Here is a 72089-nt window from a genome sequence, read left to right on the forward strand (position 1 = left end):
ATGTCCTTGATCTCATATTCTCAAGGAACTGCGCTACTTCTAACCTCTCTGTAAACCCGCTCCACACATCCGATCACTTCTTCATTTCATTCTCTCTATCCCTTTCCAAACATAACAAACTAATCTCTTCCCATCCTACACTTGTCCGCCGTAACCTTCGCTCCCTCTCTCCCTCTACCTTTGCCTCGTCGGTGCTCTCAGCCCTCCCTTCCTCTGATTCGTTCCAACTACTGCCTCCAAACTCTGCTGCAGAAACTCTCCTCTCTACTCTCTCATCCACTCTGGACTCGCTCTGTCCTCTGACATCTCGGCAGGCTCGTCAGTCCCCTCCGGCTCCCTGGCTAAATGATGCACTGCGTGCTAATAGAACCGTCCTTAGGGCAGCAGAGCGGAAATGGTGGAAATCCAAACACCGTGACGACCTCCTAACCTATCAAGCTCTCCTCTCCTCTTTCTCTGCTTCGATCTCTCAGGCAAAAAGCACTTTCTTTCAAGATAAGATCCAATCTTCCTATTCCAATCCTAAAAAACTATTTTCCATCTTCTCCACCCTCTTGGACCCTCCAAAAGCTCCTCCCCCCTCCTCACTTCTGTCAAGCGACTTTGTTACCCACTTTGAAAAAAAGGTTAATGATATTCGCTCTTCTTTTTCTGACTCACCTTTACTCACCGCTGGGTCACCAGACCTTCCTTCCACCAACACACTAACCTCCTTTTCCCCTCTCTCTCCAAGTGAGGTTCTTACCCTCATTACCTCTGCCCGCCCTACCACCTGTCCTCTGGACCCTATCCCTTCAAACCTCCTTCAGACTATCGCTCCTGATATTCTACCGTTTCTCACCCATTTCATCAACACTTCTCTAACTTCTGGTCACTTTCCAAACAGTCTCAAGGAGGCAAGAGTAAACCCTCTCCTAAAGAAACCCACTCTCAACCCGTCTGATGTTATAAACTACAGGCCTGTCTCTCTCCTCCCGTTCCTGTCTAAATCACTTGAACGCGCTGTCTTTAAACAACTCTCCTGTTATCTCAATCAGAACAACCTTCTGGATCCGCACCAGTCTGGTTTCAAGGCAGGTCACTCCACAGAAACTGCTCTCATTGCTGTCACGGAGGAACTGCACACTGCCAAAACTGCATCCCTCTCCTCTGTCATCATCCTGTTGGACCTGTCTGCTGCATTCGACACGGTGAATCATCAGATCCTCCTTCGCACTCTCCAAAAACTTGGAGTTTCAGGCTCTGCACTTTCCCTCCTCACCTCATACCTGAAAGACCGTACCTACAGGGTGACCTGGAGAGGGTCTGAGTCCGACCCTTGTCAATTAACTACGGGGGTCCCTCAGGGCTCTGTTCTTGGTCCCCTCCTCTTCTCCTTGTACACAAACTCGCTCGGATCAGTCATTAGCCCGCATGGTTTTTCTTACCACTGCTACGCTGACGACACCCAATTAATTCTGTCCTTTCCCCGCTCAGAGACCCAGGTCGTCGCACGCATCTCTGCTTGTCTAGCTGACATCTCTCAGTGGATGTCTGCTCACCACCTCAAGCTCAACCTTGACAAGACTGAGCTGCTCTTCCTCCCGGGAAAAGATTGTCCAACTCTTGACCTGACAATCAACATCGGCACCTCAGTTGTTTCCCCGACTCAGACTGCAAGGAATCTGGGTGTGACCCTAGATAACAACCTGTCCTTCACTGCAAACATCGCTGCTACAACCTGCTGCTGCAGATACACGCTTTACAACATCAGGAAGATACGTCCCCAGCTGACTCAGAAAGCGACTCAGGTTCTGGTCCAGGCTCTCGTCATCTCACGCCTAGACTACTGCAACTCCCTCCTGGCTGGTCTACCTGCATGTGCCATCCGACCTCTGCAGCTCATCCAGAATGCAGCGGCTCGTCTGGTTTTCAACCTTCCTAAATTATCCCACACCACTCCGCTCCTCCGCTCCCTTCACTGGCTTCCGGTAACTGCTAGAATCCACTTCAAGACACTGGTACTTGCTTACCGTGCTGCGAATGGATCTGGCCCTTCCTACATCCAGGACATGGTTAAACCGTACACCCCAGCGCGTGCACTACGCTCTGCATCAGCCAAACGACTCGTTGCGCCCTCGCTGCGAGGGGGACCCAAGTTCCCATCGGCGAAAACACGTGGGTTTGCTATCCTGGCTCCAAGATGGTGGAATGAGCTCCCCATTGACATCAGGACGGCAGATAGCTTGCACATCTTCCGGCGCAAACTGAAAACTCATCTCTTTCGACTCCACTTCGAGCGTTAGAACGATTAACGAAGCACTTTTATACCAATAAAGGACTGGATTACCTAAAGCCAGTTGAGTAGCACTTGAAATGTTTGGCTCTATGAAACCTGATATACTTATATGATTCTGTTTTCTTCAAGGTTGTGTCTTCCTGGTCGAATGTACTTATTGTAAGTCGCTTTGGACAAAAGCGTCAGCTAAATGCAATGTAATAAAATATGATGATTGATTATCAGTAAAAAATTATACGTGACACAAAGACATTGGATTAACCTTGAGATGCGTTTTTATTCCGTTGAACACAACTTTTGATCACAAATCAAAAAAGGTAAGACGTAATTATTGTAATATTTTTGAAACCGGATGTTGTTTACTTTCTCTTTTCTGGCTGATAGCTCCAGGAATTCGAGGTCGGACAGTGATGACATTACATGTGTGGAATCTGTGGAGTCTCAGCTTTAAATCGTATATCTTGTTTGTGCAGTTAAGATAGTAATAAGGGCATTTCTACCGTGTGTTGTGTGTAAAAAAGCGTTAGCATTAGTTAGCATTTTTTCGCTCAATGCTAATTCAAAGGCTTGGTATTACTCTTGTGTTTTTTTTAGCTAACAATTGTTCTTATTGACAGTTAGCGGAGTTTCTTACCTTTAAAAGGGTATGAAACATTAATAGTTTCATAAATGTTAAGAAGCCCTGAGACATGTGAGAAAAAAAAAACTGTGGGAGGGGTCCACTGGGGGGACCTTCGGGCTTAACTGGTTAATCAATTGGTGTTTGAATATTCTACAGTCTAGTTTGAAAGTCTATGATGTAAAGTTTCTCATATTTTAATTAGAAACCACTTTGTAATTCTGTCCTGGCGAATGTGTTCATTAATAACACTCAAAATTAAGCTTCAAAATGTTATAGTATCTTTGTAATAATTCTGTATTACCAGCAGAGTGCGCTGTTGTAATTTCCATCTTAATCCACTAGGGATAGCTGTTGCAAAACTGACCTCTTTTTAACAAGAAGAAGCTTATTTCCTTAAAAATGGGAAGAACATTTGAATATGTTTAAACAACACAGCACATAACCGCCAAAACACACTTGCAAACAAGAATATCTCAAATAAACCGCCAATACACACTTGCAAACAAGAATATCTCAAATAAACCGCCAATACGCACTTGCAAACAAGAATATTTTCAAAACCAGACTCCTACAAATACCAAACTTCCCACGGTAAGATAACCTGTCTATTTTATAGTTCCAACTCTGCCAAGAAATATGATTCGTCCTTCTCAATATGGAGTGCCTCATGTGAGTGGGACTGTGTGTCAGAACAAACAGAGTACTTTCAATTAGCATTTCACGAAATGGCGACTGCCGTGTGGCTTCAGCATGAGGACAAGACAAGATGGCAACTGATTTTCCAACCTTTGACCTGAAGAACAAAGGGATTTGAAAACACCTCGTGTCTCTCACAGGGGAGTTTAAATAATGGCTGGGTGCAATCTTGTCAAGAAAATTGAACACAAAACAACACTGCAGTTTAAAATAACATTTCTATCTAGTTTACTATGAAAAAATGGGCTTTATCTTATTGATATCATCACTTAAAGTTAGGAACCCTTACGCATAAGCTATAAACCTATCTACGTATTATTTGACTTTATAGTCCACTATTGGTCAACTGCTGGCATTTCGACACGCTAGGTGGGAGTATTATGGAAACTTATCAGCGACCATTAAATGACCGTCGTCAATTTAACGTAATGCTGTTGTAACTCCAAATCTCGTATTCCACCCGCAATATCTTGGTTGAAAATAGAACAGTAATGACCACTGATAAAAGCTTACACCTTAATCAAGCCTTTCCTCAAAAAGGACTTTTTTAAAACAGTTTTCAACTGTTTTCGACTAGCACTGTCTTCAGTTACTCAACCCTAAGTTGATTCGCTATGCCTTGTTGGTTTTCAATTACTTGATCCTTAATCAATTCGCTATGTCCCACAGATCTTAACAATAATTGTTAAATGGACTTATATATCCTTACGTCATAGGCTAATTTAACTACTAACGTAACAAGAGACACCTACATGAAAACACAACAAGACACCTACCCAAAGTACAATGGCCACACACATTTATATTTTAAAATACTACACACACACAAATTAATAGCATGCAGGGTTAGATATAAGAAAAAAGAAATTTGAACTCACCCTGCTTGTGAAAATGCAACGCCACGTGTTATGGAATTCTTATTGTTATAAATTTGGTTGTTTTAACATTAAATACACAGCTATGTTCAGGATCCGCTGGCCTCCGTCCAACACAAACCTATTTTGTACTGCATAAACTATGAAGAATTTGATTTAACAGGTTTCCTCTTACCAAGTATTCAAGCTCGTTGTGTCGAACGGGTGCCGCGTCTCCGGAAAACAGCTGGTTGTGTAGTCTCTCCCGTCCAACGAGAATCACGTCGGGGTCGCACCAATTGTTAACTGTGATGGTTATTCTCGTGTCCAGGAAAGAGAAGCTTAAAAAGGAGACTAAATGGAGTCTCTGAGATGTTTTCAAATTGGTACTTTAATTAATAAAAAGCGTGGTAAAGTCACAAACAGGATATTGTCCGACAGAAAAGCAGCTGTCTCTGGCCCTTGCTAGCAGAGAAAAGAGAGGCCGAACCGCTCAGGTGCTGCTGTTATATAGCTTCTGCAGGCTCCTCCCTGCGGGCCGGCCCTCCACATCTTAATGTCCGTTGTTACGTTTAAACAGAGGATTCAGGCATTGTACATTCAATATATACTTAAACACGCCTCTTCTCCTCATATTGTCTTTCATCACTTTTCCTTTAACACATTCTAAACGTCGTAGTTTATATTCTAAAAAATACAGAAAATACTTCACTGGTCATTCCGGATGTTGTCACATCTTACCCACGTCTGTAAACAATAACTTTATTCAAATAAACTATACCTTCATTTAATATTCAGCAATAATAATACGTCTATAGTTGCAGTGTTAAAATCAGTAGGTTTCGGTGTGCATCACTCCATGTCATTTCGCTACTGAATTAACCTCTATAAGAAATTGTATATTAGCCTCATGCTAAATGCTAACCGGAGGTGAAGGATTTTCAGAATAAAAGTCTAACTGGTTGTGCACAAGAACTTCTGGTTTTTCAGTATAAAACAGCATTTAAACTAAAGGTACATTTAAGGTACATTATGCCATCAAAACATTGATTTTAATTTCTAACAGGAGGCAGGAGTTTCCTGATCCGCAAAATGTCGATGTTGGGTTCAGACAGCAGCCAAATTGAACCGTGTAGCCAGGGTGGGAATTTCACGACGGCCACGACGGCCATGGCCCCGCACTTTTGCCGTGATGCCCTGTGAAAAAAAATGCAATTCACGGCCAAAGTGGCCTTGGTGCCCCTGTCAAAAGTTCCAGTGTAAACAACGCTAGTAAAGTCATATTAGTGCGCGCAGTAGGATAGTCCCGGGCGATGCCTGTGCCCTGTGGATCAGAGCGATTGCTCTGCTGTGATTGTTCCGTCAGAAATGCCTGTAGGGGCCCGACAGCCTCCTCCTCAGCCGCGGGAGCAAGACAAGCACAGGTAAGCAAGCGGACCAAGCTGTTTTGATATGATTTAACTGAAGTATGTGGTAGTATTTGAAAGGACTTAACATGTACGTGTTTATAGAAAGTACTATTGATAGGTAATTACCATTGTATTAGCCTATTTAAAGTTGACTCGTTACATTTTGTCATGAAAACTAGCGATAGCTAGCTAGTTTGGATAGCGCTAACGTCTTCCCTTCAAGGGGTCTACATCTAGTGTTGCTTCTACAAGCTAGCAGATAGCTGTCACCTTTGAATCTAGTATTTTTCTTGCTAAGCGGTTTTGATATAATACATGACTGACTTATGTGGTTTATGGCTGAACTTAACGTATACGTTAAAGAAACACTATTGCTATTCAGCCATTTGTAAAACGACTGGTGTTGACGTTAGTGCTACACTTTTCAGTCATGTTGATTGACCAGCGTAATTTAACCAAACGGCCTTTGTGCCCTGTCATGTGGCCTTTGTGCCCTTGAAAAAAATGTGAACGGGAAGGCCAAATGGCCTTGCCCCTAAAATGACGAAATTCCAAGCCTGCGTGTAGCATACCCGGCGATGACCTCCTCCCTGTCAGGTCGCTCATAATGGTGCAGGGTCCACAAAGACTTGGTCGAAGATGAGGTCCATCAAGTTGGCCACGTAGCCTGTGCAATGTTAAAAAAAAGCACAACAAAAAATGTGGTTTAGATTAGTATATGCATGTAAAAAACTGAAAGTTATTTCTAATTTTTTTATTTTATATTTGGAAATAGTTGTATAATAAATATTTTAAACACTTACGGAATGTGTGGTCAGTCTTTACTGGTTTTGCTCTGCATTCTCCCTTCCTGGCCTTTGGGAACTGCAGTTTATACAGAAGGTTTCCAGCAGAGGTGGGATCAAGTCATTGTTTTGCAAGTCCAAGTCAAGTCTCAAGTCAGGATGGGCAAGTTCAAGTCAAGTCAAGTCCTAAACTTTGACAAAACGAGTCATAAACAAGTCATTATGTGTTTTTCACCAAATGTAATGACATCGATCAACAGAATAATACTTAATAATCAAATTGCTCTTTATTAGTCACATTCATAATTTAATAATCCATTTTCTCTCTGCTGGTAAAGTAACGTGTGTTTTTCTAATTTAAGAGGGATCAGTAAGGTAAGGCTACCGTGACGGTTTGATTCAGAAGGAGTTTAATGTATAAGATCCCTGATATTGAGGTAACCAGAATGTTTATTTCCACTGTGTACAACATGTTGTAAGGGACCCACAATCTATCTTTATGCAAGGGATAATGTGCAGCGAGGCGGTCTCTATGGGGAAGAGAACACCTGCATCTAGATCCCTCTGCAGGTGGTACCTTAACTATATTTTGATGATAATACTTTTGTACTTTTACTTGTAACATTTTGAATGCAGGACTTTTTATTGTACAGGTTTCACCAACTCAAATGTAAGACTTTTTAACACCTTTTTAAGACCACTTTGAATAGAATTTAAGACCTATTTCACGGCAATAAAGTATGAAGGAAAATGTATATAAAGAAGAAATACGTCCCATAATCACTTACAAAGTAAATGTATTCATGTTCAACATAAGAACAATGACTGAACACAACAGCATAACAGTACAGAACTGTGTTAGCGTGTTAGACAAAAAGTGTGTCTGTGTGTGCTTGAGTGTGTGTGTGTTAGGGCTGTGCAATTAATCATATTTTAATCGCAATTACGATTTTGGCCTGCCACAATTACGAAAACAACATAATCGGAAAAAACGATTATTTAACTTTGCTAGGTTGTGACAGTGCACTACAACATATTTGATCTAATTATTTTTTTAGTAATGTATCATTTATTTAATTAATTTTTGTATTGGTTTTTCAGTTGAATTATATGTTCAGGGTAATCAACAGTTCAAAAGATACTGTTCAAATTATTATCTGTTTTAAAGTTCAATAAATGGATGTTTTCAAAGTCAATGAATAATCATATTTAATAATCGTGATATTAATTATTGACCAACATAATCTTGATTATTACCATAATCGAGCAGCCCTAGTGTGTGTGTGTGTGTGTGTGTGTGTGTGTGTGTGTGTGTGTGTGTGTGTGTGTGTGTGTGTGTGTGTGTGTGTGTGTGTGTGTGTGTGTGTGTGTGTGTGTGTGTGTGTGTGTGTGTGTGTGTGTGTGTGTGTGTGTGTGTGTGTCTGAGAGAGAGTGACAAGAGCTATATTCAGAGCTCTGCTGCCTTGGCTACACTATTTCATCGTTGCTGTTGTATGATTGGTGTTTAGCTACGGTATTTAGCGTCTACAGCACCTCCGCTTTTAGGGTTGACGTAGACCCAAACTTCGCCCGGAGGTCCCCCGGTGTTGTTGCGGGAGCTGCTGCATTAGCTAACGCTGCATTAGCTGCTGCTGCACTAGCTAACGCTACATTAGCAAAACAAACACTAATTTATTTTGCAAAAGGTGCAGCGGGCTTCAAACACGTTCCCTCCACTGGTTTCAACCAAGCACTAAATTAGACGTTTTCCAACCAAATACGGTGGAACTTACACTTCCCCATATTTATTTGTAAGTAGATTCGAAGATAGGCTACATGAGCTGAAGTTTGGTTGCTAGGTTACTAGCTGGGTGTTCTCCAATAAGGGGCCGGGGGGAACAAAGTTAGTGATTACTGGAGTGGTTCCATGTTGATTTAATTCAATACAAATTGTTGGGGGGAACTGAAAGGCTATTACCGTACTGGTTACTTTGCAGCCCGGACATTTCCCCCAAAACACATTTAGACGCTATCGCAACATAGAAGTAGCCTACCTTTAAAATCCGATAATTTTTAAGACCTTCTGAATCATATTTAATACCTTTTTAAGGCCTTAAATTCTGATTATCAAATTTAAGACTTTTTAAGACTTGTTAAGACCGCGGGAACCCTGATTGTAACTTTTTTAATTCTTTGAACTTCTCCCACCACTGACAATAAATCCTGAGTGGTTACCAAAAAAAAACCCTGCTCTGAAGGTTATTTTCATTTTACAAATCCTGCACTCAGCTTTGCTTTCTCCAATATCATTGAAAAGCAGCCAGATGCTGCTTCTTTTTTCGGTTTTCGCTCATTTCTTGACTTTTTCCGACGCGTATGCATTTAAATCCGGCTCCCCGTCTCCCCGTTACTCTGTGCAGCTGGCCTGTACCACTACACATGCTGTGCCCCCCACCCTTCTTTCACATAATGGTATAATCCTAGTGTGTCCTCGCATATGATTGGCCGCATGGTGGCCCAGCTAAATAAAGACCCGCCCCTGCCTGCAAGGATTCTCAGCAAGAGTAGGAGCGGCTGAAGATTCTGCTTTCCCCGACGGGAGTCTGCTCTTCTAACGGCAGCTCGCGATCGGCGTGTTGGAGACCTCTGAATTAAAGTATCAAGTCACCTCAAGTCAGAAGGCTCAAGTCCAAGTCAAGTCCCGAGTCATTGGTGTTCAAGTCCAAGTCGAGTCGCAAGTCTTTTGTGATGTTGTCAAGTCGAGTCTCAAGTCATAAAATGTGTGACTCGAGTCTGACTCGAGTCCAAGTCATGTGACTCGAGTCCACACCTCTGGTTTCCAGTGGATGTTGGCTTGTGCACGCTCAGCGTTTTCATTGTAGTGCAGGGCTGCCAGGTACAGTCTTTCATTTCCGCCATGATAATTTTTTTAAAAAATAATAGCAAAGGATGTACAAATTGTCACTAATTAGTAAGTATGTGAGGTGCTGGCCTGTAAAGAAGAAAACATAGTTAGAACAAAATCATCTCTATTTAGTATTCAGGATGAGAAAATACTATTTGGATAAATATAGTCTGAAATCCCAAAAGATGGGGCTTAAAACTCTCTATTTAGCAAAGCTCTTTGCTTAGCCTTTTCCAATCTGAGTTAGTTTTGAACCGTAACGTGCATGCTGTGTTTCTGACTCAATACAGATGATATGTTGGAGAGGGGCTGAGCTCAGTAGACTGACTGTAATGAGTGCTAGCCACTAATTAGCCTGTTGCTAGAGGTAAGGCCTCGTCAACAACAACAGACCAACGGGGCTTTAGCTCCGTTTTACTCGTGGTGTGTGTGTCCCCTCGCATACATACACACAGTGTTGTATCCTAACACACCCCCATTTATATTCATGTGCGCAAACAAGTAAACACACAAAAGCTTTTACAAATAACGCTGCAAAAAACGGCATGTCTCATTAGCGTAGCGTAGCGTAGCGTAGCTTACAGATCGATGATATCTGATCGTTCTTACAGACTACAATCACAAAAGCTTTTACATATAACGCTGCAAAAAACGGCACTTACCTACAGAAGATTACGTTTGTTATTATAACTTACTCAATATGATTTTAGAGGATACAAAATACTAATAAATAGGAGAATAAATACTTGTGTTATCGGCTAGGGCGTGGCTTTACAGCCTTCACACAGATGTCTGAACATGTTAGCAAATGCCTGATAATTAAAATAAAAGACAAAGCAAAGACTGCGGAGCGTACAAAATAAAATGTTACAAAAACATATAAACACCTAACCGATTACTATTTGGGTTTGAGGCGACATTGATACGGCGAAGCTACATGCTACATGCTACAAGCTAGAGATAGCTTTATCAGGAAAAACACCGCTAAATAAAAACTTACAGCTTCAAAATTGGATGTGTCCTCACTGGCCTGGTCCCGGATGGTTGGTATTGATCCCGGGTTTAGCATTAGTTTGGAGGCATATCCGTGTTGGACTTGAGAGAAGTTCATAAACATGTCCGTCGTAAAATGTTTGGAACACAGTCACACCAACAGAAATCTGCCGGGGTCTTCTGGCACATGTCCCTTGAAAATGAAGTCTTGCCACAGATTATTTTCTTTTTCCACTGATGGCATTGCATGCAGTCCCCTTTCTCGAGTCTTGCAGCCAACAACAGCACAACGTTTAACTGGCTTAGACATCCTGGCAAGAGCAGGCAAAAACACAGATGTGACTGGGGTTGATTTAGCCTGCCGATAGCCTATATGCGAATGAGAGGTTTGGCAATGCACGTGGCCGTGGCTCATTCCCCTGATAGGTGGAGAGTTGACCAATAAGCGGAGCACGTCTTTGTGACGTAGAAAATAAGTTAAATCTGGATCCGTTTTTTTCAGATCCGTTGCAGCCCCTTTTTTAGAGATTTGGCTAAGGAGGAAAATAGAGAGGGTTGTGTTTTCTGACACTTGGTGAGTTCCCTGGAACACCGGGGACACATATTCATGTATAAAAGACGTACAAAGGTGCATTTTGCATGATAGATCCCCTTTAAATAAAAAAATGCAACCTTGTTACAGTAGCCAATAAATGATTTGTATTTATAGGTGTATCCTATTTATTTCAGCCTCTACAGACTAACAGCTTATCGGCAATTCACCATCTGGACTAGAGGTTTCCTTGGAAAAGGGAACAGAGTGCCGATACCTGCCTGTGTTGTGAATCGGATACAAAGTCACTACCCATCAGTAACCTACAAAGGATTTGAATATTCTGGAGGGATATGATGTGACCAATGATTCCATGCATGGAAGGCACATCTTTGACAGTGAAATCGTGACATTTAGGCTAGCGAAGAAAATTCTACTTTGATAATGGAACCATTCATACAATGTTTGTGATATATCAGAACAGTATTTACAACTTATATTATCAAACTATGTTTTTACCCTTCAAATAATAATGTACAAATACTACCAGCATATATTACTTCAGCCATAGACGTCCTTTATTTATTTGCCACAGAGCCCCACAGGCTCACTGACTTAATGTATTCCCCCCTGACATATCAAGCCCCATATACAAGTTGTATTCATTGTTTTGTGTGTTAGCCATTATTTAGCCACTGATCTGTCCAATAATAACAAATCTTACTATACAATAGTGCACACACACCACCCCTCCCTGTCCACCCCTGCTATTCTGTCATCATTATAATACCACCTCACCCATGGCCAATGACAAAGGAACAACTTTCTGTCTTCCCACCCTGTGCCATCCACCCACCTATCAACACTCCGTTTCTTTCTATGCCTGTTTTCCATGCCCTTTATATATTTAAAGTTATATCATTATCACACTATTGGCCGACTTCAAATACCACAGAAACATGGCATGCCACAGGCTGACTTCATATGCCACAGACACAGAGCCCCACAGGCTGGCTTCAAATACCACAGACACAGAGCTCCACGGGCTGACTTCATACATGTATACCACAGACACAGAGCTCCATGGGCTGACTTCATAGTACCACAGACAGAGCTCCACGGGCTTTCTTCATATACCACAGACACAAAGCCCCACGGGCTGACATACCACAGACACATTGAGCCCCACAGGCTGACTTCATATATACGACAGACACATAGAGACCGACATTACTTGTTCACAAATCGACTTAGGTGGTGTGGCACAGCATCCTCCTTCAATGGTTTTACCAGGCCTTTATGCGCACCAAGTGTCCTTTTCTCCTTCTCTGCATCTGTACGACGGTGTTCTGCAAGTTCGGACCTCATGGACGATGCTGATAAACACCTATCGACTACCCCGACCATGATTTCTCTTCGGAAGTTGTAGCTTTTTGGTGTCTTCATCGCCTTCACCACATATCCTCCAGCAGGCTTCGAGTACTGCAGTTTGAACTGCAGTGCCCCTTTCTTGGTCTGTGCCTGCTCACGGTCGATGTTGTGGTTGTGATCCAATGCAGCGAGGCGAAGGCGTGCCTGAAAGCTCTCCTCCGTGAACTTCTTGCGCTTTGGAACGTACTTTGTATACAAAGAATGGATGCTCTCCAGCTCGCCAGTATGGATCCCTTCTGTAACCTGCAATTGAACAGAGTGGGTCATGAATGTCAGCATTATTTAGCATTTTTGTTATTACTTAATTTGTCAGATTGCGAACTATTGGAGTCGAGAGATGCCAGACATGCAATTCTCAAACATCACTATTGAATAATCACCCATGGTTGGTGGATAATTCAAATACTGATATTAATTATGCATGTGTTTGTATTTTATTTTTTTTACATATTTTCAATTTCATATTCTACTGTTTGTTCAGGGCTACATCCGTTGAATATATTCTCTTTAGATAAATATGCTGCTTTGTGGTGAATTTATAAGGCCAGAATATATAAATGAAGAAGGGCAATTAAGACAATACCTTATCTAGTTTTTTCAACAGTCTCTTGTCCATGACCACTTTCTGTAGAGTGCCAAAGGCCTTGGATGAACGCTCCAACCAAGGTCGGGAACTCCCATCCTCTTCAGAATAAGGCTCGTGTTCACACTTCAGCATCTTCTCTGCCGACAGCCACTCGTGAACATTGATGATATGATGGAGGATGGACGTCCATTTCTCCTTCAGCAGTAATGCGTCACCATCACATGTACACACACAGTACCAAAGATGGTTGGATACCAGCATCCGCTTCTTCACACCTTTCACAATGTGCCACAAGTCAAACTCATGCTTGATGGTCTTGGTGGTCCTCACGTAGCATCTTCTGCACTGCAGGGTGGCAGTCTGTGGCTAGTATGGAAATTGTCACATTGTGATCCTGAAAATATACCATACATTTAATTTAATAAAGCCAACATCTTCAATGAGATGTCATTTTATGACTTGAGACTCGACTTGACAACATCACAAAAGACTTGCGACTCGACTTGGACTTGAACACCAATGACTCGGGACTTGACTTGGACTTGAGCCTTCTGACTTGAGGTGACTTGATACTTTAATTCAGAGGTCTCCAACACGCCCCCCCCCATTTTCCCATGTAAAATCACCATTTGGTCAATTGTAGGATTAATTTTTGCAACATGGAATTTAAGACTCAACAATTTAGGTGGATTTCTATATTTTAATGTGACAGTGTTTGTCCGAAATCATGGCCTCTCTAGCATATCATGTAACGAATTTACATACATTAAATATCTTTGGCTATCAGCAGAGATCCCATACATACAATGGCACAGGCAGACAGCTAGACATCACAACCTTTCTATTCCAAATTGACAATCGTTATTTAAAATTAGACAAAAGATTATACAATATATTGTAGCAATACTACATGTACTATTGACCTGTGAAATAAACAAACTAACAATAGAATACCTGTAGTTTGGAAATACATCTTTCAAGTCCAACAGTAGCTATTTTTGACCTCTGTCACCTTCATTGTCTGCTGGGCAATGATGAGCCTTGAGTTGATATCAAGCATGGTGTACGTAGCACAATGACCAGGGCTGTCACATCGCCCATCGCCTGACACAGTGACAACCTGATCGCCAGTTGCTGCCATCACTGCCTCATTGTGCAAGTTCCAGACACTGGTAACTTCCGGCAGCACATACACTCTCTGGATGTTATAGCAGTGTCTTGTCGAGAGTGATTCCAGGGCCAGCAGGGGCGGATCTAGACATATATTCATGGAGTGGCAAGAGGGTGGCAGGAGATTTTGAGGGGTGGCATCCCCTGACAGAAGTATATGCTGATTTAAATCGCAATCATATCAATCAATTAGGGGTGTAACGGTACACGTACCAGTACTGAAATTATTCGGTACGGGCCCTTCGGTTCGGTACACGTGTGTACCGAACGAATATAGCGTTAAACGTAAAAAATTGAGAACATGAACTACTTTCTGGAAGTAATCTCAGGTATATATCATAGAGCGACCAAGTCATTTCATTGGACGAGAGGCATACTATGAGAGCTGGTCACAGGGATGCGTTCAAATGTAGTCAGTAATTTGAGGAACTGTCGAAATGGCGAACGCAGATAAAGTTGAGCTGAAAATCCTCCAGCATCATTGAAGTCTCCGGTTTGGGAACATTTTGGTTTCGCAGTTACGTACAAGGATGACGGACAAAGACAGGTGGACCGAACCAAAGCTGTTTGTCGGCATTGTTCAACTAACATTGGTTACGCGGCTGGCAATACATCAAACTTGCACACTCATTTGAAAAGGCATCACCCGAATGTGAATATCACCGGTACCAAAAGACTAAAGTGCAAACCCAACTCCCACTAGCATGTAAGCCTCCACCACTCGCAAAGAGTTCAGACCGAGCCAAAGCTATTACAAACACCAAATATCCTTATGTTGCCATGTTAGCAAAGCGCTACCTGGCTGTATCTGCTACCTCTGTCCCTAGAGAGGGTGTTCTCCACAGCAGGAGACATTGTTAGTGCCAGCAGATCTGCCATTTCAGCAAGCAATGTGGACAAGTTCATCTTTCTTTAAACAACATGAAAATACAATGACAAGCAAGTCCTAATGTCAAGCTGGCTGCTTAGGTACTAGCACAGTTCAAATACAGATTATTTCAGTTCATCGAAATGCTGCACCTTAATGTTTATTTTACTATATTTTGTATTTATTTGAATCCATTAGTCACAGTTTAACACTAATTAAAAAAATGTTTTTAATGTTTTGTGATAATTTTTTCTGCTGTACCGAAAACGTAACGAACCGAACCGAACCGTGACCTAAAAACCGAGGTACGTACTGAACCGAAATGTTTGTGAACCGTTACACCCCTACAATCAATGTTAACTTGGAAAGCCACAATATTAATATTTTAACTCAATCACATAGGTGATATTATTGTGGCACATCAGTAAAGCCTTATAAGGTGGCAGACGTAATTTAATGAATTTTAACTGAACAATAACTGAATGAGTTTGTCTCACTCTTAGACCAGCAGGGGTACCAAATCTATGCAGACTGCTGCAATAAGTACATTAATTAACTGTCATCGATGTTTGTCTGAATGAATATGATACTATTCACAATCATATTATTCCTATCAGCTATTAGGAACAAATTAAATCTATTATTATTATTTATTAACAGTGATTGCACTGTTAATAAATAATAATAATAATAATAGATTTAATTTGTTAGCGCTTTTACAGGTGCTCAAAGACGCTTTACAGATATAGTGAAGAACTGTTATGATTCACATATTCATTTATTATTGAATAAACTATATTTTTTGGAGGAGTTAATGATGAATGTTCATCAAGATGCTTGCTCACCCTCCTTCAAATTTGAAAAACAAGTAATTATATCCTTGATATACAGTTACAACCTTGACTTTACATCCGAAAGAACAAACATTAAAGAAGTGACTAACTGCATCAGTTAAGGTTAAAAAACGTGTATTCAGCTAAAACATCGCTACAGTTATTATCCAGTGGAAGGTCCTTACCTACTGGCCTAGTTAAATCAAAGTGGTTACTTTCTGTTGGCTGGGGACTTATTTTACTTTCTCAGGACTTAAAACTGTTTTTTGGGGGCAGACCCCCTCAAAGAAAAAAATATATACACGCATACAAGGTCATCATCTTAACAGTTTGTTATTCTCATCGAGTCATCCGTGAGCAGAGCATCAAGTTGGCATGTCTATTACAGCTGAATGCGGCGATTACTATTTTGTTCAGCAAAACGCCTCACAAACGTATTAACCTCTGCGCTCTCTCCTAGGCAGTCATCCATAGGAATCCCGAACCCAATAAAATACCCAATATTAGCGGTGTGTGTGTCTGCCCAAGGACAAGTTAAGGTAAAACCTAATAGACGTGTCATACTAACCTAATAAAAGTAAATGTAACAACTACTACAGTGCAACAAAACAGGAATATTAAATGTGGTCTCTTAAACATAAGATCTCTAGCATCTAAAGCAATATTGGTAAATGATTTAATATCAGATTATAATATTGATATATGCTGTCTCACTGAAACTTGGTTGAGACATGAAGAATATGTCAGCATAAATGAAGCCACTCCACCCAGCCATATCAATACTCATATTGCCCGAGGCACGGGCCGAGGAGGTGGAGTTGCAGCAATCTTTGACTCAAGTTTACTTATCAATACTAAACCAAAATTATACCTCCTTTGAAAGTCTCGTTTTTAGTCTTACGCATCCGACCTGGAAAACTTTGCAGCCAATCTTATTTGTTACAGTGTACCGTGCACCAGGTCCTTATTCAGAATTCTTATCTGAATTCTCTGAGTTTTTATCAACTTTGGTTCTTAAAACAGATAAAGTAATTATCGTAGGTGACTTTAATATTCATGTTGACGACGATAAAAATAGCCTTACTGTTGCATTTAACTCTATATTAGATTCTGTTGGTTTTTGTCATAGTGTAAATAAACCAACCCACTGCTATAATCACACTCTCGACCTTGTTCTGACTTATGGTATTGAAATTGAGCAACTATTAGTCGAACCGCATAATCCTGCTTTATCCGACCATTTCTTAGTAACTTTTGAAGTACTGTTACGAGACTACAAAGCATTAGTCAAAAGCTCCTGCAGCAGAAACCTATCTGTTAGTGCTATAGCCACATTTAAGGAAGAGATTCCACCAATACTTAACTCGATAGCATGTCTGCATGTAAGGGAGGAAACTTATATAAAATGTACACCACCCCAAATTGATCATGTTGTTGATAGTGCTACAGATGCGCTGCGAATAAAATTAGACTCTGTTGCTCCTTTGAAAAAGAAGAAAATAAAACAACATAGATTAGCTCCATGGCATAATGCCGAAACCCGCAAAATAAAGCAAAAGTCGAGACAACTTGAAAGGATATGGCGTTCCACTAAACTTGAAGAATCTCGTTTAATTTGGCATATTACTCTCAATGAATATAAGAAAGCACTGCGTAAAGCGAGAGCAGCCTACTACTCTTCATTAATAGATGAGAATAAGAATAATGCAAGATTTCTTTTCAGCACTGTAGCCAGGCTGACAGAGAGCCATAGCTCGATTGAGCCTTCTATTCCCATCGCACTCAGTAGTAATGATTTTATGTGCTTTTTTAACGATACAATTGTTACTCTTAGAAACAAAATTAATGACCTCTTGCCTTTGACCAGTATAGTGTTATCAACAGCTCCCGGAAACGTAAGTTCTAATATTACACTAGATAGTAAACTAGAATGCTTTTCAGCCATAAACCTTGAACAATTAAATTCAATGATTCTCTCTTCTAAACCATCAACGTGCATGTTAGACCCAATTCCAACTAAGCTGTTGAAGGAAGTTTTTCCATTAATTAGCACTTATTTATTAAATATTATGAATATGTCTTTATTATCAGGCTATGTTCCACAATCATTCAAAGTAGCAGTGATAAAACCGCTTCTTAAAAAGCACAACCTCGATCCAGAGGTTTTAGCCAATTATAGACCTATTTCCAATCTTCCGTTCCTCTCAAAAATTCTTGAGAAAGCGGTCGCAAAACAGTTGTGTGATTACTTAAAAAACAATGATTTATTTGAAGCTTTTCAGTCTGGCTTTAGAACACATCATAGCACAGAGACAGCTCTGGTTAAAGTCACAAATGACATTCTAATAGCCTCTGACAAGGGACATGTCTCTATTCTTGTTTTGCTCGATCTCAGTGCTGCATTTGATACTATCGACCATGATATCTTATTGCAAAGACTAGAGCACTTAGTTGGCATACAGGGAACTGCTTTAGACTGGTTTAGGTCCTATCTATCTGAACGCTCTCAGTTTGTACGTGTCAATGATGAATCTTCCACGCAAACCAAAGTTAGCCATGGAGTGCCACAGGGCTCAGTGCTCGGACCTATTTTGTTCACATTATATATGCTTCCGTTAGGCAATATTATAAGGAATCATTCTGTAAACTTTCATTGTTATGCGGATGATACTCAACTATATTTATCAATCAAGCCTGATGAAATTAATCATCTAAATAAAATTCAAGACTGCCTTAAGGACTTAAAAACGTGGATGACCTTAAACTTTTTGATGTTAAACACGACCAAAACTGAAGTTATTGTACTTGGCCCGAAGAATCTACGAAACAAATTATCTAAGGATACACTAACTATGGATGGCATTAATTTGGCCTCCAGTGAGACTGTAAGGAATCTTGGTGTTATATTTGATCAGGATTTATCCTTTAACGCCCACATAAAATCAATTTCAAGGACCGCCTACTTCCATCTACGTAACATTGCAAAAATCAGGCATATCTTGCCTCAAAACGATGCAGAGAAACTAGTCCATGCATTTGTTACTTCAAGGTTGGATTATTGTAACTCTTTATTATCAGGGTGTACCAAGAAGTCAGTCAAGTCGCTTCAGCTGATTCAAAATGCTGAGGCTCGTGTACTAACCAGAGTTAGGAAAAGGGACCACATTACTCCTGTTCTGGCTGCCTTACACTGGCTCCCTATAGAACACAGGATAGAATTTAAAATTCTTCTTCTCGCCTACAAAGCCCTTAATGGGCAGGCGCCATCTTACCTTAAAGAACTCATTATACCCTACTGTCCTACTAGGGCATTGCGTTCCAAGAATGCAGGGTTGTTGGTTGTTCCTAGAGTCTCTAAAAGTACAATGGGAGCCAGAGCCTTTTCTTATCAAGCTCCACATTTGTGGAATCAGCTTCCAGTTTGTGTTCGGGCGGCAGACACCCTATCCGTTTTTAAGAGTGCGCTTAAGACCTTCCTTTTTGATAAAGCTTATAGTTAGGGCTGATTAGATTCAGCCCCTAGTTTTGCTGATAGGCTTAGTTTGTCGGGGGACATCTTACTTCTTCCTTCTCTCTATCTATACCTGTGTACTCTCATGTTCCGATTAACCCAGCTTCCCCAAATGTCTTTCTTTTTGGTGTCTATATACGCCGGGATCCGGAGTCATGGATGATCCTGCGCTCCTCTGTCCTGGATCGCGAGCCCTGGATCTTGAGTCGTGGCTGTGGTCCTGGATCATAGGTCCTGGATGGATATCCTCGTGGATTCATCTTCCTATTATACACACATGCATTTCCAAACATTTGGACTACCTATGTTGCAAATGTATTATCTTTTCAATTTACACACAGCATCTATTCATCTAGTCTGTCCGTCCTGGGAGAGGGATCCCTCCTCTGTTGCTCTCCCTGAGGTTTCTCCCATTTTTCCCTTTAAACTGTGGGTTTTCTTCGGAAGTTTTTCCTTGTACGATGTGAGGGTCTAAGGACAGAGGGTGTCGTATTGTCATACTGATATTTTGTACAAACTGTAAAGTCCACTGAGACAAATGTAACATTTGTGATATTGGGCTATATAAATAAACATTGATTGATTGATTGAAGATCAACAGCTGTAGTGCGTTTTGATTCAATGCTGAGTACAGCCAAACTGACAGTCTCTTCTCTGTCATTGTAGACCGCAACTACCTCATTCCTTCAGTGCTTTTGTCCGAAAGGCTTCTCGTTTTGCGCCGTCCCCCTGTTCAAGTGAATTCGCCACCAATCATATTTCCACTCTCGCGCAAGGACCGGGGGAGGGGTTACATGACGTGCATCTTGTGCTGCATTCACTTGCACTCGGACATTAGAGACTTTCTCTCATAAATGTCCGATGAGCCACAACTTTTCTTTCAAAACAAAGATGCCAACTGGGGTGGCAGCTGGGGTGGCAAGGCTATTGTTTAGGGTGGCAGTTGCCACCCCATGCCACCCCGGTAGATCCGCCCCTGAGGCCCAGACACTGGCATATCTCAGAAAATGGGCCATAAGCATTTCCAGTCAGGAAAATCGCGGCTGGCACTAACAGGTTGCAGGTCATTGTGCCATTTAAGAGGGGTTGAGAAGTCCACACAAACTCATGGCCATCTATGCAGTCAGTTTTCACTGTCAGTCCAAAGCCTTTGGCTGAACAGTACGGCCTACTGATCACACATTTTCCGCATCCGGCAAAGTTGCATACACAAAACAGCTTCATCAGTTGTGCATGGGATACCAGATATGTTTTGTCTGACACTGGATCTTCTCCGCCATCCACTGAATGTTCTCCATCATCCTCGCTGTCTTCGCTGTCATTCTGTAATTTCATCTTCAGTAGGGCTGTAGTCCGACGAAGAAGGCTCAGTCCCTGGAATGCTCTCCCCAGAGCTGGAAGCATCTTCTCCAGGCATTGACACATCAGGTGTTGGACTCGGTGGTGCTTTGGCCATTGCATCTGCAGGTGCCAGTGTGGCGGATCCACCTGCAATGTCCCTGCTGACGCAATATGGATGATCATGACTGAGCAACTGACTGTTGTTGATGTCATCGGTCCTAGTCTGCACACTCACCAAAGTCACAGTTTTACACGGGCATGGTTCCAGTGGTTCTGTCTGTGTGGCCAGTCACTGACTGCCCACGTTTAGTTGTGTGTGCCTCCAGTACCTGGGAATCATCACTTGCATCATCAGCACCTATGCAGGATGTATCTTCTGTCTGACAGGACAACAATCCTGCAGCAGTATGGACAGCTTGTTTGACCTGAAACAAAACAATATAAATATGTTACAGGTTAAGGTGAACTAGAAATATTCAAAATCATGACTATGATAAGTTGGCCGGGAAAACCCCATTGCCACTATTTACCAATGTGATTATTCCATAATGGTAAAATAAAGAAACTGTTCATAGAAACCTAAGAATTAAAAGAACGTGATCGAGCCACCACAGAGCAAACAATCAGCCTGAGCTCCATGGAGATGCCCTATAATTATGTAGACCTACACTCTTAAAACTACTGGGTTAAAAACAACCCAATCTGGGTTGTTTCCCAACCCAGCGCTGGTTAAATATTGGACAGAACACACGCTGGGTTAATTTAACCCAGCAAATTGGGTTGGTTATTTAACCCAACAAATTGGGTTGGTTATATAATATAACCCAACAAATTGGGTTGGTTTTATTACCCAACAAATTGGGTTGGTTATTTAACCCAATGAAGGGTTCACATTGACTACACTGCTGGGTTTAGTTATAATTATGAATTATTACTAATTATAATGGGTTGTTTTCCCTTTTATAATTGACATTTTATTGGCACAACTGATAGTCATGAATTTAACAAAATTATCACAATCACAATTGTGTGATTGTTGGCATTTACTCACCTCTGATCCTTCGGTTGTTTTCTTGATCAAATATATTCTCACACCAATGTAACAATAATTATTTATTCAAATTAAAATCACAGAATCAAAACACATCAAAAAATTCAATTCCCAGTTCCTCACACAAGGGTTATTGATACTAGGAGATGTGGAACAAGAGGGAGAGGAGAGAGAAAGGAAGAGATGGGTGGGGGGGATGCAGGCCAGTCTAGTTACAAGCATGTATTTGCATTTTCAGGAACTTCACTGCTGGGGAAACAGTTCCCTCGAGTTCATAAACAACATCCTGGAAGAATTGCCAAGTAGGCAAACACTGATTTGTATAGTTTATGTCAAAGACATAAAAACTCTTGAAACAGGTATCCACAGCTGCGAGAGCCGTCTCAGTCTCAATAGCCTTGCCTGAGATAACAACAAAGGCTTGAGAGCACAGCATCCCACCCTGAAGCAGTAGCACGAACGGGCACGACCTGGACAATTTGGCTTGCTCCAAATACTCCACCATGTTAGTTCCGACCTATGATGAGAAAGAAAAGAAAAAAGATAAGTATTTCTACCGGTGCAGAGAAATTGTCATCAGCTGAAGCTCTTTCAACCCTCTCCCACCCCATCAGCTGATTTAAGAAAGAAGCCCTAAATTCAATGGCGTGGTCTTAAACAATTTATTCTGGGTACGTGGCCAGTCTACTTATGTGTGGTCTGTGGTTTATACATCCCACGTCGATATGGAGTAACAATTTACACCGAGTTACAACTTGTAATAATAGTGCTTCATGAAATGAGTATTCTGACAAATGTCAAGCTGTGTCACTCATTCCACGAATACAATCTTTACAAGTTGCACCTCGTTGTAAAGAGGAATCAGGCTTTCCAACAGTGTTAAAGAATGATTGGAGTCATTTCACTATGAATTTATATTTGAATTTCTGTTCAAAGGTAAATAACTTACGGGCTTAACATCAATGAAGAATGATTTAGATTCTTCCACACTGGCGCGGACCAATTTTCTGCCCTGTTTATATACAGGCGGAGGGAGCATGACAGGCAGCAGCATCAGGGCTACTTCTCCCCTGGCATCTGTAGGAGGACAATTATGGGTGTCAATATAGACTTGAATAGTCGTATAATACAATAAAATAAAGTTCCACATCAATCAAAACCCCCAAAAAAATGTCTTTCTTGTTTGAGTGTTTTGTTAGTTAAGTTCTTATGTATAGTGCATTTGAGTATCCAGAAAAGCATGATATAAAAACAAACTCCTTATTATTATTAGTAAGGTATTCTTTACATTTGCTAAGTTTGTTATAAAATAACTATCTTACCCAGATTGATCTGTTCCTCTGGCAATGCGAGTTTCCCTTCGCGTTTCGCCAGACGAATGATCTTGTCAGCGTAAAGAGTTACCCACGTTTCGAAGAGTTTAGGTGCAGGCTCTGCGAAGAGGATCGAAAAATCTTGTGCAATCTAAAAGATGGAGACAAATTGAGAAACATGGTCATTTAGACAATATACTCACTATTCCTAGTGCATAGTAAAAAAGTACATTTTCCTGACCATAAAGTGATGAAGTTTTAAATACAGGACAAATAAAGATATTGACATAATTCAGGGCAAGTTGACAAGACCTATGATGGCTGAGCTCCAATACTTAAAGAAGCAAGGTTAATAAAAGCATGACCAAGATTTAGCCTGTAGGAATCCAAACTCACGAGTAGTGACAATGCATAACATAATGTGCACAAGCTACTGTATGTGCACAAGAATTATATGCACCAACTCTACTACTTCTGAAAAGAAGTGGGCTTTATACAGCATGTCCTGTGTATACTATTGGATTAACCCATTTAGACCTGAGGCCGATTCTAAAAACGCCTTCTAAATCCTGACCTAAGTTTTCTGAAAAACTTCAAATATTTATTCAAAAATTACAAAAAATGTATGTTGCTATATACTGTACATAGCAACAGGAACGCCAAAAGGGGTTCCTGTTGCTTGTCCTGAAAGGTATAGTTATTCCTCAGGTCCCCAAAAACATGGTCCAGGTGATTTTCTTTCAAAAGAAGCAATATATTCAATTTTGTGTCGCTCTGTCCTAATTCTCCTTTAAGCAATGAGTAGTTTCCATTCTCACAAAATGGCTAAATGCGTCTCCTCCTGGAGGAGAGCCTGGCTTCTATTTACCAAACTGCTCTAGCAAACAGGCTGTACATATATTTCAGTTTTGACATACCATGCCTGGAGTAGTAAGACGAGGGAACATGGCCAGGACTTCGGGAATGGACTTCGAGTGCTCGGCCCGTATCCATCCTGCCCTGTACTGGCAGCTGTCGCGCATATATGCCTCCACCTGGGCGAGGGGCTGTGAGTTATTCTTCAACCATTCTGCAAACTGCACAGCTCGCTCTTCGGATATGTTGGCTGCTGTAAAATACAAAATATCACACTGTTGTCAAATATAAATATTACACCAGGCCATGCGACCCCGGTGATCTCTCAATGTGCTATACACTATTTTCTTATGTCACTGATATGACAGGGTTCCATAGGTTTGAAGTGATGCATACTGCAGAAGTTTATGAAGAGTATTATGCAGAAGATGTGATGCAGCATATTTTTGGTATATTCATTTTAATCTCACCAATATATAAGAGGTGTATTGCATCATGTTATCCCTAAATATATGTGTGGGTATATACATTCCTGTGTATTAATAGTTGAAGGAACAAAATACATTTTTCCTCTTAAATATAGAGAGATTTTTTATAGATTCCTGAAACAATGTTCCCTTTTTCTTTAAAGTAGATTAGCGCAATAGTCTTTTTCTTTCACTTTTACCCTTTTCATCAAAAGGGTGCTTTAGGCTATTTTTGAGGGGTAAAATGCAGAATTACTTGTGAGTTCTGTTTTGAGTGAAAAGATTACCCTTTTGAGTGTTTTTCTTGGTTAACCATTAGATATAGTGGCTAAATTCGTTCTAAGTTAATTATGCGCATCCTGCAGGCCTTGAGAATTTAGTCACAGTTAAGAGAGACAATGGTCCTTTTAGACTAAGGGTGAGCTTACTTCGGGTGAATACAAGTTCAGAGATGATTGGGGGGGGTATGAAGACAGTTATTCCTAACAAGTATGGCTTTCATAAAGAAACACATGACTTGGGTGATAAGATGTGTTTTGTTGTAAAATGGGCCCGTTTGGTTTTCTGCTGGGTCACTGTGACAAAGCATATTTTGCGTCTGCCAATGAGAGGACCTGAAAAGATGACCAGCTGACCTCACCCCTTCCTTCTGTCTTCTGGTATATGTTCTGTCGATTCCTGAGTTCGGCCTCTCTTCACATGCTGTCAGGACAGAAGGATCTCCGCAGCACGCGAACAGGGCAGAAGTGGGCCGGCTACTTCTTAAAACATTACAATATGATTTTAGTATATTGTATTATATGGTGTTGTAATGTATTATAGTGCATTGCATTATTACCTTTGATAATTAAAACAGATTGTTTAAACTGGTATCTGGGTGTTCTCTGTCTGATTTCCTTCCTGTTATGATTTTAAGCAGGACTCGTCAAAACGACACGCGGAGCCGAGTGGGGTTGTAAAAACCTCAAAACTCCAACAAAGTGGTGACCCAGACGTTTACGAGTGGGCGTTCAGCGGGAGTCACATCAGCAGCCAGCGGACGAAGCTGTCCAGGGGTGACACCTCGAAATACTTTCTGACAACTAAAAACAGAGCTCTATACAAAATATCAGGTAAGCACGGATACCCGTTACACTCAAAATCTGTGATTTGGCTATATTCAAATTTTTTAGAGTTGTCAGGAATATTTCTCAGTGTCTAGTCTTCACGCTAAAGATAATGCAATGCATATTTTAGCATAGGTAGGTAACTAACTAATAATAATAAGATTAATAAAGCAACGGTTAGGAACCTCGTGGATTTTTCAGAATCGCACGACTAACTTGTTAGCTCCACGTGAAGCGATGAGGACTGTAAGATGAAGGTGAAAGGCCCCGTGCGTTTTTTTCAGAACTCGATACGGCTAACCCATCGGGGGAGTTCAGTGGTTTCTAATGATTCCATCCAGAACTAAATTGAATAATGTTTTCCAGTCTCATAGGAGCTGCAGTTGCATTATAAGTGAATCCAAGAGTAGATACGCAAATTTCAAATAACCATTTTGAAAGGACCGGAATCTCGTTCTCTTGTTCTGTGGGGTTAAATCTATCTGGCCAAACGTGACGATAAAGAGATTATGTTATCTGTTGAAATAAACATCGCACCATAAAGCTGGATAGACTGTACGGGGAATAATTTTCTGTGAATAATTACTAATAGATAAGGGAGAAAAGTCAGATAAAGAAATGCGTGGTCACCAGGGGTTAAAGAAAGCCCCCCTTTTTCTTCACAGCTTTCCTCTAATTGCTGAAGCAGCAGCCCGAAGTGTGACTGCTTGTGCTTCTTCTCAAAATGCCTCAAAAATGGCTGCTGAGCGTTGAATTTAAAACAAGGAGTGAATAATCAACGACTGGTCTGAAGTTGGAGTGAATAACATTGAAAATTAATAGATCAATGTGTCGTAGATATTTAAATAAATAAGAAACTATAATTTGTCGTTTTTAGCATAGTTTTTGTGGGATGCAGTTCCGTCACATTGTGGTTTTCATGAGAAGTTTTGAGAACTGATTGTTACTATTGCATTGCATTGTGAATTTTGTGCTATTTGTCATTAGGTAGTTTTTGTAATATCATTAGTAGACATTAATTGTATTTATGAAGAAAGAGTATGTAAACAGGAGGGATCTGTTCATGTTTAAACATGACAGAGGTGCTGCACGAGGCTAAAAGCCATCTCACACTGTTGGCTAAACACAGAGAGGTGATTGATGAGAGAAGCTTGTGCAGGAGCAGCTGCAGGGCACAGAGAGAGAGAGACAGGAGAAGTAGATGTTTTGAAAAGTTCAGAGAGAGTACAACTTATATAAAGTTAACTACTAGTCTGAAGAATGTTATATTGTTTTGTGAGTAAACATGAAGTAAAAATATAAGAACAACATGCTTATCTAGGTTAACAGAAAGCTGCTATTAACCAGTTTCAGCAGCTACTGTCCTATCTGTGTTCCAAAGAGAACATACGTTGCATTTACAATTCATATTAAGAAAGTTCACAATTGATACCATTAAAGGCCGTTTTGGATTAATAGGGCGTGTCTGTCATAAACATTCGTGCTCAGATGGAATAAAGTGTTGAGATGTTCTCAAGAGTGGGAGTTTTCACAACGCTTTTTAGTTTGTATTGAAACAATTAAGTGGTAAGGACAGAAAACTGTTCCGTGATGATTTCTTTAGGTTTTAGCTTTAGTAATGGAGATTACATTTTGTGAGGAAACTTTTCCACCAATAATAACTGTTCAAAATATATATTCATTAACTGTAATCAGATTACTTGTTTTTCAAATATAGCGCTAAATACAGTTAGTTTTGTGTTCTGTTACAAATCTAACCTGCTTGTAACACAACTTAGATAAACAATTAAAAAAATAATAGAATAGGCAAGTGGTTAAGGAGGTTTTCCTGTTTGGCTCATTTGATTTGGAAATCAAGTAAGGAAGAATAGTGTTTTATGAGAACTGTCATTCCTCATGGTTTTTAAAGATAAATCATCAGTTTGTTTGGACTTTGATGTAGAAATAGGATCATGGTGGAGAAGGAAGACCTTTTTTGGTTTCAAATTAAAAAAAGATTTTAAAGATGAAGTTTATTTTATTTTTTTCTGACTAGAATTTTAGAAGCAGGACTTCAACTAGACAAGATATTTTACGATGTGGTTTTACTACTTTTAATGGAGTAAATAATCTGGGTAGACTACTGCCATTGGTTTGTTTTAACATTCACATGTTTCAGCATTCCTGACCATATAGACACTCAGCCGTTTTATTTTGTAACCCTTTGGGGGAGAGATTTAAATTGAGTTTTTCTCCAGTTGCTGATTTGCTGTGATTATAGCAGCACTGGATAGTTGTGCGCCACCTTTGGGTTGTACTCTGAATCAGTGTGTTGGTGAAGAGTTGCTCACTACAGAAACAGAAGAACTGTGCAAAGAACGCATCTCTGAGGAGGGTTTGACATTTTGCTTGGGCCTTGTTGCCGAGGCAACAGTGGTGTGAAGAGGAACTGCAGTTTTTGGGGATTCCTGCTGTGCAGAGGACAACGTGTGTCTGCTGATTGTACCACATTGATCCAGAGGTTCCTTCCCCCTCAGGATATCCCAGTGCAAAACAAGAGTTTCATTGATCCAATTCACTACAGCTGCAGAAGACAACGCATCACTGACTGTTCACATTATGACAAGTTCTGAGACAGGCTTGTCTCAGATTGTTCAGACTCTGAAGAAATTATGCGATGATTTTACAGCATAACTGTGCAAGAGTTTTCCAGAGGGTGGTGTACAACAATAGGTTTAGTGTTTGAGAAGGGAGGCTGATTGTTTAAACGATGGTCTGGAATACTGAAAAGATTCAAGTTTAATATCCTTGTTTAGCAAACAACACATCTGATTATTAGGTCACACCTAATAATCTTGACATATAAACTAACTATGAGTAAAAAGATGAATGGATTTTATATCCTAGAGAGGGTTAGTTATGTTGCAAATACTTCACAAGGTATTTGCTAATGTATTTTGAAGAACAAATAACAAGGACACAAGTCCAATTTTGTTTTGTTTTTAGGTTAAATTGTCCATTACCAAAACTGTTCACCTTATGTCTAGATTTGGACTTTGATGGTAAGGGAGTATTTAGGCTTATTTTTATACATCTGACATTTTCAAATATGTTAGCTATTCACTAGATAGACTTTGGTTAAGAACTTTTCTGAAGATTGAATATTTGTTCCATTTCTAAATATTCCTATTTAAAAAGTAATTTTAGAGTAAAGAAGACTGATGCTGTAATTGGACATAATGTGAGGCCTTCAATCACCCATTGTAATGGTGCATATTATTGACGACTAATAGGGAGGAGGGGTCACTCGACCCACCCTGCAGTGGTTTTTAAAATCTTATGCAGCTTCACAGGAAGCGCACGGCACCAGATTATGAGTTTGGAAGACTAGCGTCACCACCTCCTAATGGACATTAATTTAGTTAGTAATTAACTGACATTTAGAGATGTTAAAGAGTAAAAACATACCTACCATAAGTGATAATTCCTAAATTTAGCTACAAACCATTGATGAAATGACTTCTGTTTTTAGAATCCTTGATAAAGGAAGGAGTGATTGTTACATATTCGGACACCCAAGGTTCCACGCACTGTTAAAGAGGTTAACATTGTTTTTAAGTGGACCAGATTTGAAGATAAATGAATATGAGTTATGAAATACATAGCAGAGCTTTACAGATCCTAGTAATGGTTTGACTCAAGATGATAATTATGTGCACAAGTTTCTGAAATAGATCTATTAGACATTTGAATATAGATTAGGTGTTAATAAACTGCAGTAGTAGTACACAACCCTGTCTCCTAAAAATTACGTTCCCACAGAACTAAACTGCATTCTCAATTACGTTTAGTTAGAAACGTATTTTCTCCCACGTTACGTTCGTTATGAACGCATCTCAAATACGTTTATTTTCTACATATCTTCTAGAAATATATTTTCTCCCACGTTACGTTTCTTATGAACGTATCTTAAATACGTTTATTTTCTACATATCTTTGCCATTTATTGTCTTGCTTATAATAATGATAATAGTCATTTATAAATATCATTTTAGAGCACACATTTGAAATCAGTAGGCGAGGCTGTAATTTCTCCAGCTGTTACTCTCATGAGCGAGGCAGAAAATAATAGTTTTAACATGCCAAAAAGCTGCTGTGTCGTTTATTGCACCTCAAACATTAAAACAAAGCCAGAGTTACGTGTTTCTGTACTTCCTCTAAGAAGAAAGGACAGTAACAGAAGATTTCTGTGGCTTCAGGCTTGATCGCCGTTCAAATGACAGCGTTGGTTTCCACAAAAGTGGGCGGGGCTGTAAAGTGAGTATCTATTATTCAAAACCATTCTATTTATTCTAACGTAAATTACATGCCAGTGTTTTATCTTTTTATTACTTATATTGTTATACTTTATTTGCTATGAGTTATATCTGAAGCAAATTGTGTTTCTGAAGATGTGTAGTCAATTCCACCCTTCAATGTAGCATACATGTGAACTATCATTACAGGAACAATACCGGAAACAGACGTAGGAAAGATCCTCAGCTCGCTGATTGAATGTTTTAGCCGCAATGCACGTTTTTAAAGATATTACTGATTTTCTTTGAATATAAGAATGTAAATACTGAGTTGAGAGAATAGTCAGGGGATTTGGGTGATGGGAGACACATCTATGAAATCACAATTTCAATAGCTTACCATTAAATGACGGATACACCTTTCTGTCGGTGATGTTTTACAAATCTATATTAATGTGTAGAAGTAAAACATGAGAAACAGTATAGCAATATCCTGTAAAATTATGTAAAAACATGAATAAAACTACACATCTTCAGATGTTATACATACATAAGTGTCCTACACTAATAATACAAAGTTATTATTAGTATGCTGTGTGTACCTTGTGTGCACCACCTAGTGGTTAAAGCACATTATTGAATTATTTTTGTTGAATAATGTTATTTTTGTTGAATAATGTTATTTGATGAAAACAATATTAAGAGTACAAACTTTCATAGGGGGAAAGTAGAAGGTCATTGATAGAAATATAGAATATAAAAAATCAAGAAGATACTGTAATATGCAGGAATCCTGAAATTTAATACCTTTTAAGACCTTTTTTAAGACCCTTTCCATACATTTTAAGACCTCATCGCAACTTCGAGTTCTAACCGGTTACATTGGCGACACACTTTACCTCACATTTACTATATTGATTGTAAGATAGCACAACTAAACAGAGTGCAGACAGACTACTGAAGCCTCCTCTCCACATGAACTTCAACCTCTCTGTGCAGGTCAGGTTTAATGCAGTATGCTGCTTTGTTGCTTCTGTACTCTGTGCTCTTTCATTCCAGTAAAACTCCTCAGAAACCATTAGAAACCAGTATTTGACCAATAAACAAAACAATTGACAAAACTTTGAACTATGAAATATATTAAACTTTGGTGAGCTTCAGCGGGGTAATGCCATATAGGAGCTCCCTCACAAATACCCAGGGGTTAAATTGGGCTGGGGCTGTCCGGGGCTAAGCCCGGCTCTTTAATAGTTGTATTAACTTATTAACTGATCGACATCAGAGATGCAAAATATCATCCCTGTGTTTTTTATATTGTAAACTGTATTTAAATAATGTGCGGGCATGTATGCATGTTGGTATGGATGTGTGAGCATATGTTTAATGTGTATATGTTTATATAGATATATATTTATTCGTTTTATGTGGAAATGCACTGCGAGGATTGCTTTTTTAAATGTCGTTGTACCTGGTGCGATGACAATAAAGGAATTATATTCTATTCTATTCTATAGGACGATGCTCTGACGTCATCACCCTCACACATTTGTCATATGTTTACAAAAAACGATATATATGTTAAGACTTTTCTCGTTCTTAATATACTGTAGACTATATTTAGGGTCGATATGTGTTGACCTTACTTTAAAATAGCAGATCTCTGTGACCGGATACAGTTTGGCTTAGACCCCGGCCCCACGAGGACGCATACAGTAAAACGCAAACTCAAAAAAGTCTTCCGTTCACACGGTTCACACGCATTCGATTCATTAACTTGTCCGTTCACACTAGACTGCTGGAAATGCTGGAAACGCTGTAGTACATATGCCAGGCCTGTAAGTGACGCTGCTGCCACCACAAAATACACCAAAAGCAGCGAAGAAGACCCTGGAGCATGGTTGTCATGGTTGCCCTTCTGTTTATTCTCCGCGGTGGACGGCGTGTTCTCCTGCTGTATATCTCTCAGGTAGTCCACCAGCAGATAAACAATACCTTGGAAAATGCCGTTTAATACTTTTTAATACTTTTTAATAGCCTTAATTTTTGCTAAATTGATTGATCAACTTTTAATACTTTTTAAGACCCCGCGGACACCCTGTGTAAGTGATCTCTACAATAAAACAGTTTAGTGCTGGATGTACAAAGATATTAATATGAGGATGTGCAAAACAGACAAACTAATTAACCTTTATTAACACATTAAAGAATACTTTAGGTTAAGGTCTTCTTTCAAATAAGAAAAAAAGCTTTGGGGGTATCTATCTACAGATAAATATTAAGCCTGACAAAGTACTTAACGTCTAATATATTGCTTTCCTGCAATGTTAACTATGTTGAAGCACTTATTTTAACTGATATTATACACATTAATTATACTCTTATGTATAGATAGTATAAGAAATGTGCAGAATATGACAGTTTAATGGTGGAGGTATACACACATATTGATAGATTTCTTGTAATGCACTGTTGAGGAACCTGTGACCCAAGTTTTTCATTCATTGCATAACTACACCGTAGTTGTGTATATGATATGTCAATAAACCTTTGAAAATCTTGAAATCTTGAAAGGGATGTGCAAAATAGCAATTATATACAGTTTTTAATTAACTATTAGTAGAGAATAACGATTAATGAATATACTTTATAGAGATCTGCAGATAAATGTTTAGTCTTCTCAAGCACCAACAATCAAATATCTCTCCTGATTGTTGACACTTTCCCTGAATTTTACTCAAGTGTAACTAAAGTCTGATTTAAGGGTTGTTTATATTTCACATCATTAATCAGAATCTACAAAGCAACTAAAATAAATGTAGTGGAGTAAAAATACCAGGTTAACCTCTGAATTGTAGTGGAGTAGAATTACAAAGTAACAATGAGCTGTCATGTGGATATTAATGCTGCCCATTATGGACACAAGTGATTTCCCCCCATTTAGTAATTACATGTTTTAAATTTGTACACACCAATTTGTTTCCTATCGCCTAAACCTCCAGGGCTGTACACAGTTTAATACTGTCAACTTCTAATTTTGGGAAAAACGAAAACGTCTTTTAAAACTAGAATTCCCAGTAGAGACGTGCCATAGAGAACATGTTGCGAAACACAATAGCCAGCATCAGAGCCAGCATGTGTATTTCTGGGGGGGCGTTCGAGTCCAGTTTTGAATAGTCTGCCGTGGTTTCGTTCCATTTCAAAGAGCTTGACGCTCGGCGTAACCTTGGCGCACTGCCACTCCAACATCCAATCCCAGAGTTTGAAAATGAATCACGGGGTTTGTCAACGGGACTGTAGTCCCAAACGATAGCTGGGGATTATGGGTAGTGTAGTGTCTTCGGCCATCCTAAACTGAATTTTTTTTCGGATATCATATCGCATTAACAACACCACATCTGGTGTCACAGAGATCTTCTGTTACTGTCCTTTCTTCTTAGAGGAAGTACAGAAACACGTAACTCTGGATTTGTTTTAATGTTTGAGGTGCAATAAACGACACAGCAGCTTTTTGGCATGTTAAAACTATTATTTTCTGCCTCGCTCATGAGAGTAACAGCTGGCGAAATTACAGCCTCGCCTACTGATTTCAAATGTGTGCTCTAAAATTATATTTATAAATTACTATTATCATTATAGCAAGACAATAAATGGCAAAGATATGTAGAAAATAAACGTATTTAAGATACGTTCATAAGAAACGTAACGTGGGAGAAAATATGTTTCTAGAAGATATGTAGAAAATAAACGTATTTGAGATACGTTCATAACGAACGTAACGTGGGAGAAAATACGTTTCTAGCTAAACGTAATTGAGAATGCAGTTTAGTTCTGTGGGAACGTAATTTTTAGGAGACAGGGTTGTAGTACAATAAGGAAGTGACATTTTTTGGCTAAACACTTTTCGGGGAATGTGGGAAGCAGCTGTCTCAATGAAAAGTTAGAGATATCTTGAACATTATAGTTGTAATTGTGAATTAATAAATGATGGCGCTCCATATATACATATTTGTGTAGACAAAGGATACTGGCCTATGCTGAAATGTCAAAGTCTCTGCAGAGCACGACACATGGCCAAAAAAGACTGAGACCAACTGACCTTTGACCCTGACCGACAGTGTAACTTGACAAGGCACTGTGAATGACTGACTCTGTGGTGAACCTGACCAAACTTGACTTTACAACCTGACAGTGTGAGTGTGAATGTGAGTGTATGTCTGCATGTGATCAGTGCAACTGCATGATTTAAAACAATGACTAATCAAGCATGTTTTTGGACTAACACATTTTTCTGGGCCTCAATAACATTCCACAGAATTGGAAAACCGCACTTGTGCACTCCCACAGGAGGTGGCAGTTTGCAGAAAGTGAAACTCAAACTAAAACATGAAGATTCTGTTTCTTTTAGGACTGAAGGATGGAGAGAAACACTTCATTTCACTGGAGTGTTTACTGTGGAAATTATGGATGTACATTTGGGAAAAAATGTTTGATATTTTCTTAGAATCCATTATTACCTGAAGGTTTTCTTCCCATACAGGATTTTGGTTACACATGAGTCATGTGTAAAAAGGGGGAGTGCCCCAACTCGATTGTTCAATCTGACCATTGATTGACGGTTTTAGAATTGACCTGCTCCATATCTGGGGATAAGATACTGTTTGGTGAATGTTGACATGTTTCTAATATTGATTGAGTTATAGCAGGTAACACAGATGCGAATCAGTGGCCAAGGGGCTACTCCCCTGCGAGATGGAGTTCATGACTTTATGAGCTAACACAGATGTGATGCAGCATATTTTTGGTATATTCATTGTAATCTCACCAATATATAAGAGGTGTATTGCATCATGTTATCCCTAAATATATGTGTGGGTATATACATTCCTGTGTATTAATAGTTGAAGGAACAAAATACATTTTTCCTCTTAAATATAGAGAGATTTTTTATAGATTCCTGAAACAATGTTCCCTTTTTCTTTAAAGTAGATTAGCGCAATAGTCTTTTTCTTTCACTTTTACCCTTTTCATCAAAAGGGTGCTTTAGGCTATTTTTGAGGGGTAAAATGCAGAATTACTTGTGAGTTCTGTTTTGAGTGTTTTTCTTGGTTAACCATTAGATATAGTGGCTAAATTCGTTCTAAGTTAATTATGCGCATCCTGCAGGCCTTGAGAATTTAGTCACACAGTTAAGAGAGACAATGGTCCTTTTAGACTAAGGGTGAGCTTACTTCGGGTGAATAAAAGTTCAGAGATGATTGGGGGGGGTATGAAGACAGTTATTCCTAACAAGTATGGCTTTCATAAAGAAACACATGACTTGGGTGATAAGATGTGTTTTGTTGTAAAATGGGCCCGTTTGGTTTTCTGCTGGGTCACTGTGACAAAGCATATTTTGCGTCTGCCAATGAGAGGACCTGAAAAGATGACCAGCTGACCTCACCCCTTCCTTCTGTCTTCTGGTATATGTTCTGTCGATTCCTGAGTTCGGCCTCTCTTCACATGCTGTCAGGACAGAAGGATCTCCGCAGCACGCGAACAGGGCAGAAGTGGGCCGGCTACTTCTTAAAACATTACAATATGATTTTAGTATATTGTATTATATGGTGTTGTAATGTATTATAGTGCATTGCATTATTACCTTTGATAATTAAAACAGATTGTTTAAACTGGTATCTGGGTGTTCTCTGTCTGATTTCCTTCCGGTTATGATTTTAAGCAGGACTCGTCAAAACGACACGCAGAGCCGAGTGGGGTTGTAAAAACCTCAAAACTCCAACAATACGTGTGCCAACTTCCTGGTATATAAAAGTAGCGAAATCCTCTGAGACAACATTGATGCAGCAATTGAGGCAGTTTCACAGAAAAACTAAATTAATGGAATAACAGCTCTAAAGCCAGAGCAGAATTCTGCACTGAGATTTAAGATGCAGCATTACAGGCTGCGTAACAAATATGACGCCATAGAGAATACTTTGTTTGTCTGTCAGATTACAAATACCACTCTAAACCAGAGGCAAATCTGGGACAGACATTGCATTACCTGGTATGACTATCCTGCTGGGCACAGTGTCTTGTTCCCTCTGTGGCCTGGGCCCGCACGAGCTCCTCCTCAACTGCTTCCTGATATTACGGAGTCTTTCTTCTAGGAACCCGGTTGCTGGGTGGTGGGATCGCCCCTTGGCATACCATGTTCCCTGACAAGATATTAGAATAATCCCCATATAAGCCCATGAGCCTAAAATGTCTACTTGACCCTGTGCATATACATTCAATTTAAAAAAAGAATCAATCTTTTTTTAGATAGTATTTAGTTTTACTTCACAAAAAGTACTCACAAAACCACTGCCACTGTCATCGTTTAAGCAGGGGAATGCATGAATCAAGGCGGAAGCCAGGGCAGTTTTCATCACCGCGGTAGGTCTGAAAATGGCCAACATGTACAGATACAATCATTAGACAATAAAACAGTTGTCATACTGTAAAAACATTCTAAATGTCAACAAGACAAGTAACAGTATTTGAGAACATTGTGGTCTTAGGCCAGGAGCCCATCTCCTGTGTATGTTGCGTCAGACAGCTTGATGTACACGTATAATCTTAGGACATAGGTCTAACGCCAATATGCCACAGGGATTTACCCCTAATCCTACCCTTGATACTGAAAGCCAAGCAGGGAGGCATCGGTTACCATTTTGAACAGTATTTGGTATGACTTGGCCGGGGATCGAAGTCATGACCTTTCAAAGTCAGGGCGGACACTAATCTAAAAAAGAAATCCTCCTTCTGTAAAATTGTACTCACGTTTCTCCACATTTTTCAATGAGGTGAGACACCAAAATCCGCACCATGGCCTTTCTTTCCTTTCCTGTGATCAGTTGGTCTGTGTCCAGGCTCTCCACTATAGACCTGCCCTCAGACACGGCAGAAAGAACGCATGTAGTTAAATGTTCTACCGCAGCCAATTTCACAACACTGGAAATAGTTTGCAGCATAATTAACATGATGTACTGCATGTAAATGGATAAAAAGACTTCTCACATCCCCAGGAATTCGAGTTTTACATCTAAAGCAAACATATCCCATGACTCATCTGAATTCTGAACTAAAAGGGCAAGCAGTGAAGGGTAACGTCTGTCAGTCCGTCCGTCTGAATTTAGAACATGGTGAATGTGTATGCATAACTTACAAATTCATTATGTTTGTTAATGAATTTTAGCCTCTCGCCTATTCTGGGGATCAAGGTGGTGATGATGTGAAGATCCAGGTACCCAAAGCTTTCTTCATCAATAGCAGTAGTTATACACATACCACTCTCGTCTCATTAGTATGCATAGAAAGTGACAGGTCACACCTCTAAGTCCCGCCCCCTTCCACCGGAAGTACCGCCCCTTCCGCCGGAAGTACCGCCCCACTTCCGGTTTTCAGAAATAAAATTTAGAAATATTTTTAAAATGATACAAATAAAAATGCTGTCCCTACCGGTCGGCCCCGCTTCCGGTTTTCAAAATAAAATAACATGACATTTAACAACCATGAGAAAAATAAAATGCTGCCCCCTGCCGGTTTTCAAAATAAAATTTGAAAATGATCAAATAAAAAATGCTGCCCCTACCGGTCGCCCCCGCTTCCGGCAAAATAACATGAAATGTAACAACCAGGAGAAAATAAAATGCTGCCCCCTACGGTTTTACAAAATAATCATTTTATAATGAATCACATATGCATAGGATCAATGTCCCTGCCACCTAGTCACTTCCTGTGCGCCTGTATACAGCAGTATTGACTGCAACTTACAAATACTTGCAAATAACATGAAATATACAACCATATATTTTAAAAGTAATGTCTCAGCTCTAAAGAGCAAGGTCCCTGCCACCTAGTCACTTCCTGTGCGCCTGTATACAGCAGTATTGACTGTAACTTACAAATACTTGCAAATAACATGAAATATAGCAACCATATATTTTAAAAGTACTGTCAATCTCACTAACTCTCTCTCTCTGCTTTTCTCTGCCGTGAAAAGTTTGGTGAACAGTCTGAATACAGGTGTGGGGGGCATCATAAAACCCCCGACATCCTCTACAGGCAAATTGGCGGGCGAGGGGAGGGGGGAACACACACACACACACACACACACACACACACACACACACACACACACACACACACACACACACACACACACTTCCCCCGCCCCTCACCCCTCTCCCGTTCAGGATGTTTCTTTTCAAGTTTTTGTGAAACTGCTAAAGAAGTATCTGTTTTGCAAAAGAGGTTATTTTCAAAAGATCTTATTTAAGTTTTAATAGTGATACCTAAGGGTATTCTCTTTTAGTTGTATGGATTTGTGAACTAATGTGTAATTACTTTTATTAACTATAATTGCACAGGATCATTCTAAGAAGAGTGAGAGGGCTAATGAGCCAGCACCATACCTCCTCTATGCATTTTCTTGACCTGTATCTGATCTTGAAAAACTTGACTCTTTTAAAAAAAGTTATTTTTCATCTATCATTTTCAACCATGCAGCAAGAGATCAAATTTAAGAATAAGTAATAGTTTGTCACGATTTTACGGGAAATAGTCAGTGCGCAATGTCACATCTTAAAGACAGCTTGAACTGGATAAATGGTTAGTCTTTTTTCAAACATACCGTACGTTCTGCATGTTAGTATATCTGGTCAATCGATTTAGACCCTACTGCCCTCAATAGGGAAGTCATGCTTTGGGAAGAGGTGTTTCATTTCACAGATCCACCTTGATTTGTTGTTGTGAGGGGTGAAGGAAGAGGGACGGGGGGAGGAAAATTCAGAGGATGAAGAAGTAGAAAACATAACTTGTTTTGTAAAACGGTCAGCACGTCAGTTTCAAGAAAGACGTTTGCATACATAAAAAAGTGTATCTTACAGTTCCTTTTGTGAGAGAATTACACACAAATCTGCAGAGTGTCACTAAAAAGTTGTAACACAGGGACTGACATTCTGTATGGGGTTTCACACGGACACAAAGTCTACTTCATTATCTACTTTTTCAGCTTTTATACACAAAAGTGTATCTTTCAGTAACTTTCTCAGAGAATTTAAGCATAAATCTGTCAAAGATTCTTAACGAAATCTACGGACACAAAGTACTTCATTATCTACTTTTCAGCTTTTATACACAAAAGTGTATCCTTCAGTAACTTTCTCAGAGAATTTAAGCACGTCAGTTTCAAGAAAGACGACAATAATTAGTAGTTAGACATTTTGGATATCGTGCGTTCTGGCAGTACTATTCCGGTCATTGGGAAACTTTTTGGGACCCATTTAAAAGAGAAATGTTCTCTGTCGTTCTTAATGCAAAAACAAATCATCTCTACTCCCTTTGGGGTGAAGTCCAGGAATGTTCTCGGGGGGAGTGGACACTTGCTGTTACATGGCATAAAGCTTCTGCAGTGTGCCAATAAATGTATAGTTTCCCTAAAGCTCCATACATTTACACATAATGACTAATGACTCAGCACATGAGGGGTAAATACAAAACAAATCTAAATATCACTAATTATTCCAGAATGTGACTAGAATAGAGTCTAGAGAATGGACCCAGGCTTTGTCTTCAGCCATCAACTAAATAGGGGCGTGCTTTTTTTTGAATCACCAGTATGTTACTCACCATTGAAGACAGTGTTGAGGGGGCAAGCAAAGTGTACTCAGCGGCAGATTGCATGGAAGCAGAAAGGCCTGGCTCAGACACCATGTCTCCAAAGGTTGACTGGGAACTTCCAACCAGTTCCATCACCTGTTTAGCTTGAGGCACAAAGGGAATTTAAACACCATTAAAAATATGGATTACAGAAAAACAATATATGTATTAATGTAGTAAATTGGGTAATCATTAATAAGGGGAAAATGTGCACGTCTAACCTGAGTCTGGCATGAGCACTTGATCAATAAGGTGGATGACAATGTCCTTCTTGAGCACCAGCTTGATGCCATTGACTGTTAAACTCTCGCCATCACAGCCTTGAAATCAAAGTAACGCTTCTAAAAAACATATATTTTAGAAAAGTAATGTTAGTCATGTCAAGTTATCAAGACTGCTGTGTTTCATCGAAACAGTGTTAAGAGTCACAGTCTTTAAGAAAATCTGGTCAGAAAAAGTACTTAACTTTCTACCAGTTGTAAGTTGTCATATATATAAAAAAAGTAAGAGACTTACTGTTTCCTTTGTGAGAGAATTACACATAAATCTGCAGTGTCTGTAAAAAGTCTCAAAATCTCCATTGAAATAGCGTTAAAATCAAAAAGTGCCTCTAAAGAAAATGTATTCAGATAAAAGTATTTTATTTTCAGAAATGTTTAAGGTTTTGCATACATAAAAAGTGTATCTTACAGTTCCTTTTGTGAGAGAATTACACAGAAATCTGCAGAGTGTCACTAAAAAGTTTTACACAGGGACTGACATTCTGTATGAGGGTTTCACACCTGAGCTGCTGGGGGGAGGGCGTTGAAAAGGGGTGAGTATGTTTGGCTCTCTGGTGTGTTAAGAGTCACAGTCTTAAAGAAAAATCTGGTCAGAAAAAGTACTTAACTTTCTACCAGTTGTAAATTGTCATACATATAAAAAAAGTAAGAGACTTACTGTTTCCTTTGTGAGAGAATTACACATAAATCTGCAGAGTGTCTGTAAAAAGTCTCAAAATCACAAACTGCAGACGCCTCAAGGAGAGACTTGAAAAGATCCATGCCGAGTGGGGGGAGAAGAAGAAGACTAATAACCAGCAGTTGACTGAAGCCAGGGACTTGTTCGATACATTGACTTTTTTCTTTAAAGTAAAATAAAAATGGGAAACTAATATGCAAAACGCTCTGTATATATTGATCAGAATGTAGTCAATACCCTTTTAATAAGTGTGGTGATGAGGACGATTGAAAACAGAACGAGTAGTGACCCCTGTGTAAACAGAATGGCTGAAGTTTGTAAACGAGAAGACATTTTGGATATCGTTCGTTCTGGCAGTACTATTCCGGGTCATTGGGAAACGATTGTAAACGAAACATTTAAAGTGGTCCTGGAATCTTCATTTTCCGAAACATTCTGTAACATTATCTCAGAAATGAAACAAACATCAAAAGTGTATCATGTGCTATCAGTGTATGCTCTGTTTGTAGATGTAATGCATCTCTGTGCAGAAAGCAGCATACACATGAATATTCTGACTGAAGTGAAAAAACTCCATCACGATATCTCCAGTCATATGGGGAATTCTAAGCTGGAGACGGTCCTGCGGATGTTGCAATCAGTATAACTATTTGATTTTTGTGTGTGAAAAAATAAAAAAGTGTTTTTTACATTTAAAAACTGTTGTCTTCATTATAGCAAGGGGGAGCGTGTCTCATACATGTGTATTACAGTCCTTCTTTTTGTGTTTTTCAGTGTTTTTCTGTGTGTCTGTGTGACAAAGCACAAATCATTTCAAACAAACCCTGAATCAAATTTAGAGAGGACCATTAAGAGTCAGAATCTTAATGAAATCTACGGACACAAAGTACTTCATTATCTACTTTTCAGCTTTTATACACAAAAGTGTATCCTTCAGTAACTTTCTCAGAGAATTTAAGCATAAATCTGCCAAATGTTTCAAAACTGCCTTGTTTCACTGAAATAGCCTCAAAATCACAAACTGCCATTAAGAGTCAGATGCTTTTACGGAATCTAATAAAACAGAGTATTTTCTACAGATGACTCCTCCCACTCAACGCAATAAGTCCCATCCCACTCAGCAAATCATATAAAACTAAGGACCCCCACTAAGACGACCGTTGAAAGTAGCCATGAATCTGAGAAAAACCAAATCTGATATAGCCTCCCCTTATTATCACCAGGATAACGGATATGGGCTTAATGACTGGATGTTACAAAGTAGGGGAGAGGATGTTCCCGAAGAAGAGCCCTCCTCTATATCATATCCATGTAAGGTCTTTAGGACAAAAGAGGACCACGATAACATGACATATGAAGAATATCTTTCTTTAAAAGATGGTATTATAGATAACCTTTATAGAAACAGTATATCTCATACCACTCGCCAAGATCGCAAACGACAATTAGCAGAAAAGAAAAGAAAAAGTAAAGAAAAACGAAAAGGAGAAGAAAAATGAAAAGCAAACGCAGAATGCGAATGAAAAGAAAAGGACGGAAAACCAAAAAGACAAAACGAAGGAAGGTGAAAAGAAAAAGGAACAAAGTGAAGAAATGTAATGGTGTTGTTGAGTCATTACCGGATCATAATAATCTTATAGATCATCTACCGCTAACCGACTGCTGCGAATGTGTTGAACAAATACCAAAAGCAATGGCAGAGCTTTGCTTCAATATAATGAGAGAAAAAGCACGATACTGTGGAATTGCCCAAATTGGCGACAGTGCCAGAACATGCATTAAAAGAATGTTGGAGGATTTCTATTCTAGTGTCGGTTGTCATTACATCGAAGGATATGCCAAAACGTGTGACGACATAGACAAAGCTTTTGAAGACAATTATATGGTACCTGTCCTTACAGCTAAACAAATCCTACGCCAGGTATTCAACAGACCACAAGAAGCACAAGAAGCCCCAGAAAGGATTACATTCAGAGCTAATAACGGTGAAACCGAAGAAGAAGCAAAGCAGATTATAATCGTTGCGGGTGAAAGGATAGAGAATTTGCATGTGATGTTAATGCATTTATCTGATATAAAAAATGCATTTGTTTACTTCCAAGAGACCCCTAAACATCTACTTGGGCAATGTGAATTGAACGATAAACCGATCACTGTCAATGAAACGCGGAGAGAAGCAGCAGTGCAAATCGTTAAGTCTATTACCTTGTATGCACTACGGCATTAACTTGGTAAAATGTAATGTGTTTTTATGAAAGTGTGTTGAATGTTGTGTTTTCAATTAAACAACCATTACAAAATGAAAATGTGTTTTATTTTTTTGCTCTCATATATAGTAATAGTATTGTAAACGAAACATTTATAATAAATCTTCGACAGGCTGCCACACAGCCTGCAATCCGTCACCCCGACCCTCAGTATGTGCACTAAAGAATGGGCAAAGATTACGGCTTTTTCGGTTTTCTAACCACCATTAGGCATCTAAAAAGAGTTGGTTTTACTGAGGCACCATATTGATTTTTGCTCCACCACAAATGGAGTAATTTTTCTTGACCATAAGGACCTGAGAAGTGCAGTAATTTATTTGTAAGTGGGTACACTTACAAAATATGCAAGGGATCAAATACTTATTTCCTCCACTATATTTGACTCTTCACTTGCTGTAACAAATATGCATTTCCTCTCTGTGGGACGAATAAGGGTATTCTGATAATTCCTCATACATACTCCTTTAAACCATTTTTGAAAAGTTAAGACATTCAATGGTAACCTTGTTAACAGAAGTGGCAATAACAGAGTGATATTGACTTTTAGTGATTGATTTATTATGCACTTTTTTCCTGCAGGTGTGGCTTGAGGAAGGAACACAGCGGCGGAGGGTATGTATGTATGCATACAGTATGTCAATACAACTTGGTATGTTGAATTGAAACTTGTGTCCAACAGTACAATCAACCAGTGCTGCTATAAGCTGCCATCACGTCTCCCCCTGCCACGGAGCTTATAGCAGCACTGGTTGATTATACTGTTGGACAACATATACACAAGTTTCAATTCAACATACCAAGTTGTATTGACATACTGTATGCACAACAGCGTTGTTTAGGCAATGAAAACCCTAAACCTAACCCTGGGTCCTAAGCTTCTCCAATAATGCAACATACAATATACTCAAGACATAAAAAAGATAAGTGAAAACACTTCACAGAGCTCAGGAGTTTTACAGCCTTATTGCCTGTACATCCTTCGTGCACTCAGTTTGCCCCGGGGCAAACGAGAGTGTTGCTGAAGCCCAACCCTGCCTTTATACCTAAGGTGGTTGGCTCATGTACCCCCATTGACATTGTGGCATTTCCCTCCGCCGCTGTGTTCCTTCCTCAAGCCACACCTGCAGGAAAAAAGTGCATAATAAATAAATCACTAAAAGTCAATATCACTCTGTTATTGCCACTTCTGTTAACAAGGTTACCATTGAATGTCTTAACTTTTCAAAAATGGTTTAAAGGAGTATGTATGAGGAATTATCAGAATACCCTTATTCGTCCCACAGAGAGGAAATGCATATTTGTTACAGCAAGTGAAGAGTCAAATATAGTGGAGGAAATAAGTATTTGATCCCTTGCATATTTTGTAAGTGTACCCACTTACAAATAAATTACTGCACTTCTCAGGTCCTTATGGTCAAGAAAAATTACTCCATTTGTGGTGGAGCAAAAATCAATATGGTGCCTCAGTAAAACCAACTCTTTTTAGATGCCTAATGGTGGTTAGAAAACCGAAAAAGCCGTAATCTTTGCCCATTCTTTAGTGCACATACTGAGGGTCGGGGTGACGGATTGCAGGCTGTGTGGCAGCCTGTCGAAGATTTATTATAAATGTTTCGTTTACAATACTATTACTATATATGAGAGCAAAAAAATAAAACACATTTTCATTTTGTAATGGTTGTTTAATTGAAAACACAACATTCAACACACTTTCATAAAAACACATTACATTTTACCAAGTTAATGCCGTAGTGCATACAAGGTAATAGACTTAACGATTTGCACTGCTGCTTCTCTCCGCGTTTCATTGACAGTGATCGGTTTATCGTTCAATTCACATTGCCCAAGTAGATGTTTAGGGGTCTCTTGGAAGTAAACAAATGCATTTTTTATATCAGATAAATGCATTAACATCACATGCAAATTCTCTATCCTTTCACCCGCAACGATTATAATCTGCTTTGCTTCTTCTTCGGTTTCACCGTTATTAGCTCTGAATGTAATCCTTTCTGGGGCTTCTTGTGCTTCTTGTGGTCTGTTGAATACCTGGCGTAGGATTTGTTTAGCTGTAAGGACAGGTACCATATAATTGTCTTCAAAAGCTTTGTCTATGTCGTCACACGTTTTGGCATATCCTTCGATGTAATGACAACCGACACTAGAATAGAAATCCTCCAACATTCTTTTAATGCATGTTCTGGCACTGTCGCCAATTTGGGCAATTCCACAGTATCGTGCTTTTTCTCTCATTATATTGAAGCAAAGCTCTGCCATTGCTTTTGGTATTTGTTCAACACATTCGCAGCAGTCGGTTAGCGGTAGATGATCTATAAGATTATTATGATCCGGTAATGACTCAACAACACCATTACATTTCTTCACTTTGTTCCTTTTTCTTTTCACCTTCCTTCGTTTTGTCTTTTTGGTTTTCCGTCCTTTTCTTTTCATTCGCATTCTGCGTTTGCTTTTCATTTTTCTTCTCCTTTTCATTTTTCTTCGTTTTTCTTTACTTTTTCTTTTCTTTTCTGCTAATTGTCGTTTGCGATCTTGGCGAGTGGTATGAGATATACTGTTTCTATAAAGGTTATCTATAATACCATCTTTTAAAGAAAGATATTCTTCATATGTCATGTTATCGTGGTCCTCTTTTGTCCTAAAGACCTTACATGGATATGATATAGAGGAGGGCTCTTCTTCGGGAACATCCTCTCCCCTACTTTGTAACATCCAGTCATTAAGCCCATATCCGTTATCCTGGTGATAATAAGGGGAGGCTACATCAGACTTGGTTTTTCTCAGATTCATGGCTACTTTCAACGGTCGTCTTAGTGGGGGTCCTTAGTTTTATATGATTTGCTGAGTGGGATGGGACTTATTGCGTTGAGTGGGAGGAGTCATCTGTAGAAAATAATCTGTTTTATTAGATTCCGTAAAAGCATCTGACTCTTAATGGCAGTTTGTGATTTTGAGGCTATTTCAGTGAAACAAGGCAGTTTTGAAACATTTGGCAGATTTATGCTTAAATTCTCTCAAAAATATACTGAAGGATACACTTTTGTGTATAAAAGCTGAAAAGTAGATAATGAAGTACTTTGTGTCCGTAGATTTTGTTAAGAATCTGACTCTTAATGGTCCTCTCTAAATTTGATTCAGGGTTTGTTTGAAATGATTTGTGCTTTGTCACACAGACACACAGAAAAACACTGAAAAACACAAAAAGAAGGACTGTAATACACATGTATGAGACACGCTCCCCCTTGCTATAATGAAGACAACAGTTTTTAAATGTAAAAAACACTTTTTTATTTTTTCACACACAAAAATCAAATAGTTATACTGATTGCAACATCCGCAGGACCGTCTCCAGCTTAGAATTCCCCATATGACTGGAGATATCGTGATGGAGTTTTTTCACTTCAGTCAGAATATTCATGTGTATGCTGCTTTCTGCACAGAGATGCATTACATCTACAAACAGAGCATACACTGATAGCACATGATACACTTTTGATGTTTGTTTCATTTCTGAGATAATGTTACAGAATGTTTCGGAAAATGAAGATTCCAGGACCACTTTAAATGTTTCGTTTACAATCGTTTCCCAATGACCAGGAATAGTACTGCCAGAACGAACGATAGCCAAAATGTCTTCTAGTTTACAAACTTCAGCCATTCTGTTTACACAGGGGTCACTACTCGTTCTGTTTTCAATCGTCCTCATCACCACACTTATTAAAAGGGTATTGACTACATTCTGATCAATATATACAGAGCGTTTTGCATAGTAGTTTCCCATTTTTATTTTACTTTAAAGAAAAAGGTCAATGTATCGAACAAGTCCCTTGCTTCAGTCAACTGCTGGTTATTAGTCTTCTTCTTCTCCTCCCACTCGGCATGGATCTTTTCAAGTCTCTCCTTGAGGCGTCTGCAGTTTGTGATTTTGAGACTTTTTACAGACACTCTGCAGATGTATGTGTAATTCTCTCACAAAGGAAACAGTAAGTCTCTTACTTTTTTTATATGTATGACAATTTACAACTGGTAGAAAGTTAAGTACTTTTTCTGACCAGATTTTTCTTTAAGACTGTGACTCTTAACACACCAGAGAGCCAAACATACTCACCCCCTTTTCAACGCTCTCCCCCCAGCAGCTCAGGTGTGAAACCCTCATACAGAATGTCAGTCCCTGTGTAAAACTTTTTAGTGACACTCTGCAGATTTGTGTGTAATTCTCTCACAAAAGGAACTGTAAGATACACTTTTTATGTATGCAAAACCTTAAACATTTCTGAAAATAAAATACTTTTATCTGAATACATTTTCTTTAGAGGCACTTTTTGATTTTAACGCTATTTCAATGGAGATTTTGAGACTTTTTACAGACACTCTGCAGATTTATGTGTAATTCTCTCACAAAAGGAAACAGTAAGTCTCTTACTTTTTTTTATATATATGACAACTTACAACTGGTAGAAAGTTAAGTACTTTTTCTGACCAGATTTTCTTAAAGACTGTGACTCTTAACACTGTTTCGATGAAACACAGCAGTCTTGATAACTTGACATGACTAACATTACTTTTCTAAAATATATGTTTTTTAGAAGCGTTACTTTGATTTCAAGGCTGTGATGGCGAGAGTTTAACAGTCAATGGCATCAAGCTGGTGCTCAAGAAGGACATTGTCATCCACCTTATTGATCAAGTGCTCATGCCAGACTCAGGTTAGACGTGCACATTTCCCCCTTATTAATGATTACCCGATTTACTACATTAATACATATATTGTTTTTCTGTAATCCATATTTTTAATGGTGTTTAAATTCCCTTTGTGCCTCAAGCTAAACAGGTGATGGAACTGGTTGGAAGTTCCCAGTCAACCTTTGGAGACATGGTGTCTGAGCCAGGCCTTTCTGCTTCCATGCAATCTGCCGCTGAGTACACTTTGCTTGCCCCCTCAACACTGTCTTCAATGGTGAGTAACATACTGGTGATTCAAAAAAAAGCACGCCCCTATTTAGTTGATGGCTGAAGACAAAGCCTGGGTCCATTCTCTAGACTCTATTCTAGTCACATTCTGGAATAATTAGTGATATTTAGATTTGTTTTGTATTTACCCCTCATGTGCTGAGTCATTAGTCATTATGTGTAAATGTATGGAGCTTTAGGGAAACTATACATTTATTGGCACACTGCAGAAGCTTTATGCCATGTAACAGCAAGTGTCCACTCCCCCCGAGAACATTCCTGGACTTCACCCAAAGGGAGTAGAGATGATTTATTTTTGCATTAAGAACGACAGAGAAAATTTCTCTTTTAAATGGGTCCCAAAAAGTTTCCCAATGACCGGAATAGTACTGCCAGAACGCACGATATCCAAAATGTCTAACTACTAATTATTGTCGTCTTTCTTGAAACTGACGTGCTTAAATTCTCTGAGAAAGTTACTGAAGGATACACTTTTGTGTATAAAAGCTGAAAAGTAGATAATGAAGTACTTTGTGTCCGTAGATTTCGTTAAGAATCTTTGACAGATTTATGCTTACATTCTCTGAGAAAGTTACTGAAAGATACACTTTTGTGTATAAAAGCTGACAAAAGTAGATAATGAAGTAGACTTTGTGTCCGTGTGAAACCCCATACAGAATGTCAGTCCCTGTGTTACAACTTTTTAGTGACACTCTGCAGATTTGTGTGTAATTCTCTCACAAAAGGAACTGTAAGATACACTTTTTTATGTATGCAAACGTCTTTCTTGAAACTGACGTGCTGACCGTTTTACAAAACAAGTTATGTTTTCTACTTCTTCATCCTCTGAATTTTCCTCCCCCCGTCCCTCTTCCTTCACCCCTCACAACAACAAATCAAGGTGGATCTGTGAAATGAAACACCTCTTCCCAAAGCATGACTTCCCTATTGAGGGCAGTAGGGTCTAAATCGATTGACCAGATATACTAACATGCAGAACGTACGGTATGTTTTGAAAAAAAGACTAACCATTTATCCAGTTCAAGCTGTCTTTAAGATGTGACATTGCGCACTGACTATTTCCCGTAAAATCGTGACAAACTATTACTTATTCTTAAATTTGATCTCTTGCTGCATGGTTGAAAATGATAGATGAAAAATAAGTTTTTCAAGATCAGATACAGGTCAAGAAAATGCATAGGAGGTATGGTGCTGGCTCATTAGCCCTCTCACTCTTCTTAGAATGATCCTGTGCAATTATAGTTAATAAAAGTAATTACACATTAGTTCACAAATCCATACAACTAAAAGAGAATACCCTTAGGTATCACTATTAAAACCTAAATAAGATCTTTTGAAAATAACCTCTTTTGCAAAACAGATACTTCTTTAGCAGTTTCACAAAAACTTGAAAAGAAACATCCTGAACGGGAGAGGGGTGAGGGGCGGGGGAAGTGTGTGTGTGTGTGTGTGTGTGTGTTCCCCCCTCCCCTCGCCCGCCAATTTGCCTGTAGAGGATGTCGGGGGTTTTATGATGCCCCCCACACCTGTATTCAGACTGTTCACCAAACTTTTCACGGCAGAGAAAAGCAGAGAGAGAGAGTTAGTGAGATTGACAGTACTTTTAAAATATATGGTTGCTATATTTCATGTTATTTGCAAGTATTTGTAAGTTACAGTCAATACTGCTGTATACAGGCGCACAGGAAGTGACTAGGTGGCAGGGACCTTGCTCTTTAGAGCTGAGACATTACTTTTAAAATATATGGTTGTATATTTCATGTTATTTGCAAGTATTTGTAAGTTGCAGTCAATACTGCTGTATACAGGCGCACAGGAAGTGACTAGGTGGCAGGGACATTGATCCTATGCATATGTGATTCATTATAAAATGATTATTTTTGTAAAACCGTAGGGGGCAGCATTTTATAAAAACCGGAAAACCGGAAGTGGGGCGGGACTTCCGGTGGAAGTGGGCGTGGCTTATGTAGGCGGGACTTCCGGCGGAAGGGGCGGGACTTATATGTGTGACCTGTCACTTTCTATGCATACTAATGAGACGAGAGTGGTATGTGTATAACTACTAATAGCCTCATCTGAAAGACAGAACATAAAATATTACTACAGTGACCATCCATATAAACCACAAGCTCTATAAAGGTCTAGGACTAAAACTGCAACTCATGAATAAATATTAGGGTCTGGGTGCCATATAATGGATAATAAATTAATCCTACAGTATTAGCAGTGTTTCCCCTAGGATGGAGTCATAGCAGTGGTGCTAAGGCACGTGGGCCCAGCATAATGTGAGCGCGGAGCTCACTGGAATGTTTTAGTGTGTGCGCCCCGCCAATTTGTTTCTATGTGTCTGCCAGCACAAGAAAGGCTCTTGAGGCCTTTTCCAGGACCGGTTCTAGCCAATTTGCTGCCCTAGGCGAGATTTTATAAAGAATAGATGAAAAATCTCTACAAAAGACAAATACACTACAAAAACAGAAACGTATTGACATAGTTAATATACGTCAAAATGGCTTCAATCGGCCCTGCCTAGTACATACAGTAGCAATGTCTCAAGATTTAGCAAAAATATACCTTTATTGAACATACAGTAACACAAATACTACAAATCTACATAACAAACAATCAAAAATGAAAAAGCCACTTATTATTATTTTAATAAAAAAATATTTTATTAAAAAATATATTATTTTTTTTTTTGGGTACCTGGCTGGCGCCCCCTAGCAGCGGCGCGCATATTTCAGCAGCGGTGCTACCCCGCCACTATTTGTATATAGGGGAAACACTGAATTTAGACAAGGAATATTGAAGCCCACATCCTTTCAGTAAGTAGTGCAGCTGAACACCAGCCATGCACCTGATTTGTGTGGGAACACTCAGAGCTCACAGCTCTTCATATCTGTTCAGAAACTAGACAAAAGTTAAACAAATACAAACCACAGACTGCCTGTGTCATGGCGAATACAGTCACTGGTTTATTTATGTCTGTATAGGCCGTTGTTGTGAGTGTGGACGGTTGGAGCATATATAACGTTAGCTTAGCCAAGCTCCGTTTAGAAAACACGCATTTTAAAAGGGTTTTTCGCAGTCTGCAGACTTGTCAAAGTATTAATTCATGGTTTTTACTAACCGGTATCAGTATGTTGTTACTTCGGCATCATTTTGAAAAGTGTATTACAATTAAATCACGGTCAAATATGTTCATTTTGTTGTAGTTGTAGCCCCCTTACCAGCGATTACCGCGCCAAAAGTGAGCCGGGCCTAATAAGGCCTAACCAAACCGAGCGAGGCCTGCAGTGGAAACGCGCCAATAATAATGACAGGGACTGAACCATAACACAGTACCCATAAAATGAAGGCATGGAGATGACTTATAAATTAGCTTACCTCTGAACCTTTCTATCAGCCCTGGAAGCTGCCACTCAATCAACTTTGAAGTCACAAAATCGTCCATAGATTGTTCGTATCAACCTGAAACATCAACACAGACAGAGTCTATTAAGAAAAAAACATACAATAACATGAAATAAGATTCAGTAGTCCAAACGTCTTTTCACTGTTTTAACATAACGGTTAGGCCTAACGTTACCAAAGTTTTAGTCGGCGGTTAAACGGGTGCCGTGGAAAGCCTGGTGAGCTAGCTAAGTGAGGCCTGCTTGATTGATTGATTGAAACGTTTATTAACAGCTTGTATATTGGGTACAGTACAGTACAGCTCAAAACATACAATTGTTAAGGGGATGCAGACCAGAGAAAGACTTTCATCTTGTTTACATCAGGGTCCCCCATTTCCAATTAATCATGTCATTTAAGACATATAAGACATATTTGACATACATATGGCTTATTTACAATTTACATACAGGTGGTTTTTTTATATACAGATTGCTTGTTTACAATTTTCATTTTAGATTTCGTTCTAATACATCCTAACCGGACATTTAAGACATATCAAGTCTACAGATATACAGTTAGTAACAGAGTCTAAAATGCGAGTATATACATAGATGGGGGGGGGGAAGCTGTCCATTGAACGACAGGTTGAGATTTGTACCATTACCGGGGCCAGTTTTGCAATGCTCTCCCCCGAAGGTGCTCTTTAAGAGAGGTTTTGAAGGTAAGTATAGTTTTACTTTCCTTTACAGTTGTGGGAAGAGCGTTCCACCTTGATGTGGCATAATTGCGAAACGTGTATTCCCCCTTTTTTGTGCCAAATCTGGGTTTCACATGATTTGTGGAGCTCCCTCTGGTGTTATGATCATGGTATTCCTTGACCTTTGGGAAGAATATTGACATGTACATGGGTACCATAGAGGTGTAGTGGATCTTGTAGACCAGGCCCATTGCAAGTAGCTGTACTCTGTCGTCTACTCTAAGCCATCCTAGGTTGTCAAAGTGGGCAGAGGTGAGGTGGGTTCTAGATGAAAGGTCAAGCAGTAGTCTGACCAGTTTATTTTGCGATGTTTGAAGTTTTATTTTTAGCGCCTTGGAGGTGCTATGGTACCATGACGTGCAAGCATAGTCATAGTACCCTTGAATGAGTGCTCCTGCCAGAGTTTTCAGGGTGTTTTTGTTTACCAGAGAGGAGATCTGGTATAGGAATCTAGTTATTTGATTGACTTTTTTTATTACATTGGATGCCATTTTGTCACAGGAGAGGTTTGCCTCAAGAATAGATCCTAGGTATGTAATTTCCTTCTTACTTGTGACAATAATGTCGCCCACTGCAACTGAGAAGTCGTCGGATTTGCTGAGATTATGTTTTGAACCGAAGAGAATGGACTCTGTTTTACCCAGGTGTAATGATAATTTATTATCGGCGAGCCAGGTGCAGATTCTGCCGAGCTCGGAGCTGAGGGTTTTTTCAACCTGCAACCTGTTCCTGTCAGAGACCAGCAGGGCTGAGTCGTCCGCGAACAGGAACAAGTTGCAGTCACATGCTGATGACATGTCATTTACATAAATTAGGAACAGTAACGGACCTAATATGCTTCCTTGTGGAACACCACAGCTCACTGGGAGGGGGGGGGGACAGAGTACCGTTTACCTCCACCATCTGTTCTCTCCCCTCCAGGTAGGATTGCATCCAGCTCACCGATAGTTTATCAAAACCAATGGCTTTTAGCTTGACAATCAGAATGGGGTGATTGACAGTGTCGAAAGCCTTTTGTAGGTCCAGCATCACCATGCCGCAGTACTTGCCCTCGTCCACCTCTTGTTTGATGTGGTCGCTCAAATAAAGAAGGCATGTGTCAGTGGAGTGGGATGTTCTAAAGCCAGATTGAAATTCATAGATTAGTTTATTTTCCGCGAGGTACTTTTCGACCTGTTCATATACTATTTTTTCCATGACTTTCGAGATGGAGGTAAGTATAGAAACAGGGCGGTAGTTGCCTGGGTCCAATTTGCTGCCCTTTTTGTGCAGGGGGGTTACTCTTGCAATTTTGAAGTCTTTGGGTACTTTTCCCTGTTTTATGGAGAGGTTAATTATGTGAGCTATGACTGGTGAGATGGCGGTTGCTGAGTCTCTGAGGAATTTGGAGGGGATATTGTCGTGGCCAGTGGCCTTGTTAGGTTGGAGGGCGCTCAGTTTAATGAGTACCTCTGCTGTTGTTACCCTTGCTAGACTGAAATCATCTTTGCGTACCCCTAGGTTTTTGTAGTAGGTCATGATGTGATCTACTCCAAAAAGCCCCGAGTGGGAGGGTAATTTATTTACAAGAATTGTGGCTATGTTTGTGAAAAAAATGTTCAAGTACTTGGCCACATCCAGTTTGTCTGTGATGAGCCTGTTATCTGTCTTTATGTTTAAGTTAGAAAATCTCGTTTTGAGTTTTTTACTGCAGCCAAGCTGGTTATTGAGTAATTTCCAAAGTTCACGGGGTTTATTTTTGTTTTCCTCAGTTTTGACATTGATGAAAATCTTTTTGGCAGTTTTGATCATGGAGCTTACGTCATTTCTTAGTCTGTTTCTTTCAATTTTGAGTTCAGTCACGTGGGCCTGGAGTTCACTGCTCGTGCTTTTGGAAAGCATTGACTGACTTTTATGAAACTCAGAGCATTTTTTGTCTCTGGTTTTCATGGCGGTCAGTATGCCGGAGTGCATCCACGGCGCAGCGCGATTTTTTACCCTGGTTGTTCTTAGGGGGGCCAAATCATTGAGTATTGCAGAGAATTTGTTTTTGAAACCAAGCCATGTTTCTTCAACTTGTGTACCACTGAGCTCATCTGACCAGTCCAGGCTCTCCAGTTCTAGGTTAAAGGCCTCGCTAGAGTAGTTTTTGAGGTCTCTAGATATGACTGTTTTGTGACAGCCGGCCCTTTGTTTTAGCTTTTTGCGGGTACAGAATATCATATAATGATCACTTAACCCGCATGCTATAACCCCTTTACTGGAGATCCTGGACTTGTCAGAGGTCAGAATGAGATCAATGGTAGTTTGTGTTGTTTCACATACCCGGGTGGGTTGGGTGATTAGCTGGCTGAAGCCGTACAGATCACAAGTCCTACTGAAGGACTTGAAGACGGACGTGTCTTTACGTTGCATATCCGTGTTCCAGTCTCCAATAATAATTGTCTCTACATCCCCCACATCAGCCAAACACCCATCTAATGTATCATAAAAGTCACTCTGTTCCGGTGGTCTATAGATTGTCCCGACTATTACAGATTTAGCATTGTCAAAAATAATTTCAACCCACACAGATTCAATATTTTCATGATGCAGGTCAGTACGGTTTTTGAAATTGGTGTCTTTATGTATGTACATGCAGACACCACCTCCATTCACGTTCCTGTCCCTTCTCACTACAAGATAATCTTCAATTTCAATCTCTGAATCTGTAATGGAATTGTCCAATTTGGTCTCAGAAAAGCATAATATGCTTGCCTTACCGTTCATGAATAGCTGCCTGAGTTCAGCCAGTTTGTGTCTCAGGCTGTTAGTGTTCAGATGAAAAATATGTAGTCCATTTTTGTTGCTTAAATGCACAATGTCGTCAGCTTGCAGATATTTGTCTTTGTCCGTTACAGCAACCGGCTTGTCGTGGTGGGGTGGTGGTGTGGGGTGGTGGTGGTGGTGGGGGGAGGGAGGCTCCGTTGTAGCTTTAGCCGTTGATATGCTAGCAGGGTGGCTAACAACATGGCGGATATTTGTTCCCTCGGATCTCGGTTCTCTTCCTCTCGTCACTGCCTCATGCGTGTCTGTCTGCCGAGGCGTCCCCGGGGGAATCTCGAAGTCTCCGTTTATTCCTTGGTCTCCGCTGTCTCCACGGTCTCTGTTGTCGTCGCGTAGTTGTTGTTGCAGCGGAAGAGATGCTAGTTCTGATGCTAATTGAGATGCTAGCTCATCGAGCCTGCAGGACTGGCTTCTTGTCTGCACCGGGCCCGGATTCAGATGGATGTCTCCCGCTAACAATAAGACCAAGACGATCATACTTCTTCGGTCTAGTTTGCCTGACGGGGGTAAGTACTTTCGCGTCGGGTTTGCAGTTAATAATGCATGAATGCTAGCACTTCCAAAAGCGAGGTGTTTCCTTTCCCAGCCGTTGTGAAGGTAAAAGTCATTGTGGTTCATTTTATCCCCGCTTTCATTACTCTCCTTCTCTAAGTGATGTTGCCTCATTGATGAGTTGAGGTAGGAGTCCATCATCCATATTGTCAGGAGGATGAAATATGTAAAAAATCGTGAGGAATAACCGCCAAAGCGGGAGCTCTCGAAAATGCGACCACTCATAGTGAAACCGGATGTTGTTTTCAATGCTAGCATGCAGAGGCTAGCTGATTCACTACCGCGCTTTCCCCTCAATAACACTCACGTGTGTGATATTGCATTAAAAGCCAAATTGACGAGATAACTAACGTTGTCCTCCTAGCTACAATACATGACACATTTCTCGGGTCATTTTGAGTAACAACAACATAGTGTGTTTGCTACATAGCTAGCCAGCTAACGTGTTAGCTTGCTACTTTGATGCAATGTACACAATAGTGCTCCACAAACTTACATCTTAACAACAATATGACGCTTTATATAATAATATCAAGTCAACTACATGGTAAAACAATGTATATGTAATGTATGTAACAAACCTTGCTTTGAGTCTCCTCTCTTCACTTACTGGGACCGTCTGACCAAAACTTAACTGTCGTGTTGGAGCGGGAGAGTAGTGGGAGGTGCTTGGTTTCGCGGGTTGTGCACGTCAACCCAATGTGTTGGGTATTCCAAAACAACCCAACACAACCTCATAGAAATTGCAACCCAACAGCTAATAACTCTATACCCAACAGAAATAACCTAGCGAATTGGGTTCTCAGAATACCCATTTCCATCAAAATAACCCAATTAAATTAACCAACAGGCTCAACCCAGTGGTTGGGTTGACAAAACAACCCAACATTTTTAAGAGTGTACACTCTTAAAAATGCTGGGTTATTTCTATAAACACATTGCTGGGTTGATTTGGCTGGGTCATAATTATGGGTTATTTGGGTACTGTAAACACACTGGTGGGTTGTTCATGCTGGGTCAAAGGGGTTATTAGGGCTTCAATTGCAGTTGAACACCCGCCTGGGTTATTTTTAACCCAGAGGTTGCTTTATTCATTTTCCCACTTCTGAATCATTCTGGAATCATCTTTTTCAAAACACAAGGTATGTAACCTATATTTTACCTATATTTATATAATTATACAATTCTGTAACCTATATTTTTTTAATGAGTTGTGATAACAGTTCAATAGGGATCTGTAGGCATTTAACAGACTGTGCAAAGTATAACATTAGCAGTTAACGTCGGCTACAAATGTTTTACATTTCTGTCAATGAGTGAAAGAGCCTTGAATTTACGTTGTGATGCGATGAATTATTATTTTACAAAGACGTGTGTTCTACTAGTAGTTATAAATGGGTCTGAACTATAGCTTTGGATTTGTGTGCAAAAGTATTAGATGTACAATAAGGCAGTATAAATCAGATGGCTTTTACGTCACAACTCTTTCCCAGCATGCAGCTCGGGCGCGGGCTTTCACACATACGGACAGACAGACGACAAAGAAGCTCATTGATGTAGGTAAGTGTAGGTTACTAGAGTTATTTATTAATTACATTAATCATTAAAGTTAGCAACTATTGAAGTTATTTTTAGGAGTGAGTGACCGGAGTCACCGAACCACATAATGTAACATTTTAGTTCCCTGCCATCGACGTGTTACCATAGGTTAGCTTAGCTTAGCATAGCACACCAACCAGCTAGGTCGTGTCAGGGGCAAATAATAATAATTCGTGAATGATTAAAATGTCTTCATGGAGAGATTTGGCAGACCCCCTGTAGTAACTGTACATTAGTAGCTTGGTACCTTACAATAAATGTTAAAACATTGCACAGTTTTGTAAAATTCTAATGTACTTAATCTGATTTGATTCTAGTAGAGGGTTTCACCATGGACACGTTTGTCACAGAGACGTTGACTGCATGGCAGCTTGAGAACTTGATTGACACATTTAAAGGTAAGTTAATTTTTATTGAGACAATGTTGAGATGTTACTATTAAATATTTTGTTATATATTAAAAAGAGCAAGGTAGCGCTGCAACAAACAACTAATTTGATAATCGATTAATGAAACGATTAATCGACTATTCGGACTATTACTGTATGACTTGCACAATTTCTCAAACGCTCTTATTTAGCCATCAACTTTTAGATTTAGCTTGAGGTTGTTTTAGGCATGTGGAAACTAACAATGAAGACAATAAAGATGAATAATTGATTCAAAAATACATATATTATTAAATTAACTAAACACATTTTGAACAAAATTAACATTGCTTTTAATTTAAATAAAATACATAATATTTCACATCAAAAGAAACAACAGTGTTTTAACAAATGGTATTAAATAATGTGATGACAGAACTGTAAACAGAATAGGTGAAACTTTAACAAACTAAATAACTCAGTTTCCTCTAATAAATAAAATAGCTTTTGAAAATATGTGCATCTTAAAGTGCTTAATTTTAGATAAATAAAATAAAGTGTAGCAGCAGCTTGAGTTTCTCTTTTTCTTTGTTAACCGTTTCACATCATGACTTAACAGTTTCAGCCGATTATAGAACAATATCAGTCTTTACACATCATAACAATTGAACAGTTTTAAAGTTTATTTTTCTTTCCCTCTTATATTGCAGTCCCTCACTCACTTTTTTTAAATTCAGTGCGAGAATTGAGCTGGAGCTTGTCCTGCCAGGAGTTTAGATCTGGGCTGAAATGGTGTCAGGGCCATTCTCACACGTAGGTGCTCATTGGTTACAGGGATGCAAACACAGGTATGGTGAAAAAAGAGAGAACTATTCGAAGCAGGAAAAAAACAGCGTAATATACCATCTGACAAAGGCCTGTGCTATAATGCTTCAATTAACTGGCTATTCTTTATAATATACTCAGATCAATAGGAGACAGAGATGTTAAGTCATAAATGAGTGAGCCGCATATGAATTATTCTGTGAACATACACTTTCAAACAGATGAGATAAGAAATGTCAGTAAAGTAAATGTACGATGTTGCTGTCCAACACTAGCTATCACACACCTTCAACAACAACAACCAAGGAGTGCATGCGGTGAACAGCAGAACTCAAATGCACTTTAAAAGCGCATCACAATTCAGTGTTTAATTCATGGATTTGAATCGTCATATATTTGTAACAATGATTACTGTCTCATCTCATCGTTCTTTGACAAACTTCTACTGTCTATTTTAACAGGCCATCCACAGACACAAAGAAAGCCCTTGCCGTGGCATTGGTGTATGAATTCCCTTGCCTTTTGGATGGTACAGGCAGTGGCAATGTAAGTTAATCAATCAACACATAAAGGAGAACACTCCATACACACACACCTAAAAGAAATGTGCTCAAACGTTTTTCCTAGTGCACAGTCACACGCACATTTTTGGATTGCTCCTTAAAATCCCATGTAACCATCTTCATGGTTTACGCCAGGCCAATTTAATCTGAATCTAATTTTCTCTTTTACAGGGAGCTTGGTACACACCTGGCCGAAATCACAAACCTGCTACAGGTTTCCTGGAGGAGCGCTTGAGGAACGTTAGGAAGCACATGAGAATGCTGAAACGACCACGCCACCAAGAACAACAGAAGGAACAGACCGTCCCTAGTACACCAGGTAATACTAATAACCAATATTAATTATCCCCGCCAGGCTAGAATAGACAAATGCAAGGGATTATATTTTAGGTCCCATGACTCTTCTGTCCATCCATCTTCTAAAAGCTAGTCTCAGGCACCGCTGGACCGATTGGCGACTTTTCACACACTCTCCCAAGTAGGCCAGAACCCCAAATGTTTGAAATCAGCTATAATGAATCTGAGGACCTCTGTACTTATCATTCAACAGAATATGATGTGCCTCCTGAAAAACTTCTAGAAATGGTTGAATGGATGAAGGTCAATAGGTATCCAGTGTCCCAAGTAGTGTTGCACGGTGTACCGATACTTGAAAGGTACCGCGATACCCTGCCGTTAAAAACGGTACGATTCCTCCGTTTCATTAGTATCGGTACTTTAAGAATGACAGGGAAAAGTACTCCGGTGAGAAAGCGCCGTTTTAATAAGAGCCGTGTGTGTTCAGCGCTCTGCTTCCACTCCTTGCGTGCACTGCAGCCGTGCCTGCAGTCCCGCCCCTCTCAAGCACGCTCTAAGTCCCTCCCCTCTCTCTCGTGCACGCGGCCACGCGCTAGCTGCCAGAGCATGTGAGAAAACTAGAAGCATGGCTGCAAGTGGGAGTGCAACTGCCGCTGCGCCTCGGCTTGTTGACAAAAAAGACGCCATAAGCGAAATTTGGAAGTATTTGAGCTAAATCTCTGACAGTGAGGGCAAGTCTACGGACACCACGAGGCCTGTCTGTGAGACATGTTTTAGATCCCTGCAAACCAAGGGAGCCAACACATCAGACTTGGCTAAGCACCAGCCGACCGGAATCCAGAGCTGTTTAAAGAATTTAAAGACAGACAGGTTAGCGAATGTGATAGATAACATAATTACATCATGCTCAAGCCCACGCCCTCAAATCTAAGTCAAACCAGTGTAATTTATTTTGTGACAAACGAGACAATTAATGGCAATGATAACATCTGCAATATACATTTTGTCAATAATTATTTATATTACTGTACTATTACATGTTAATAAAATATAAAACAAATTATATTTTATAAAACAAAAAAGTTGTTTGAGATGATTTTATTTAATACGAATTATTGTCATTTATTTTGTTTATTGTTCTCATTGTTTAAAAATGTGTGTTATGGTTATGGTGTGAAATAAAGCACAATAATTACATTTAAGACTGTTTTCCTTTTTTTAAGAAAAGTATCGAAAAATAATCGGAATCGCAATTCTTGACTTGGTATCGGTATCGAAACCAAAATGTTGGTATCGTGACAACACTAGTCCCAAGTTGAGGACTACATGAATCAAACAGCTCTACATAGAGGCAAGTGGATTTGCAGCAATGGATCTAAAAGCCTCCCGGAAATCTTGACTGAGTTCCCTAGGCTTTTAGACAATCCTGGCATGGTAAGAAATTATTTTGCTATTGCGGTTTTGTCTATTTGAATGATACTCTATTTGTGTTAGGATTTGAGGTAAGGCAGGACCCAAATGCAGATTGAGGAAAAGCGGGTTTCAAAGTGTAACAAAAGGCGAGCTTTAATTACAAAAAGTTGTTGACAATGAAAAAACAAAACAAAACCATGAATCCATAAACAGGTAGCACAAGGTAGCATCCAGCCAAAAACGACAGTGACAAACATGGAGGGTGACAGGAAAGACAATGAACCGACAAGGAACACAGGGGAAGACAAGACTAAATTGTATTGTCATACTGATATTCTGTACAAACTGTGAAGTCCACTGAGACAAATGTAACATTTGTGATATTGGGCTATATAAATAAACATTGATTGATTGATTGACTAAATACAAAGAGGGGTAATCACAGGGCAAGACACAGGGAGGGAATGCAGAAACACAAAGGCAATAGGTGAACACAATCAGACACAGGAGGGAAAACACAGGAAGGAAGAAAAGACACAGGTGAGGAGGGAGGAGAAAACACAGAGGCACAAGGTGAACACAATTGGGTTATCAGGCAGGAGGGAACACAGAGACAGGAAGCAACAGACAAGACGGGGGGGGGGTGAACACTTTTCAAAATAAAACAGGAAACCAAAAACAGATCTAGACAAGACAAAACACAACACAGACAGATCGTGACAATTTGACTGATACTCTGCAATGCACTACAAGTTTATGTTTAACCACTTAGACCCTACAGTATATACTTTGTAATAATTTAATAATTTACCTGTTGAAGTGACACTGGCTGTCAAATTGTCCCCTAACCCTTTTCCTAACAGGTACTACAAGCCCATATCATTTCTTTAAACACTGTTCTATTGTTTTTCATGTTTTTCAAAATGTATCAGATATCACAAGACTTCCAGCAGCTTCATCCAGAGGCAGTAGGAAAACTGTTTCAGAACTGGGCTACTATGAGTGACCAAATCCTTACATATGCCCAGCGAGAGGGAAAACTGCCCTTGGTGTTTGATGACATGACACCAGGTAAGCTATTTCTTACTATGTAACACACACCGGTTCTTTGAAAATAGCAGATCTACATGCTTGCATTGCGTCCCAATGAGACTCGTTGTGAGCTTGTGGATCTGCAATTTTTTTTATATTTTAACAATCATCTGTATGGGGTCCCTTGCACAACATGTTTTCGGATGGGAGTCTGTTGACAAATACATAAATACATGAACAAGTTTGTGAACCACTTCATTAGATACCTTTTGTCTTTCTTTGATTCCTGCTCCCCCCCTTCCTTTTCTTTCTCTTTCTGGAAACAATCAAAACGATGGAGCTTGCACAAAAACAAATGTCACCCACTGTTTTACACCTGTAAACCTGTGATGTGACAATAACGATTCAGATTCTGATAAGATGTCACAACACTTCCTGTGATTATAATAGGCTATACAATTCACGCCTTGTTTTTACCATTCAACACCAGGGCAGAAAAGTCAATATTGGTTCAGAAATATCAATCTTTATATACTATTTAAATGTTGATGTTAATATGTATTTTTCTTATATTGCGTAGACCGAGCTTTGAAAGTCCTGCCGATTCTGCTTCCTCCATCGGTCTACAGGATTGGAGGAAAAGTCCACAGACCCACCATAGAGGAGTCCCGCAAGTCCTTCATTAATATCCAACCAGTACGTTTTACTTTTGTTTTTCTACTTCAATAATGGTGGGTGTTTCTGTGTTTATATACTAGCATTTTCATACTTCAATAAAAAAGATAATAAAAACAACATGCTTAACTTAAATGGCAGGTTATATTGCAAGTAACTGTTGTGTAATTAACAGGTGGGCACCAACATGGTACAGTACCTACAGACAGCAGAGAGAACTCAACCCTTCCCGCACATCTTGTGTCTTGGTGATGACATGACAACATGCCAGACCTTCACCATTGTGTCAGACAACGCCATTGAAACGGACACTTTGCTGGGTGCAGTAGATCTGTGTTTTAAGGCTTTCTTTGTGTTTGACCTAAATTACACAAAGCAGTGTCTCCCCACCTGGGAGTTTATCCAACAGGCAGTATATAACATTGATGGACATGAATCCTCAAATGTCAAATTTATGAGGACATCAATTGCAGCTTTGGCCTAAAGGTACACAGAGAGAAGTAGCCTTTTAGTGATGTGTGTCAAACAAGTTGACAGCTGCTCTCTAAAAATATGATTGACACAAAACTTGATTGCAGAAGACAGTAGGCACACACTTTAATTGTGTCAAAACATTGACCCGCGTTTACAGTACCTACTATTCCTGTTAATTCATTTATTTAAATTTTATTTTTCTTACTTTACGTGATTTAATTTACTTATTATTTACTTATTTAATTTACTTCATTTATTTATTTACCTTGTTATGTTTGTGTCTGTATATAGTTTCTGCTGGGCAGAGAAATGTTTTATCTCTATATTTAAACATGTTCATGTTATTTAAACCTGAAAGAGAAGTTGGTCCAGATAACAGCACTTTGTAATATATCATTTGTTTTAAGGCTCTTTGTTTTTTTTGGGGGGGGGGGGGTTGAATTTGTATTGTTTGCATTGTTCTTTTATAGTGGCCTGAATGTTGACGATTTGCCAAAGATGTTCAAATTATGAATAAATGCATTTTTATATATATATATATACGGTGTGTTTGGAGATTATTCATTACACTATTATACATTATTATTATATTATATTTAGCCCAACAATATAGTTAATTTCAATCACTAGCTTGGGTCAAATGAACAACCCAATGTATGGTTTATATTTATTTAACCCAGTGATATAGTTAATTTCAATCACTAGCTTGGGTCAAATAAACAACCCAATATATGGTTTATATTTATTTAACCCAGTGATGTAGTTAATGTAGTCGGTGTTCCCGACTGCATACGATGAGAAATCGAATATTGTGGGAACAGATCCTGGCTTCAAATCCGATGTTTTGTATTGAACCAGGCATCCAGACTCATCAAACCTCATTTTGTGGACATAATCGTCATTTGTAAAGTGTTCGCTGCACACACGTGCGTACTGATTCAGCGGCGGATCGGACCGTTTCATGGAAATAACCCATGCTTTGAGCAGCTTCTCATCCTTTAGTGGCAGCCTATGGAAATGTACTTCTTCCTTCTTTGTATAAAAAACATTTGTGCAGCCTGGGGCAATACAATACGCTCCTGACGACGACTGTTTTCTTTTGTTGGAAACCAATTGGAAATAGACTAGATAAATACATTTCCTAATGGGAAAGCAGTTTGAAAAGTGTTTCCATTTCCCTTTAAAGCGAGGAATGGTTAAGTAACTGGAATCAAGGGAGCGTAACAGAAAATGGGAGGGGGCCATTCCATTTAAAGCATTGTATAACCGTTCCGTCTGGTGTGAACAGACAGCAGAGACATCAGTGTTATAAAAACTCACTTCTAAGAGAGACACGGAGACAAAAACGAACAGAATTCGATATCAAAACAGTCTTCCGTCCACACGTAATCGGCTCAATAAACGTGTCCGTCCACACGAGACCGCTCGACCCACTGGAGACGCTGTAGTACATATGCCGGGCCTGTAAGTGGCGCTGTACTTCCGCCACAAAATACACCAAAAGCAGCGAATAAGACCTCCCGAGCATGGTTGCCCTTCTGTTTATTCTCCGCGGTGGATTTAGCAACAAGTAGTTCATGTAGTTCTCCATGTCCACTTGTTGCTGATGGTTGTGGTAGAGGAGCTCTAGATTTGACGCAGGGGTGAGCAGCAGAGGTGAGGAGAGGCAGGGCTCTGTTTCTCTTTGTCTCTCGCCCCGAGGCGAGCGTGTGCTCCAGCTGTAAAAGGAAGGTGCCACTAACACTGAGCCTGGCTCCCGAGCAGGACGTTCTCCCCGGTAGTCCACCAGCAGATGAAAAACACCCACCTCTCCGCCTCTTCCAAGGGACGAGGGAACCGTGCGGGGGGATCTGCTGGAGGCTCTTGCTGGGTGCACTGTCCTGCGAGATACTGGGACCTGGCTCGAAACACTCGGAACACTGTTGTTGTTGTTGTTGGCAAAACACATCAGCAATGACATGGGGGTGAGCAGGAGAGGCGGGGCTATGGCGTATAGGGTGTACACACCAGAGCGTTACGTCCGCAGATCTACCCACCTTGGGACCCGTTATCGTTTGAGGGCTCCGTTTCCGCGGTTCCGTTACGGCCTCGTGTGAACGAACCGTCCATACGATAGAGAACTGTAGCGGATACAACCCGTTCCGTCTCCGTGTAAACGTGGCCTTAGAGCTTGTGAGGATGATGGTAGCTGCTTTTTGGACAAGTTGTATTACGTATATCATATTTTGTGATTTTTCAAAAGGAATGTGCAAGGATGTAGGTGTCTGATTTTGATTTATAAAAATGTAGCATATTTGGGCTTTTATACAAATGTAAAATAAGTGTTATACATCTTTGTGTGTGGCACATATTTAAGAGGGATTGACCTTTCCCTAGATTCTTAACTGTGTTGTTCTGAGAAATTCACTCAAATCTATTCCACAACAAATCGTGCTGTAATATGTACGCTTTTCAGCATACAATATTAATTAAAGTGAAGTACAGTGCGTATCAAATCAAATCAAGTTTTATTTATATAGCACATTTATAAACGATTTTTGGTCGAGCCAAAGTGCTGTACATATAATAAAATTAGCCTACAGTAGAGACACTTTACAGCAAATACAACAGCACAGATTGTTCAGAATATCAGTGTGAGAAAAACGACACCCTATATCCTTAGACCCTCACATCGTACAAGGAAAAACTTCCAGAGAAAACCCACAGTTTAAGGGGAAAAAATGGGAGAAACCTCAGGGAGAGCAACAGAGGAGGGATCCCTCTCCCAGGACGGACAGACGTGCAATAGATGCCGTGTGTAAATCGAAGAGATAATACATTTTACAGCATATAGACCGAATGTTAGGAAATGCATGCGTCTGTAATAAGAAGATGAATCCACGAGGATGTCAGCTACAATCTAATGGAAGCCATCAGGGAAGCAGCATGACGAGACCCAAGGCAGGACCGCAGAGACAGGTTCAGCCACGACCCAAAGTCCACGACTTAATCCAGAACTCAGGATAGAGGATCCAAGACACAGGACTACAGCAAGAGGATCAGCCTCGACTCCGGATCCCGGCGTAGATATAGATACAAAACAAGAAAAAATATTTGGCTGGGTTAATCGGAACAAGAGAATACACAGACACAGACAGAGAAGGAAAAGGTCATTGGATAAAAGTTATTCTTGATAACCCTCTAGAAAGCAGTACCGTGGCGTGGGGAAAAATTTAGGGGAAGCCCATTTTTTTGGGTCGGGGGGGGGACACCAGATGAGTAATTACAGCGCCCGATATCATTTTACACACATTTGTATCACACAGATGCAGGACTTGCACACGCCTGTTATCTAACCGACAGGTCCGCACGCACTCTCCAGCTGAAACTCTCTCGTCTTATTAATGTAAGCATTTTACTTATTAATGTATGCAGACAATCACACAATCTATGTGATTTTTGGATTTACCGTGCCTCTCAATTGCTTGTGACAGGTTGGCAAGGTCGATAAATCCTGAAGTTGCCCGGCTTGTTCAGGGAGCACGAATCCTTGTCAAAAAGAAGACATGGCCAGCAAAATAGACGCTGACGTTTAGCGCTTCCACTCCGTGCGGACATGATTGTCCTCATTGAACGTCCGATTCGCTCCCTTTTTCCTCTGTGTACACACAGCTCGAGTGCGGGCATTGGCCTGTCATCTGATTTAATTTTTAGTTGCTGCTGTGGCGGAAGTTTAATAAAGTTATGCTTGATTAAGTACGCCAAATCTCCACCCTCCATAATGCTACATTTGCTCGATAATTTCTAACGGCGATGATGACAGTTACAGTATTAAAACTGATGTTGATGTGATTTGATTGAATGGCAGTGTCCAATCAAATCGCCAGCTGCCAGCCGCCTCTGAAGGGAAGCAAGAGGCGGCTGGCTTCCCTTGGCATGGCCCTGACCAATCACAGGTTGGCAGGGGCATCACGTGGGCCTCATCTGATTGGTCAATCCCTCCATTTTTTTTCACCAATGGAAGCCAGATTCGGCTGGCCTCCTCTCGCAGCAGAGAGTGCAATCTCTGTTTCACCATAACATCTAGAGGGGCGCTGTTTCACTCTTTGTAAAATACTCAATGAGAATGGGTGAGAGACGGGCCGGCAGCAACACACAGCAAAGGAGAATTATCGAAACAAAACCAAGTGTTTTTATTTATTTATTTAAATTATAACTGCAATCCGAAAAAACAGGGGAAGCCTGGCTTCCCTTGGCCTCCGGGAGAAAACGCCACTGCTAGAAAGATCTCATGAACTTCCCCACTCAATCTATCAAGACCCGAGCAGTTCTTATTAGAAGTCCAAGGTAAAGGCACAGGCCGGCGCATAGCGCTCATGGAATCCCTCACCATATGAACTCTGACCCCTCAAGTGTACAAGTGAAGAGAGACCATGTGTCAGCTCCTTTTTAGAATAGCATTTCTTCTCTTCTCTGAGAAACAAGGGTATGAAAAGAACAGCCAGAAACAAAGGAAGAGAGGCACAACGTGACTACGTAAATGCACTCTCCTAAATATTAAACGAGTAAGAGGTGAAGAAACACAAAGCCAGAAATTGAAATGAAAAGGCACCATCATGCTTCCCCTTAGAATAGGGTGGAAATTATGAAAAGGGGACAGGGGATACTAGTGAAGAGGGACAACAGTGAAAAGGCCCAACATATCCAACGTACTAGAACTCTCCAAAGAGACAGAAAGTCAAAGTATACGCCGAGAGGCACAACGTGACTACGTAAATGCACTCTCCCGTTTAAATTAGTTCAAGGGAAAGGGGGTGAAAAACTAAACTAATCAAAATAAGGAAGTAGAGAGGCCTAAATGCCCTCTCCTAGTTTCAGTTAAAGGAAAGAACTGGGGAACAAAAAAGTACAGGAGGAAAGGCCCAACGAGTCAACGTCAACACACTCTCCTAGAATAGTTCAAGGTAAACGGGGTAGGAAGAATATAGTAAGAAACAGAGCTGAAAAGGCGTCCAAGAACGCTTTCCCTCTAGTCCAGGGTGAAAATGTAGGATAAGAAACAGAGATAGAGAGCACAACAACCTATCTCTTCGTCAGATGCACTCCCCCACCTGGATAAGCGACTCTGTACCCTCTCTACCGGACCTTAGATCCGCAGAGGGAGAGGGGAGGGACCAACCCCAAGGGGGGGTTTAGGGTTTTAAAAGAAAACCCAGCAGAGATCCAAAAATGGTTGAAGAAGTTACAAAATTACAAAACGGTTTATAAAACCAAGAGGTAGAGGTATATCCCTTATATCCCTTCACAGAACTAAAGAATGCTTTTAAATAAGGTTTAATGAGATGATGGAATCAAAGCTGAACTGTATAACATAAAAAGGCACATGCTGAAAACCTAACCCCAGCAGTGGGGATTCTCCCCCAGGAGATTTTTAGAAATACTTTCCAAAAAAAAAAAAAGAAGAAATTCTATTTATTGTTTTCTTCACTCACACATCCCACTCACCATGTTGACCTTGTTTTTTGCCCTGGCTACAGGTTAGCAGCAGAGTTAATGAGGAATAATAATACGTTTATTTATTATAGCACCTTTCTTTCTTTTAATTCGTTTTTGGTTAGAAGCCTGAAATAAGGTCTGTGGTTAACACAAGTTTACAATAATATGTCTTGAAGAGGCTAGCAAGGACTAAAGAAGACTACAACATGTCATAACGCCTAACAGGAGTTAGCCTTTAGCCTTGACGTAGTTAGTTCATAACGTTAGCTTTTTACTTTTGTTGATTACATTAACCTGTTAAGCCCTGAGCCTGTTTTTCAGGTCTTAGGCTCGAAAATGTATCGGGGGTGCGGTGTAGAAGAGGTTAACTCATGAGCTTCTAAAAAATTGTGTAAATATGTGGATATTAAACTTCCTAACAAAACATGTAATTATCATAAATGTGTGTTTGCCACAGATCATATGTTCTGTAATATTCAAAATCCTAATGCTTTTTGACGAGGGAGCCCTTGGGACGCTGACTTCCAGGTTGGCCTGCGAAAATACCTCTTCACTGCACCACTCTTTATTTCGAACATACCTTTTACTTTATAGCCTCACAGTGACTGTCATTATTTTCTTACGTTACAACCAGGCTCAGCAGACATTAGCCATTTTGCTTCCAGCAGTCTGAGTTAGTGTGAAATCTACTAAAGAGCCCGTAGGGGAGTAATAGCTAAGTGAGTGCCTGTGCTTCTGTCTTTAATTGTCTGCCTTGATGAAATGGGTGGGTTGGCTCCGTCCGTCCATCTGTCTCTCAGTCAAGATGATGCTACAGTGGTAAAAGAGACAAAACACAGCATTGAGTGATACATATATATTTACCATTTCTCTCTTGTGGCACATTATGATTATGCTCAGGGGTGCACATAACTTTTTTGCCCTGGTTCTCAAAGGAGCACCTGGAGATGTTGCTTGGTGCTCATCCTTAAAATGAAATAAACCGTAACTTTTGAGGGGGTCTTGACTTTATTTGCCAGACACACAGCACTGAACACACATGCAGAGGTGAACACAAGACAACATTAGCACGACCAGTAATCCTACAAGCTGTCATCACTACCCTCCTGACTGTTCTCCTCACTGTCTTCCTCTCTGTCAGACATGGTAGCTGATGATGTAGGCCTACTACTTTCTCTCTGGTTGAGTCTGTGATTAGCTGCTTGCATCCACAAGTCAACAGCTGGTTTTGGGTCGAAAGTCTCTGTTGTCATCTTAGACAAGTGGATGTAATCAAATAAGTATGTGAACATAACCAATAGCCTACCATAGCCAATAACAATTTAATGTAACTTATTTTATTTATGTTGTTCATTCATATCTTATTTTACCTTAATAGTATACATTGGAATGATTTCAAACCTGTTTATCCCAATAATTATAAAGGAGTGCCTTGGAAATATGTGTTTACATAAATTGTGACCAAACCGTTTGAACTTAGACTAAGAGTCCTTTACCTCACTGAGCTGTAGTTAACTTATCAGCCTCTCAGTCTGACTGGAGAGGACTCTCCCTCCACATTATTGTAGAAACATCTTCTTCTTATATCCGTTAGAGCAGCTAGCACGGCACCAGATTCTAATAACAACAGCGCTGGTACCGGTGCACCCTCCCTCTCTCCCTCGCATTTTGGCTGTGAGCTGCGGGCGCCAGATAAGCCAACATCCCCCCATTTTCATCACTTACAGCGCCCATCGTACAGGGCAAATGAAACGTGTAACCGGGGTAAAAAGGGTGTTACATTTACTTAATTATGAATATTGTTACATCAAGGCCGAAAATTAGGATGAGCCCCAACGGTCAAAATGTTTTTTTCCCTCCCAGAACTGCCAGCGCAGCGCCTCCACAGATCTGGCGCCCTAGTCGAACATCTAGCCAAAGCTACGGGCCGGCCCTGAGTTCATATCATGGTTCATATGCAACTCGCAAATATATCTATCTCTCTCTCTCTCCCCCTCTCTCTCTCTCTCTCTCTCTGTCTCTGAGTGAGTGTGTGAGGAACGGTCGGAGGAGCGTGGTGTGAGTGAGTTACTAACTTTTTCACACGTTTTTCTACTAACATATTTATTGTTTAATGTTGTAAGTTGTGTGTATTGTGTATATGGTTTAAACGTTTGATTGTTGGTGTTTTCTCGTGGTTTGGGTGTGTGTGGTGTGTGTTTGTGTGTGTCTGTGTGTGTGACGCAGTTGCGGCATGGATTATGCCAGGCTGAGTCGCAAACATGGTTTTAAAATGTCTCCGATGACACCGTGTTCGGTGGAGGAGTGCAGCCTGGCTGTGGGGGCATTAGTGGGGCACGGCAGCATCAGATCTGCGGCTCGGATGAACGGCGGGGTGGTGATATTTGTGGACACGGAAGGGAAAGCGAACAAAGTGGTGGAGACCGGGATCGTTGTGAATGAAACTTTCATTTCCGTGTCTCCACTAACCACCCCTGCTACAAGGGTTATGATTTCGAATATCCCGCTGTTCATACGGGATGACTTCCTGGTGAGAGAGCTGTCTAAATACGGCAAGATAGTGTCCTCCATTAGAAAGCTGTCCTCGGGCTGCAGATCTCCACTACTAAAGCACGTTGTGTCTCACAGGAGAAGTGTCCTCATGATCCTCAATAAAAGAGACGAGGAACTTAATCTGGTGTTAAGTTTAAAGTTGGATGATTTTAATTATGTAATGTTTGTAAACTCGGGGCCTGTCAAGTGCTTCGAATGCGGGGATGAGGGGCACCTGGCCAGAGCATGTCCGGAAAAAAAAAAAAAGCAGGAGGAGGAAAAAAATAGAAAACAGGAGGAGGAGGAAAAAAATAGAAAACAGGAGGAGGAGGAAAAAAATAAAAAACAGGAAACAAATCCAAAAGAGACTCCTGCTGAAACAGCAGCAGCAGGAAACCCCACTGAGGGGCCCCCGAGGCAGGGTGAGAGTCCCTCAAAGCAAGATGAGAGTCCCTCAAAGCAAGCTGAGAGTCCCCCAAAGTCCCCAACGAAGATTGAGGGTCCCTCAAAGACTCCAAAGAAGGCTGAGGGTCCCCCAAAGCCCCCAACAAAGGTTGAGGGTCCCCCAAAGCCTCCAAAGAAGGCTGAGGGTCCCCCAAAGCCCCCAACAAAGGTTGAGGGTCCCCCAAAGCCCCCAACGAAGGCTGAGGGTTCAGAGCTCCCTGAGCAGGACAAGGAAAACTCTGGGGAAAAAAAGAGTAATGAGAAAAAGAATGAAAAAAGTGACCTTTTGGTTGATGTGGGGAAAAAGGTTGTCCTGAAAGAAGCAGTGGAGACGGTGGAACTCTCTGCATCCGCTGCAAGCGAAGAGAACATTGAAGCTCAAGCTTGTACAAATAAAAGAAAACAAAAAGAGAAAGTCTCTCAGGCCAAGAGGGTGGCAGTGAGTGAGGAGGGAGAGAGAGAGGAGGAAATGGTGGAGGAGGTGAAGGAGGCAGAGGAGGAAGAAAGTGAGGAAGAATTGATGGAGGAGGATGAAGAAGATGAAGATGAGGAGGAAGGGGACTCTGCTGAGGACAGCCAGCCTCTCACCGTCTCACAAATTAAAAGTCCGTTTTTTAAAGTGCAGCAAATCAAAGCTTTTCTTAAAGAAACAAAAAACAAAAGAGGAGTAAAAATAGAAGAGTTTTTTACTGACAAAAGCTTGTTTTTACAGTCAGTGAAAGCTCAGATGCATCTTTTTACTGAGCAGGAGTCTTATCGCTTGAAGGTCCTGAAAGGGAAGTTACAGCGAGAGATTTTAAATGAAGAAGAAAAGGTCATGCACGGCAGTTAGGATGCTGGTTTTAACATACTTGTTGTTCTTAAGTGGTGTGTCTCTCCTCACATCCTTTTTAATGAGTGATTTTAAAGTGTGCACTTTAAATGTCAATGGAACTAGGGATGTGGGGAAGAGGGCTTGCATTTATGAGCTTTTAAAATTAAAAAAAGTAAATGTAGCAATGCTACAGGAAACGCACAGCGACACTTTAAACGGGACGGACTGGAGGAGGGAGTGGGATGGGGAGGTGGTTTTAAGTGCTCTTAGCAGCACCAGTGCAGGAGTGGCAGTGCTGTTTGCTAAAGGTTTTATCCC

The 72089-nt window shown here is 40.1% G+C and overlaps 2 protein-coding genes across 6 annotated transcripts; one reads left to right on the forward strand and one right to left on the reverse strand.

The window, feature by feature from the left end:
* Positions 1–21990: 21990 nt before the first annotated feature.
* LOC117550414 lies at positions 21991–36201 on the reverse strand. The gene is made up of 6 exons (XM_034222841.1): positions 36195–36201; positions 35900–36053; positions 24075–24265; positions 23167–23308; positions 22794–22921; positions 21991–22361 (listed from the first exon to the last, which is right to left on the reverse strand). The coding sequence occupies exons 3-6, from the start codon at positions 24177–24179 to the stop codon at positions 22053–22055; spliced, it is 684 nt and encodes a 227-aa protein (XP_034078732.1). The 5' UTR covers positions 24180–24265; positions 35900–36053; positions 36195–36201; the 3' UTR covers positions 21991–22052.
* Positions 36202–56758: 20557 nt separating this feature from the next.
* Positions 56759–62924, forward strand: LOC117550413. Of its 5 annotated transcripts, none has more exons than XM_034222836.1 (8): positions 56759–56820; positions 57177–57257; positions 58514–58598; positions 58787–59239; positions 60227–60346; positions 61258–61396; positions 61938–62053; positions 62208–62924. In XM_034222836.1, exons 4-8 carry the CDS (start codon positions 59111–59113, stop codon positions 62514–62516), a joined length of 813 nt encoding a protein of 270 aa, XP_034078727.1. In that variant the 5' UTR covers positions 56759–56820; positions 57177–57257; positions 58514–58598; positions 58787–59110; the 3' UTR covers positions 62517–62924. The 5 variants fall into 5 exon arrangements, with proteins under 5 accessions (XP_034078727.1, XP_034078728.1, XP_034078729.1 ...); XM_034222837.1 differs by having other exon boundaries at positions 56776–56816; XM_034222838.1 differs by having other exon boundaries at positions 56801–56816; positions 57180–57257.
* The last annotated feature ends 9165 nt before the right edge of the window (positions 62925–72089 follow it).

The sequence above is a fragment of the Gymnodraco acuticeps genome, unplaced genomic scaffold (assembly GCF_902827175.1).
Source record: "Gymnodraco acuticeps unplaced genomic scaffold, fGymAcu1.1, whole genome shotgun sequence".
NCBI lineage: Eukaryota > Metazoa > Chordata > Actinopteri > Perciformes > Bathydraconidae > Gymnodraco > Gymnodraco acuticeps.

What these genes read in the sequence shown, in the direction of transcription:
- LOC117550414 (XM_034222841.1), bottom strand. Translation starts at nt 24,179, where the DNA reads ATGCGCGACAGCTGCCAGTACAGGGCAGGATGGATACGGGCCGAGCAC. An exon ending in AGAGGAACAGATCAATCTGG is followed by an intron (nt 22,922 to 23,166) that starts GTAAGATAGTTA and finishes GTCCTCCTACAG; the next exon opens with ATGCCAGGGGAGAAGTAGCC. An exon ending in TCTTCATTGATGTTAAGCCC is followed by an intron (nt 22,362 to 22,793) that starts GTAAGTTATTTA and finishes TTCTCATCATAG; the next exon opens with GTCGGAACTAACATGGTGGA.
- LOC117550413 (XM_034222836.1), top strand. Translation starts at nt 59,111, where the DNA reads ATGTTTGAAATCAGCTATAATGAATCTGAGGACCTCTGTACTTATCAT. An exon ending in GTTTGATGACATGACACCAG is followed by an intron (nt 61,397 to 61,937) that starts GTAAGCTATTTC and finishes TATATTGCGTAG; the next exon opens with ACCGAGCTTTGAAAGTCCTG. An exon ending in CCTTCATTAATATCCAACCA is followed by an intron (nt 62,054 to 62,207) that starts GTACGTTTTACT and finishes TGTAATTAACAG; the next exon opens with GTGGGCACCAACATGGTACA.